At 46.2% G+C, this 52495-nt stretch overlaps 1 protein-coding gene and 1 long non-coding RNA gene across 7 annotated transcripts; both read left to right on the top strand.

Moving 5' to 3' along the window:
• The first annotated feature begins 4215 nt into the window (after nucleotides 1-4215).
• Nucleotides 4216-43841, top strand: ZBTB44 (zinc finger and BTB domain containing 44). Of its 6 annotated transcripts, none has more exons than XM_050983499.1 (6): nucleotides 4216-4240; nucleotides 23448-24517; nucleotides 28119-28203; nucleotides 33045-33208; nucleotides 36333-36633; nucleotides 38647-43841. In XM_050983499.1, the coding sequence occupies exons 2-6, from the start codon at nucleotides 23500-23502 to the stop codon at nucleotides 38927-38929; spliced, it is 1851 nt and encodes a 616-aa protein (XP_050839456.1). In that variant the 5' UTR covers nucleotides 4216-4240; nucleotides 23448-23499; the 3' UTR covers nucleotides 38930-43841. The 6 variants fall into 6 exon arrangements, with proteins under 6 accessions (XP_050839456.1, XP_030087902.1, XP_050839458.1 ...); XM_030232042.2 differs by lacking the exon at nucleotides 4216-4240 and adding an exon at nucleotides 5883-5997; XM_050983501.1 differs by lacking the exon at nucleotides 4216-4240 and adding an exon at nucleotides 14629-15862 and having other exon boundaries at nucleotides 33099-33208.
• A 1530-nt stretch (nucleotides 43842-45371) lies between these two features.
• On the top strand, nucleotides 45372-50392 carry LOC127060422 (uncharacterized). Its single transcript, XR_007779469.1, has 3 exons — nucleotides 45372-45561; nucleotides 47039-49270; nucleotides 49530-50392. It is a non-coding gene; the product is annotated as an uncharacterized LOC127060422 (long non-coding RNA).
• The last annotated feature ends 2103 nt before the right edge of the window (nucleotides 50393-52495 follow it).

Here is a 52495-nt window from a genome sequence, read left to right as displayed (position 1 = left end):
CAGCTCCTCCTCTGGTTTTCCTCCTCCCTGGCTCTGGGAATCACTGGAAAACCTCTGCAGGTATCCAGGGCTGATAAAGTGTTGTTAATAAGGGAGAAGAAGCTGAGGTCTGGGGCAGGCTGGTGTGCCCCTGCACTGATGATGTGTGCAGGGCTCTTTTCCAATCAAGTCAGATCATCTTGCATGCACAGCACTAGAGACTGAAAGCAAACAAATTTCATAGTGCTTTTATAAAAGCCCTGAAACAGTTCTCTCCCTACCTACATCACTTTTACCAGGTTTTAACATGGCATAAAGGAGAGAGTCTTTTATAAACACGGTGTTCTGGAACCTGGTACTGTCTCTGAAAAACTGTTTGGTTTATTTTCCAGTAGCACCTGCCGATCCCCAGCTTTATGTGTAACATGTAGGAGAGGTTTCATGAATAAAACTTACCAGCTGAGTGCTATCAGTGTCTGTCCTTAGCTTCCTGCATACAGGAGTGACTAGTTAATTACTGAATTAATTCTTTCAAAAGAAAGTCAAAGCTTGGAGTTGTATGGCTTATTTCCAGGTCACATGGAGCAGGTTTAAAGATTGATGGGTCTGACAGTGAGGACATAGACCATGCTTAATTTTACCTTTACTCAGTTTAAATTTTACTTTAATTTCATTTAATTTTACTGTTTTTCTGACACAAATTTGTGCAGTTGAGCCCCATTTTCCCTCCTGTACAAAGCCCATCACCTGCTCAGAGCAAGCTTCAAGCTGGATGTGAGCATGTGTGACAACCCACAGCACTGAGAGACTCTGCTGGGCTCACCTGACCCTTTATTCATGAAATTGTAACAAATCAGCATTTTTAGGCAATTTTAAAGTTCCAACACACCTAGGAAGTCAGCAAGAAAAGACACATCAGATTCTGCATCTGCAGGAAGCAGCACTGGCTCTCAGTTGACTAAAATCACTCATTCTACAATTTCACCACCAAAAAGCCCCTGATCAAGACTTTTCAGAGCTTTTTGAAGCTAAGGGATGGCAGCCTGAGGTTTTCTCCATAATCCTCTGTGATTCAGGAGTTACCACGGGTAGCCAGGAGCAGATTTCCTTGAAAGTTATGTCTCATTAAAGTGGATCCAGCACCTGCAGACCTGTAATGAGCTGAAGCTGGTGCTATTTTACTCCTGCTTTCCACAGGAGTGGCTTGCAGGAGGAGGCTGCATGTGTCAGGATTGCAAGAGAGATCCCTGGGAGCACAAAACCAGTGTGAGGGGGGAAGTGAAATGAGAATTCAGAGTCCAACTCTCTGCCCAATTGTGTAAGGAATCATCTAAAAGGATCCCTGAGTTTTCACAACCCTAACCCTAACCCTTTTCTCTGTGCTGATGGAGCAGCGTGGCTTTTCCAGGGACAAGTTTTAAATTTTTTACTGCTGATCAACGCTTCTGGACCATGGCCCTCAATCTGTTTCCTGCTTCAATTTACTGAGAGCTCATCACCAGAAACAACAAACCCAAACCAACAGAAAACCATGCCATAAAACAATCCACACAGGAAAGGGCTGCGTTTGTCCTGTTTTAAAGCTGTGTTTACCCGAATTAGTGCAGATTTTGACTAAATTATGGGTGGGTTAATTAGAGACTCATCAAAGTTGATTGGCTGCAAACTGGTGAGTGGCTGGGAGGCTTTGGGAGCTGGGGTACCCCATGTTTGGGGAGTGGTGGAATGCCTTGACATCCCGCGGCTGGAGGATGCAGGAGCAGAGCATCCCGGTGCCCGGGGGTGCACGGCTGGATCATCCCGGTGCCCGGGGGTGCACGGCTGGATCATCCCGGTGCCCGGGGGATGCACGGCCGGATCATCCCGGTGTCCCGGATCATTCCGGTGCCCGGGGGACGCAAGGCTGGATCATCCCGGTGTCCCGGATCATTCCGGTGCCCGGGGGACGCAAGGCTGGATCATCCCGGTGCCCCGGGGGATGCACAGCCGGATCATCCCGGTGCTCCGGGGCAGCCCGTGCTCCGGGGATGGTGTGAAAAACACGTTTACTCTCTTGTGAAAAAGTTTAATAAAAGATAACAGGAGGCAAGGCTGTGTAAAGTTTCTTAGGGCCGGGTGCACCTTGGCACTCAGCTAAAACTACACTATCACTTTCGGGGATACTCTTCAAATAATTTTTTCTTTAGATCAGCCTGTTGAATATTCATAGACCTTATGCATAGTAAACTTTTTTCTCAAACTAGTTTACATATTCTAAGAACTGTTTAGCATGGCTCGTCCTTGGGGTCGCCTTTTTAGAGCACGTGTATTCCTTGGCTGTGGTTTTAGTCCTTTTTTTATTACTTCTAGATTTGGGTCTTGGTCCACGCTGTCTTCAGATGTTGATAGTTGGCAGATCTGCAGCAGGTGTCTTTATCTTACATTCACTGGGTGTTATCCCTTCCAAGCAGGCAATTTAACACAAGCAGCTGTTTCACTACTGTCTAAGCTCAATTAACAACCGAAATAAAAACTGTATAACAAAGTCACTTTAACACCGCACATACAGAATCCATTTCAATATTTGCAAAAAGCCAATAGCATAATGTCTATCTCTACCAGTGGGATGCACAGCCGGGGGCATACACTCCCCAATGGCCGATGGCTGCTTGTCCCCATGTCCCTCGCTCCCCGGTGCCCCCGCTCCGGATGGCACAAGGTCACTGGAGCCCCGTTCTCTGCCCGGTTCCTGGCACACCAGCACTCCATCCCCTCTCTGTTGGTGCTCCAGGCCCTGCTCAGCCTCTGCCGGGCGGCACTCACACCCCGCTACCCCCTTGGGGGGCACTGGGGCCCCGTTCTCCCGTGCTCGGGGACACCAGAACCCCGCTACCCTCAGGGGGGGTACAGCAGGGCCCGTCTGGCCCCGCTGGGATTCAGCAGGACCCCGCAGTGCTCACTAGAACGCCGTTTCCCCCGCTGGGGTTCACCAGGACCCTGTTGGGGCTCACTGGGATCCCCTTTCCCCACCACGTGCGCACCAGGACCCCGTTCCCCCTCGTTGGGATGCAGCAGGACCCCGTTTCTCCCCGTTGGAGTTCACCAGGGCCCCGTTTCCCCTCGATGGGCTTCCCGCCCTGGGTGCAGTAGAACCCCGCTGGCGTTCCCGTTTCCCCGCGCTGGGATTCACCGGGACCGCGTTCCTCGCGCTGGGAGTCCCCGTTTCCCTGTTTCCCATTTCCCCACTCCCAGTGCTCTCTCTCCCCGCTGGGGTTCCCCATATCCCCGTTCCCGTTTCTCTCCCCGCTGGGGTTCCCCCTGTCCCGGTTTCCCGTTTCTCTCTCTCCCCGCTGGGGTTCCCCCTGTCCCAGTTTCCCGTTTCCCCGTTTCCCTCTCTCTCTCCCCGCTGGGGTTCCCCCTGTCCCGGTTTCCCGTTTCCCGGTTCCCGTTTCTCTCTCTCTCTCTCTCTCCCCGCTGGGGTTCCCCCTGTCCCGGTTTCCCGTTTCCCGTTTCCCTCTCTCTCTCTCTCCCCGCTGGGGTTCCCCCTGTCCCGGTTTCCCGGTTTCCCGTTTCCCGTTTCCCGGTTCCCGTTTCTCTCTCTCTCTCTCTCTCTCCCCGCTGGGGTTCCCCCTGTCCCGGTTTCCCGGTTTCCCGTTTCCCGGTTCCCGGTTCCCGTTTCTCTCTCTCTCTCTCTCTCTCTCTCTCTCTCTCTCTCTCTCTCTCTCTCTCTCTCTCTCTCTCTCCCCGCTGGGGTTCCCCCTGTCCCGGTTTCCGGTTTCCCGTTTCCCGTTTCCCCGTTCCCGTTTCTCTCTCTCTCTCCCCGCGGGGTGCCGGCTCCGCTGCCGCCGTCGGGCGCTCGGTGCGCACGCGCGGGGCCCCGGCCCCGCCCCCGCCGCCGCTCGCGGTGCATTGTGGGACACACAAACAAAGTGACCGGGCGGGGCGCGCGCGGGAGAGCTCAGGACAGTCGAGAGCGCGCAGCGCTCCCCCTCCCCTCCCGCCGCCGCACACCCCCGCCCCACCCCGCCCCCCCTTCCCCGCGTGCACGCGCAGCGCGCGCGCCCCTCACGCCCCTTCGCGCGGGGGGGGTCGCGCGCCCCCGCTCTTCCCCCCCCCCCGCCCCCCCCTCCCCCGGGTTTCCCGCGCGCCGCCCGAGGTGGAGGCGGCGGCCTCCCGCCCCCCCCCCCCGACAACATCCCCGCTCATCGCTCGTCCCGCCGCCTCCCGGCCCCGCCGTCATGGCCCCCAGATAGCGGCGCCCGGCCTCACCGACCGCCCGCAGGTAAACGCGGGGCAGCGCGGCCGGGCCTGGAGCGGGAGGGGCCGGTCGGTTGGCGCGGCGGCCGCTGGTGCCCTCGGGGCGGGGGGCGGGAGGGATCCGGCTCCGGCCCCTCTCCCTCCTTTCAGACCCGTCCCGGCCCTTCCCGTCCCGTCCCTTCCCCCGTGTTTGCCCGCGGCCCCGGGGCATGCAGCTCACCCCCCCGGGATCCCATTGCGCGGTGCACAGCCGCTGTGTCCCCCTCCCGCGGGGCGCGTTGTCAGCCCCGCGCCTCACCGAGGGTTCACGGGCGGGGGTGTCTCCTGTGTCGCTGTCTGAGGGTGTCACCTTTCTCCGGGGGTGTCCCCTGTCCCTTTTGCTCCCCGCTGGGGTTCCCCCTGTCCCGGTTCCCGTTTACCCCGTTCCCCGTTTCTCCTCGTCTCTCCCTCCAACCCCGCTGGGGTTTCCCCCTTTGGTCCCGGTTCACGTGTCCCGTTGTTCCCGTTTCTCTGCTCTCTCGTCTCTCCCCGCTGGCGGTTCCCCCTGTCCCGGTTTCCCGTTTCTCCCGGTTCCCGTTTCTCTCTCTCCTCTCATTCTTCTACCAAGCCGGGTTCCCCATTGTCCCGGGTTCCCGTTCCCCGTTTCCCGTTTCTCTCGCTCTCTCTCCTCTCTCTCTCTCTCTCTCTCCCCGCTGTGGGTATCCCCCTGTCCCCGGTTTCCCGTTTCCCCGTTTCCCGTTCTTCTTCTCTCTCCTCTCTCTCGTCCCTCTCTCTCTCTCATCTCTCCCGCTGGGAGTGCCCCCTGATGCCCGGTTTCCCAGTTACCCCGTTTTCCCCCTTGTTCCCCCCTCGTGCTCTTCCCCGCTGGGGTTCCCCTGTCCCGGTTTCCCGTTTCCCTCCCCGCCCTGCCTCCCCCCGGTTCCGTTCTCTTCTCGCTCTTCCTTCCCCGCTGGGGTTCCCCCTGTCCCGGTTTCCCGTTTCCCCGTTTCCCCCTCTCTCTCTCCCCGCTGGGGTTCCCCCTGTCCCGGTTTCCCGTTTCCCCGTTCCCGTTTCTCTCTCTCTCTCTCTCCCCGCTGGGGTTCCCCCTGTCCCGGTTTCCCGTTTCCCCGTTCCCGTTTCTCTCTCTCTCTCTCTCCCCGCTGGGGTTCCCCCTGTCCCGGTTTCCCGTTTCTCTCTCTCTCTCTCCCCGCTGGGGTTCCCCCTGTCCCGGTTTCCCGTTTCCCCGTTTCCCCCTCTCTCTCTCCCCGCTGGGGTTCCCCCTGTCCCGGTTTCCCGTTTCTCTCTCTCTCTCTCCCCGCTGGGGTTCCCCCTGTCCCGGTTTCCCGTTTCCCCGTTCCCGTTTCTCTCTCTCTCTCCCCGCGGGGAGCCGGCTCCGCTGCCGCCGTCGGGCGCTCGGTGCGCACGCGCGGGGCCCCGGCCCCGCCCCCGCCGCCGCTCGCGGTGCATTGTGGGACACAAACAAAGTGCCCGGGCGGCGCGCGCGGGAGCTCGGACGGAGGCGCGCGCGCTCCCCCCTCCCCCCCGCGCCCCCCCCTTCCCCCGCGTGCACGCGCAGCGCGCGCGCCCCTCACGCCCCTTCGCGCGGGGGGGTCGCGCGCCCCCCGCTCTTCCCCCCCCCCGCCCCCCCCTCCCCCGGGTTTCCCGCGCGCCGCCCGAGGGGGAGGCGGCGGCCTCCGCCCCCCCCACCCCGACAACATCCCGCTCATCCCGCTCGTCCCGCCGCCTCCCGGCCCCGCCGTCATGGCCCCCAGATAGCGGCCCGGCCTCACCGACCGCCCGCAGGTAACCGGGGAGCGCGGCCGGGCCTGGAGCGGGAGGGGGCCGGTCGGTGGCGCGGCGGCCGCTGGTGCCCCTCGGGGGCGGGGGGCGGGAGGGATCCGGCTCCGGCCCCTCTCCCTCCCTTTCAGACCCGTCCCGGCCCTTCCCGTCCCGTCCCTTCCCCCGTGTTTGCCCCGCGGCCCCGGGGCTGCGCTCACCCCCCCGGGGATCCCATTGCGCGGTGCACAGCCGCTGTGTCCCCCTCCCGCGGGGCCGTGTCAGCCCCGCGCCTCACCGAGGGTTCCCGGGCGGGGGTGTCTCCTGTGTCGCTGTCTGAGGGTGTCACCTTTCTCCGGGGGTGTCCCCTGTCCCTTTTGCCGCTGCTTGGGGGTGTCACCTCCCTCTGGGATGCCCCTGCCCTGCGTTCCGTTGTTTGGGGTGTCCCGTGCCTCGTGTCCCCGTGCTCGGGGGTGTCCCCTGTGCCGGTGCTCTCCCCTCCGGGGGTGTCCCCGGCCCCGGGGAGCCGCAGTGGCTGCCGGAGCCTGCGGGGACACGCGCGAACCGGGAGTTCCGAGGGCTGTGGGGGGGAAGTTGTGTTGTTTCCTGCATCCCAACGGGATACCTGCTGCCTCCAGTGCCGGCTTATGGGAGGAAATAGAGGGATTCCCACTAGCCGCGAGGCAGAGCTTCTGTCCCTTTGTTGTTGTTTGTTTTTTCCCTACAACAGCCCCTTCTGCACATTCCTCAGTGTCCATCTGCCAGGGTCTGCTGCTCTGTGTCCACGCACTGTGAGAGTGTCACAGTGCTCATCTGCCAGGAACTGCTTCGTGATTTTCTGCTCTCCTTCCATCTCTCCAGAGTCATTTTCCTATATAAACACAATCAGCAGATTCTGGGAGGGTATCATCTGTTTCTTGCTTGCCAAAAGCCTGTTGTGTCCTTTAACACACCCAGGATACTGGTGCCTCCCAAAATCTGCTGTACCTGTTCCATGGGGTCAAGCACAGCCTGTTCAATCCCACACCTCAGGGTGCTCCTGCCTGGCTGCAAAAGCTGCTGAGGTTTTCCCCACCCACTAAGACACATCCTCCTCCAAAGCCTGAGGGATGAGTCCTCCAGCCCATCTTGTGTGCTGTGGAGCCTGCTGTGCCCACTGTGAGGGCTGTGTGTCCCCTCCTCCACACTCACCCACTGATTTCCTGCCAAGGGCCTGCATCCTGCCTGGACTGTGTTTGCACCCCCAGGGCAGGTGCAGCCTTGCTGCAGGCAGGCATTCCTCCTGCATGTGGAGGTTTCCACCCTGTCACATCTTGTCACAGATGCCCAGTGCCAGCTGTTCCTGTGCTTGCTCCCATCACCTCCTGCACGTGCCAGAGAGGTCAGCCCTGTTCCCATCTCTGCTCTCTTCTTGGCTGCCTGTTGCATCTTCCATGGCTGAAACTTCCCCCTTTTTCTTCCTGGGCCCTGCTGATCCTGCAGTGGGTGACTCTCAGGTTAAGCCTACCTTGGTTTTTGCTTTGACTTTGGGGTTTCCTTTGCTGAGCAGTCCAGCAGAGTAAAATCAAGTAGTGTGTTTGCTTCCTAGGTATCAGCACATTCCATGAGTCTAAAATACCATCACTTTCTCTTTTTCTGGTCATATAAGTAATTTGTCCACTCCAGGCCCTTCCAGTGCCTGAAGAGTTTCCAGGCAAGCAGGAGAGTGACTTTTGACAAGGCCATGGAGTGACAGGACAAGGGGGAATGGCTTCAAATGACAGAGGGCAGGGTTAGATGGGATATTGGGAAGGAATTCTTCCCTGTGAGGGTGGGGAGGCCCTGGCACAGGGTGCCCAGAGCAGCTGGGGCTGCCCCTGCATCCCTGGAACTACATTCTGGGCCAGGCTGGACAGGGTTTGGAGCAGCCTGGGCTAGTGGAAAGTGTCCCCTGGGCTAGTGGAAGGTATCCCTGCCCATGGCAAGGGAGTTAGATGTGATCTTTAAGGTCCCTTCCAACCCCAACCATGTTGTGATGTTTCTAGAATCACTACTGTCCCCATTTGATACTCTGGGTTTGCCATACCCCCGTGGGGAGTTTCTCTGCTTTCCTAGTCACATGTTTGCCCCTGCTTTCTTTCTGTGCTTCTGCCTGATAGGAAGCTTTTCCTTTCCCTTTTTAATATTTTTATTCAGTTTATTCTTGGGATGTATCCACATGGCAGCTCTTGCTGAGGTAGAGGTCACCCAGTTCTCTCCTGAGCTGGTCCCTGGCTCCGAGCTGGACGTTTCCATAGATGAGGTGGTGGGTATTTGTCACATGTGGCACTGCTCTGTGGACCCTGCAGGGTGGTGCTGAGTGGGAATGAGTCCTGTGCAGGCAGGTCACAGAGCAGCACCCAGGAGTCTCTCTGGGAATTGGGAGTGCAATGTGCTTTTCTTCTGCCCTCGAGGTCTCCTGCTGCAGCTTGATGTCTGCACGTGGTGCAGATCCAAGGTGTGATGAGCCTGGAGACCTTGCCTGGGTTTAAGTGCAGCTGTTTAGGAGGTGGAGCTGAACCTGGGAGCTCAGACACAGCTCTCCCAGTGTAAATGCCTCCATTGATGTCCAACTGTTTACTCCAGGAGCCAGTTACAATGCTCTAAGTGCCTCTCCCTTGGGACTACTTCTCTTTAAACAGCTGGTTTTAATCCAAAGCTTCAATAGGTGCTGACACTCCAAGCAGTCTCTTTCCATGGGAAGGGAATTTCCAGCCCCACTTTAGCCTCCCCAGGTGGATGGTGCATGGATGCTGAGGGAGGATGGTGCTTGGGAGGTTTTGTCCTGGTTTTGTTTACAGAGTGAGAGAATTCCTGCCTCTCTGTCTGAGGTTTGGAGGGGAGAGACTATCCTTACATATTCCTTCTGCAGTACCTTAGAGTAGTCAGAGGGTGAAACTGAGCCCTTGCCATGTTTGTTGCAGCAGGAAGTTAGTCAAACTCTGGCACTTTCCAAAGGGGTGCTTTCATTCTGCAGTGCCAGTGGAGAATTGGGCTGCTCCGAGGGTCTGCTCAGCTGTTTGCCAAGAGGATCTAAAGCAAAACAGCTTCCCCTGTTTGAGGCTGAACAACCACCCTGATGTTGGGTTTGGTTGTATCCCACAACGTGCTGGAAGGAGATTTTTGTATCTTTATGGCCTTCTTGTGGATGGATGTGTGGTGCTTGTGCCTGGTGAGGTGTTTGTGTGGCCAGCAGCCAGTCCTGGGTCCTTCACACTGGTGTGGGGTATTTCACATCAGTGTTTCAATGGCCTCACCCATTCTATCTGCTAAACTTGTTTTTCAGTGAGCTTTGAGAACATCTGAGTGTATTCCTAGGAGAACATCTGGTGTATGTATGTAGCTTCACTCCTTTTAGGGACTGTAATCCACTAGTTTAAAGAAAAAGCAAATCAACCCAAAAAAGCAGTGGTGCTTTTGCTGGCATGTGACGAGGAAGGAGATGTCCCCTGACGTAGAAGGGATTGTCTGTTGACATTCTTCTCCCTCTCCCGGTTATAAGTAGGTTATCCCTGCTCAAATTATGCAACTGTGCAGACAGCCAGACTTCAGGAATTCCAAATACTTCAATGTGTCAAGTGCTGACTTCTAAATTAAATGCCACGGTTGCAGAGCGTGTTCACAGTCTGTCACTTGAAATACGACATCAATCTTGGAATCGCGTGTGGCTGAGAAGGGGCAGCAACTTAATTGCTTGTTTCTTCCAAGAAGTGTTGTGTGAGGGTGCAGGAGCCAAACTGGGTGGGAGATGTGCCTCTACCTGTGACACTGCTTCCATATGGAAGTCAGCAGTTACAAGCAGAAAAAAAAACCTACTGAAAACATTGATTTATGTAACAAATTGAAATGCTTCATTCTCTGGCCGTGGCTGTTGCCTCAAAGATGCAGTTTTCAGCATCTAGATCTAATTAAATAGTTGTGTGCTTATTGCTAAGTAAACATAGGAGTCCATCACTCCCCTTGCCTTGGAGAGCAAATTGATTCTTCTAATGGTTTCACTGGATGAGAGCAGGTGTCCAGGACTGCTTTGTGCAAGGTGCTGAAATGAAATGGTGGTGGTAGGAAATGAGCTGCGAACCTGATAAAATGGGGTGACAGGAAATGTAAACACTCAGCATTTCATTCAATTCTTACATTCCATTTAATGAAGTGAAGGAAGTGACTTAAACTGTGCATTATTTGTAAATAGCATGTTCTTAATGCCTTCCACTTCAGAGCTGGGGACATCATTACTTCACATGAGCACATTTAGCAGAGTGTGTGAACAATGGGATAATAAGTGCTGCAAAAAGTGTGTTGGGCTCAGCATGTGGTCTGTGACAGTGGCCAGGAGTAAATCATTAGGGGAGAGTGGAGCAGCAACCCCAGGCAGCTCCAGCACCATCCCCTGCTCCTGGTTTTGAGATGGCCTGAGCAAGGGGTCAGTGTGTGTTGGGCCTGTCCTGGAGGGCACTGCCTAAACATTTCCAACAGTTTATCCCTAGAGCTTCCACAGAATACCCTGTGAATACCCTCAACTTGGACAAAAATAATACCTGGCTTCTGGGGTTATTTTTTTGCCTCTTTTTAAACTGTAATCTCATTAATCCTCGTACTTTTTGTGGAATGAGAAAGAATTAAGAATTTTTTTTGCATCAGCACCTCATTTGTGATTTTACAGGTCTCAGTGTTCTCAGTTTTCTCTCTTTGGGTTCTTTTCCTTTTCCAAGCTGCATTGTCCCAGTTGTTTAGTACATCTGTCTGCGGAGGCAGCTCTTCATCACTTGGGTTTTTTTTTTTTCTTTGAGCTCTGCTATTATTTTGAGGTGATTTGGCCACAACATTTATTTGCTTGCTTTACCCAAGAAGACTGAATAAAGAGAGATGTGCTTTCTAATAAAGGGATACTTTGTAGCTCCTCTGTGATAATATTATAAACATTTACTACGTGTAATGTTTTATATTCAAAGTGCAAATGAACACAGTAATCATAGTGAGAGATATTGTAGTGGAAATACAGATATGAAGAAATCTTAGTTTATAAATACAGCTACAGATGGCCGTTGATAAGGCATTTTGTATTTGAGTATTACCAAGAGAGCATTATGGAAAAAACTACAGTTGTGGTGGATACTTGCCAGAGTTAAGTGTGGAGGCATTGGAAGCCTGAAGATGCCATGTCCTATGGAGACCTGAGAGTCCCAGAAATGACTCGTGGGCTAAGGGACACATTGCTCCCTCATTAGGGACAGATATTGTTGAAGCTCTGTGGTCTGACAGTTCCTGCAGTTTTCTTTCAATGTCTTGTTTTGGTTTTTTTAAGTGGATAAATACCCCTGTCTTGAAATACCTACTGTGAGAGGTTTCTGTAAAATGTTGGTAAAGATGCTGGAGGTTTAAAAAAAACCCACAAAACTCTCCTTATGCCCAGCACAAACTGTGGAAATGGTTCTGCCAGACCAGCTTTGGCCATACAAGGGCAGACAGCTCCAGCCTGTGGAGTTGCTGCTCACCTGATAATGTGATTTGTGGATAAATACAAGCACTTTTAGGTTTTGGAGCCAAGAAGAACTCCTTTTAGGCATTTATCTGCATAAATGAGTCATTAGGAAAATCAAGGTACACGTAGTGCTGAAAGGGTGATGACACAACCACATTCCTGCCTTGCTTGAACTTGTTGAGGATTCTTTCTAGCTGCTTCCGTTGGAAGGTGGCTGTTGTTGATGTGTCTGTGACACCCTGGCTGCTGGCAGCAGTCCCTGCTGCTGGGTCAGCAGTGCCTGTTCCCCTCCTCAGATCACACAGCATCTGAGACTTTGCCTTGATCTCTCCCTTCTGCTCTTTACTGAGCTTTTCCGTCAGTGTTGCTTCCAGCACTGGGGGTGTTTATGGGGCTGCTGTGCTTTAGGGAGAGTTCAGATATGCATTGCCCTTCAGAAAAAATCATTTATTATAGTTAATGTGGGTTTCATTAGGGTGTAATGCTTCCTGGAATAAAAGTGAGAGAGAAGAGCTGTCATTTTGTGTAATAAACCTGAATATTTCAAACAACCAGTCAGCTGACAGGTAAGCTTTGTGCTCAACTAGTAAAAACTAGCACTTAGCCAAATTTGGTTGTGACAAAGCTGCTGTTTGTGGTGTTCCTTCCAGTCTCTTATTTCTGTCAAGTGAGGAGACAAGGGAGTGGTTTCCAGGGACAGGAGGGAGCACAGTGAGGTGGGAGGCATGGTTTGGGGGGTAGTGGAGAGGAGGCACCCTGCACTTTGGCTGCTTTTCTGTAATGCATCCCTGATTTTGCCTTGGAGAAAAGGAAAATATAATGTGTGGGGACCAACAGATGGGAGAGTTTTGTTATTTTTGTCTTTTTGATTCTTTCAGGGATCCAGAGGAATAGTGCTTCCAAAACAATCTTGAGCCATCCTGCTTTGCTGTGCCATTTTTCCCGATATTTCTTCCACATGCCATCACCAGAAAGGGCTCGGAGATTCTTGTTTTTGTGACTAATTTGGGAGGCTGGCTTGAATAGTCTTCCTCTTGTATTTTTCCTAACTTCTTGTTGATACGCTTGCAGAGCTTCTGAAAGTGAAGGCTCAAATGCTGTGGGTAGCCATGGTAAAACAAGAAAAAATAGCTTTCTGGAATTAGTTTAAATTAGCAGGTTGCTGCAGTTGCTGTCACGTGCAAATGAAAGTAATATATGGACATTTTTTGGCAATTTGCATTACTTAGAAAATTTAATATTCAGTTGGGGGTTTTGTACTGTTGTTAAAGAGCAAGGACTGTAAAACTGCAGCCTTGCTTTTTATTACACAGAGTGGGAAACAGTCATGTAACAGCTTCTCTACCCTAAGAAATTTGGGAAGAACTTAAACTGAATTTGCATGGAGCAAAAGGATGAAAAAGTTACTGAGATCCCATAAAAATTATGCATGAACAGTGCCATGGAAAGCGTGGTTAAATTTGAATGTGTGCCTTAGGGCTGTAACACATCAGCCCATTCACTGTAAGCTGATTTCATTCTGAGGCACTCCCCTGCATAAGAATATGATGAGGACTCAATTCACTTGTTGCTTTTATTCTACAAAAAAAAAAAACCCACCAAAAACAAAACAAAACAAAAAAAAAGAGGTTTGTTTCATATGTTGATAGCACATTTAGTAGTTTGATCATGTGTTTTTTGAGGAATTGGTGAAAACCAAAAGTACAGGGTAGTGAATCTGCTGTGAAATATCCCAAAACACTCTGTCTGGTGAAGTTCACACATTAATTTTTATTATGAGAATGAAGGTAATTCAGTGTGGAACAAGACCTTTTCACAGTTCCTGCTCATATTGTTAACAAGCCTCAGTTTTAAGCGCTGTCAGAAAATTGCTTTTATGTGCAGTAAGGAATGCTAACGTGACATCCTACAATGCAGAGTTGAGAGCACCAGAGGCTGGGGAAGGTGGCATTTATCTGGTTTGCTTATTCAGCCATGTGAAAGCTATATTAGGCACATAAACTTTCTGCACTACGCTGCAGCTTCAAAAAAGCAACAAGTTAAATCTGGGTCCTTTGAAGTAGTGAATAGTAACATTCTGTTCTCCAGAAGTGATGACTTCAAATGATCACACCAAAACTCAAAAAGCTGTCATGGCTGAGGAAAACAAGACAATTCTCCCCAGATAAATCTTATTTCAGTGTATCACTGTTCCATGAAACGTGGGTTTTGTTGGAGCCAGCAAACTTCAGTTATGTAGAAAGGCAGTCTTAAAAAAGGACATAGATCTTCTTTCTCTGTCTGGAAATGATCTCAGGAAACATCTCCCTGTTGCAGAAAAGCAGTCTGTGGCGTCAGATCAATTTCCATGCAGCAGGCACTGCTGTCCTGGCCTGATTATTGTAATCTCTGCTTTTAATTAGATGCTGAGATTAGGAGCTGTTGTGCTGCTCAGTCCCTCGATGTTCCCTGTCAGTTCTGCCTGCTCCTGTGTCCCTGCTGAAACCTGTCCTGGTCAAGGAAGATGCTCTGAGAAGATCTAAGCACAGTTTACTTTGCAGACATGTTAAGGGACAGCTGCAGAGAAGAAAAATACACCAGAACCCCCTTCTTGAGACTCTTTCAGGAGGTTAAAATAGATATTGACAAATACCTGGTGAGAAATTGGGCATTGCAGCAGGCTGCTTGTTCTGTGTGCCTTTTACTTAGCTGTTAATTTAATGTCACACAGTATGGAGATCTTACTCCAAAGTCACTTTTAACCCATTAGCTTCCAGTTCAGAGCTCTAGTCCATTCTAGATCCCTAATGTGTCATGCCAAATGTTAAATTCATACTCTTGGATTTCCCATGAATTTTGTTCTGTTCCTGGGACTCCAGTTCTCAGTCATTTGTTTTTGTGTGTTGTGCTGATGATACACCTTAACCTTTTGATCAGCATTTTCTGAGCCAGTGTCTTGGAGATCTTTGCTGAAATGAGTTCTTATGGCACTCCATAGGTGAATTCTTCAATCTCTTATCCAAGTACATGAATTTCTCTCAGCTGGCTCTTTACCTTCAGTTTGTCTGTTCATCTGTGTGTTTGCACTAACAGCTCTATTTGTCATGTTAGTCAAACATTTAATGAAGTTCTCATCATAGCTGGTGTTTCCTCTTTCTCTGAAAAATACATTACCAATTCAGCTTGAGACACTTTAACTTCAGTAAACACAGGTGGTATCCCAATTTCTGTTTGTTTTCTTATTCTTCATTCTTTTTTTCTTCAGTTTGTTTTCATTTGGCTGGATTTGTGCACTTGTATACAAACACCTGCAATCATGTGTCTTTGAGAGATGAAAACATCTCTATATTTTTTAATAATCAGGCCTTGTACACTAAATATTTGAGAGATGAAATTACCATAGTGCTAATGTTGCCAAGCTTATTTGCAGGTGTGCACCATAAAATGAGACAGTCTTTGAACAGTCCTGCCTCTTCTCCTGCTACCCTGACACCTTTTCCCTGGGAATTAAAGGATCACGGTTTAATCACAGCACTGTCTAATGGAAACACTTTTAGACTGGCTTCTAATGAAAGGAGTGGTAACATGTTTTACACACCTACAACATGACATTTAATCTGCAGGTTTTATCTGTGCCAGGAGTTGTAGCTATGCTTTAATCTTGCTGCATTAATCCAGCACACTCAGTGCCTGCTTTCAGAGCTCCAGGTCGGCTCTCAGGGATTCCCAAGCGTTTGGATTACAAGCTGTTGCCAGCTCCCAGCTTTTCCCATCAGTCAGAGGGTCTGTGCTCAGCCATGGCCATTTTCAGAGCTGTGCAGATGAATTTCCATTGCCCTGAAGCCAACAGGAGCATTTAGCAGTTGAAACTTCACTGTGGACAACTTAACTTCCAGCCCTGTGACATTTCTGCAGTTCATAATGTCCCCGTTTATCTGTGTATTGGTTTTCACTCAGGACCTACCTCATGGCAGCAATGAGTCCATCAGCTGCAGAGACCACAACTCTCATTTGCCTGAGACATAACTGATGTGCAATTCCTGCCACAATAATTAAAAAGAGAGAATTGAAGTAGAATTGAACTCTCCTGCCAATTTGAGATCGGACAGGAGAAAGTCTTGCAGGCCCTTTCCTGTAGGCCATACATAAGGGTTGATAAGGGACAAGAATAAATCCAGAAGTGTCACTTTCATGAGGAAATGACAAGCCAGAGCTGCATGAGAATCTGCTGCAAGTATGTGGCTGCTGGTGAAGTTAATGAATGTGGCCCTGGAATCTGTAATTATTATAGTCAGACAGACGAGTGCTTAATTCTGCCAGATGGGAGAGCTCCACTCTGAGTTCCAGGACATGCCTGGGGGTTTCAAACAGACACACTCTGCAGAAACACTCTGGAAGCTGCATCAGCCCAGATAGGTAAGTTCTGTTCTTTTTCTGTTCCGTCACTGGGAAGTTTCTGAAGGTCTGTGGGTCCCTTTGACCTGCAGGTTTGGCTTGCTTTGGATGCACACATTCCCATCCTGAGCCGTGTGCTGGCCTCTCCTCTGCAGGCTTAGTTCTGCTCCTATCAGCCCACACAGGCTCTCTTTAATATCTCCTCTCACACTGTCAGAGCACAACTGCTGAGTTTTTACATCCAGCTTCTTAATTCCCATGCAAATGACTCAACAGGAAAACAAACAAAAATCCCTGAGACACCTTGTGCTTTGCCTTAAATGTAGAAACAGCAACTCCTGAAAAATAGTGATGCTTTACCTAGTGGTTTTCAGCTTTTTCTTTGCTGTGACCTCACACTACAGGGGCAACAGCTCTGGGATATGTTTGTGTTGGTTTTAATATTCTAAAATAAAAGTAGTAGACACATATATACCTCTTTTTCATCACAGTGGATGTTTTGAGGGGTTTTTTTGACTTTCATATGCTCAGGCAGTCTGGTGACATGAGAAAGACTTTGGTCATCTCACTTTGGAAACTGTAAACCTTTTCTTGGAGTTTGATAGTTCTGAATGAGGACAGCTGAGATATTTGGAATTAAGCAAGTATTTGTCATTTGTTCTTGGTCCATATTGCTTTAACAGCAGCCATTGTGCTTAATATCCATGGTGTAAAAATGAAAAAAAATCTGCAAAATCATAGAGGAACAGGAAATACACCTGACACAAGTAAGGTGTTGGTTGTCCATCTTTTGGCAAGGGAAGTTAAAATCAAGTTCCAGGAAGGTGTAGCAGTAGGTTGCAAGGATGGTGCAGTGTCTGACCATAGCTCACACCTTGCTGCTAGTAAGAATTAAAACAGAATGCCAAAGTAGGAGGATTTTTTTGCTCTCTCTTGTATAGGAATATGCATGGAGAAGTTAATTAGATGAACTTTTTTCAAAAAGCTAACAGTGATTACAAGGCATTGTTGCCAAAAGCAGAGGCTGGTTTTGAGTGATAAGTTGCAGGGGTGATAAGTGGCTGGGAGCCCTGACACCTCCAAAAGGAGGGGTGTCAGCTCCTGGATTCAACACTCAGCTGAAGTTCCACTCATGCAAACCAGTCTAAGATTATCTGTGCTCTTCTGCTTGGGGAAAGTCTGTTGGTACTGTTCCCTTAAAATGTGTATGTAAATGTTTTCTAATTTTATCCTTTCAGAAGTGTTCTGTTGCAGCTGACATCCCATCTCCTCTTTACAATAAAACCATTTTGTAGAGCAAATTGATGGGTTTGGCACCCCACTACTTGTCTCAATGCCTTCACCAGCCCTGAGAATTAAAATGCACCTACTAGATTTGCATCATGCAAATGCATTTTTCCATGATCTGAGTCAGTTCTTTCCTATCCCCATGAAAGATTAATGTTTTTGATAGCAGTGGCAGTGTGAGTCAGAGCTGGAGCTCTGAGCTGGGGCTTTGCCATGGCTGCACACATCTGCTTTCTCCTTGTGCCATGGTACAGTCAAAGCTTTTGTTTTCTATTATTGCAGGGTTTAATTTGGGGGAAACTGCAGAGATCTGTTAGGAATACGAAACATGGATTTCATGGACACTGTGGGCCTGCCTTTTTCCTGAGGAATTATTTTGGAAGAGGAGCTCTCGGATGCTTTTCACCTTGTCCTTTGCAGACAAACACTGTTCCTGGTCTGTTGGAGGACTTAGAGTAAAGAAATATTGCGTGCTTTTGCCTTTATCTCTTTCCTGCCCTGAGGAGGTTTTCCTTGGTTGCTACCAAAAATGATGGTGGGCCCTGTCACAGCCCAGGATTTCCAGATGTGCAAATCTTCTCAGCAGTTTTTTGTGAAGAGTTGCAGCCTTGGTGTGTTGACTTTGCAAACCTCAGCTCTTACAGCACTCTGGAGAAACTTACCTAAATGTTTACAAATCCATTTAAAATTAGGGAATGAGAGTAGCTTATTGTCAGTTTCTGGGGGTGATAAACATTCAGAGCCTCTGATAATTGTGTAGGTTATTTGCCTTGACCTGGATCAGTTTGAACCATGGCTGCCTCCTGGTGGTGTTTTAGTCTCCCTCCACAGAGCTGAAGTCTGGTACTGGAGTACTGCCTGCCACCCTTCAGGAGCTATACCTAAAATTTAGGAAGATCTAAATTCTAGAATTTGGAAATTCTCTTTGCAAGAAGTTTTTCAAAGGAAGAGGTGGCTGCTTATGAACCAATTCACCACTGTAGCATCCTTGGAAAGTAAAAAAAAAAAAAAGATAAATGAAAACTTAAGTGTGGAACAAAGGAAGAGGCTGGGGGTGAGTACAGAGCACCCAACAAATGCCCTCTGTGAGCAGCACTAATGGTCATGAAGTCAGTGGCCTCAACAGCTCTGGCACATGAACTTGTCAACAGTGGTGTGCCAAAACCCCAATCTTTACAAAATATGTGGTCTTGTGAAGTGCAATATTTTTGGAGTACATTGGGAAAGCACAACACACTCTTTATGTGCCTTCTGCTGTGAAGGGCAGTGTTAGCTGCTCACAATAAATAGGTGGGTTGTAGTATTTCAGCTTTCAGTTTCTTGGGTGAAAAACTGCTCTTCCATTCCAGCTCCCAAGTGGAGTTCTCTTAGTTCCTTACCTGTCATCAGCCACTCTTGGTGGGCAGACTGAGATCCTCCCAGCGAAGTGAGTGTGCAGCTTGAGCCCTGGCCAAGAACAAAACACCTCCGTGCTCTTTAAAACAGAAAGTGCCTGAACACTGTCCTCTTCTGAGAAGCTGGGAGGAAAGGGACTCAGGGGCGTGTCTGTGTCCTGGGATATTTCAGTGCAATGGTTTGGACAGTCACAGTCTGGTTCCTGAGCTGAGAGACCAAGGACTGAGTCAGGCCCAGCACCAAGTGCTCCCAGTTGTTTGCAGGCTGTGGCACCACCTCACCCCAGTGCAGGCTGGAGCTTGGCTTCTTTCAGGTTTAACACACCGGGGTCTGTGCAGCAGCTCCTCAACACTGGCTCCTTTGTGCGCTCACAGTTTGCAATCTGCTGTCCTGGAGGAAACTGAACTTCTCAAGCCCAGCATACTTCCCAGAATGGGTCATTTCCCTGGTCCACTCATCCACTGCAGCCAAAGGTTACAGGTTTGCATTCCAGGGATTCCAGAGCTCCAAAGTGAGTGCTCCACACTGATGTCATTTTGAGCACAGAACTCTCTGTTTGCCTCTTTTACATGAATACTGTCAGGTTTGGCAGTGCTGGCTTGAGGTCAAGCTAGGTTCACTAACCCAAGTTAAAATATGATTTAAAATAAAGTTTAGAAAGTGCTGTTGATTGATTTGGAACTAGGATGGTGTGGTAGCTCTGGCCTGCAGTTTTGTGAAGTGAACCAGGACAAGATTTATAATGGAGATAATACCTTTTATTAGGCCAGCTGCTGTTGGGGAAACAGATGTGTGTTTAGATAGAGATAGAAATAGCAGACTTGTATTCGTTCTGATTGAAGCAGTTGTTCTGATTCAATTATGAACTTAATTATACTTAATTATACTAACCAGGTAATTTGAGGGAGTGAGGGGTGCTGGTACCTGTGTACTGCAGTGAGATGGCAGTGATAAAATGCTCCAGGTCACATGTTTATCCCCGTGGAAGATTTGTCTGTGTCTGGACTGCTGCTGCTGATGGAATGCTGCTCTAACCAGTGCCCAAGGAGTGATCAGCATGAAAAATAAATAATTATATTAAAAAAACAACCAATGATCTATGCCATGGGCTCACATCACAGTTGGATGAATGTATCTGAGGGCTTGGTGAGCACCAGGGTGGGAATTTCCTAATCATTTTGAGGAGTTGTGTGGCTATAAAGTGGTACAAAGTCTGTTGGTTTCAGTCTTCAGAAGAAGCTGGTGTTTTCATGCTGTGCATTGCCACGGATCAGGATAGGGAGGTTAAAGGTAGGGTGGTGGTTTTGTGGTGCTAAAAATTACTTTAGTTTTGAAATGATGTGACTAAGTGAGAAACTGAATTCAAACAGCTCCGTGAGTTTGATTCACTGACTCTTCTAAAATATTATTGTAGATACCATGTTTCAAACTCAGTCACATTAGGCAGCAGGTGAATAAGGAGCTAAATTTTGTGTACATGGAAGTAAATAGGTCACATAAGCAATATTTTTGAATTCCAATATAATTTCTTTTCCATTCAACAGTTTCATTACATTTTAACATTACACTTACAGTGTACAGTTTCATCTTTGCTGTTTCTAAGCTGGGAAACTTGACACCTGTTGAATCCCAAAACAGTGTATGTGCTGTGGTAGCTGTTGCTAAAACGTGCATTTCAGTAGCCTTGAAACAGTGAGAATGAGCTGAGTCACTCCAAACTACTTAAAGGTCAGGTCTTCATTTGTGCTCCTAGGTGTTAAAAAAAAAAGTGACTAATTTTCAAATGAATTGTACAAAACGTTTAGTTCAGTAGCGCTTCCCTTCAGACTGCTTTTGGCTAAGAGTGGACAAAATTATCCTTACTCTGGAAACCCTGAAGTGCTCACATTTGAATTCTCACCTTGTTCAGGGATGAATGCTGTGATGGTGATTGCTCACGTTTCCAGGGCAGGAATGCATGCTGGAAAAACCATTCTCTCCAACTGTAAATGTCTGTGTCAAAGTTAAATACGGACTGAAGTGTCCCACTGTGAATATTTTTAAAACCTGTGAAAGTGTCTGAGTTTTACTGTGTTTCTCTGGAGGTTTGAAATGTGTTGTGGGCCAGGGTGTGAGTGTGTGCCTGGGGAATGGGAGGAGGAGCCCCACTCTCTGTGATACCATCCCTGCTCCCTGCCTAGAGAATGGTTTGTGGCTCCAAAATTAACAGCTTTTCCAGCTCCAGCCCACTTACCACTTAGTTGAGGTGTGCACCTTGCTGTCCCCACCCCAGCACTCCCAAGGGCGTGGGTATATTTAGTTCTTGGATGTGGCATCCAAGAGCTGCTGTCAGGGACTCAGACTGGCAAATCAGACCTGCCAAAGTGCTATTTTGAACTGGTGATAATACACAGATGATGGACTTGGGCTGGAGCTGTAATGTTGCAGCCCTTTACCCTCTCAGGTCACTGTGAATTGAGTGCAGCTATAAAAGTGCCTTGTGCCACTGAAAGACTAGAAAGAGGGTTGAACCATTGGATAACCTGGCTGTGCTTTAGCACGCTCATCTTCTCATGTGGAAAATACTTTCAGACTGTTTAAATTACCTTCTAAAAATATTTGATGGTTTTACTACATCATTAACTATAAGGAACTGATATTTTTCCCCCTCCTCAGCCTGGCCCTTTGGATTTTTCTGAAAATAGCATTTGTGCATGCTCCTTGTTCTCACTGAGGCCTGGGTGGGAGCCACTTGTTTGAATGGAGGAGTCAGTGCAGTGAGGGTGAAAGTCATCTTACAGAAGTGAGTTAACAGAGCAATATCCCACATTCGTGGCAGGAACACTGCTCCTGTAATAAATTTAAATCAATTTATTGCACATCACTGACTTCCGCTATTTTATTTTAAATTCTGTAACCAGATCAAGGTCAAGGAAGGAAAAGATGAAAGGAGAAGGGGAAAGGAAGCCAGAAGAAGGGAGGGGCAGCAGGACAAGGAATGATTTAGACCAGGGCAGTAGAATTGAGGTCTCACTTTGGGGCTGGAGGGCTGAGCATCCCCTGTTCAGAAGAACAGAGAGGAAAATGGCCTTGTCTTTTGGGCCTGCAGGAACTTGGAGGGTTGCTCTGAGATCTTTCTCCTAGTTTATAATGATGTATTGGTACTGTTTCTAAATACCAAATTATTCCATGGCTAGTCCTTGTGAATGTGTTGTTCTTGTACTTCTGCTGAACAGAAGTACTTGTGGGCTTCTGATGTGCCAAGGAGCAGCTGCAGCAACCAGGATTTCAGAAGGAAGGGGATCCAAAGGCCATTTCTGAATATGCTGTTACAAGATTTTGCTGGTGTGTTGGTCTGAGATCAATGAAATATGTTTTTCATTTGATTCATGCTGGAGAACAAAGAGTCTGGATATTCAGATGCCTCTTGAGGTCGATCTGTTTTCTTTCCGTGAAGGGAATGTTTTGCTTGTGCTTAACTTCTTCCTCTGCACCAGTGTGAAATTTCATTTTAAACCCAAATGGCCCTTACAGTTTCCACCAGACTTTATATATATTATCAGGTGTTAGTTAATCTGTTCTCTTGAACAGTTAGGGTTCCTCTGTCTGCAAGGCTTTGAGTAGCAAAAGTGAAAACCCAGGAACAAGAAGCAGCCAAATGTCAATGTCTGTAGAACCAGGTGGGCTGTGACAGCTGCTCTTTCCATGTGTCACGTTTGGGGTAAGTTGTTCCACACTTGCAGTTGCTCTGTGAAGCTCCACGTGAGCCATTTGCAAGCATGGAATGTTTTTTATGTGGAAGGGAAAGAAGGATGATGTGCAGAAGCTGGCTGACTCCAGGAATGAATCAAACACAATAATGCTGTTGATGTTTAAGCAGTGAGATAATTCTGTATCGTGTTAATTGTATGAAGCATCTGCAACACAGAAAGCTTCCATGGAGGCTTGGAAGGGGCTTAAGCAGGTGAAACACTGTGGTTTATGTTCCATTCACAGTGAAATGTTTCTGAAATTTTTGGGAAAATCCAGGGGTCAAACATTCTCATCAAGACCTTGCACAAAACACAAGCATTTGCTCCCACATGGAGAGAACTGGTCCCAAGAAAGCAGGTTTGTGTTTTTCAGGAGGAAGAAGTTGCCCTCCTTGTTTTATTTATCACGTACATAAAATCAGTTTATGTCTATTTGATTTAAACTTAAACTTTCCTTTGAGGTTTATATTGCATTGTGTTTGTGAAGGAATTTTCAATAACTTCTGATCCTAGTTTAAAACTATTAAAAGCAGCTTTAGGTAATCAATACCTGCACTGCAGCAGGAAATCAGACCTATTGGCTACTGTTGTTTTATGTTTACTAGTTTGAACTCTGGCCTCTGAAAATTCATGCTGTAGTTTCTCGAAAGCTTTTCTGGTATTAAAGACCTTTCCTGGGAGATTTGCTTACTCCTGCACGCTTGTTGTTGACTCAGCCTGACTTTACTGTTTAAAAGAAACCTTCAATAGTCTGTCAGTTTAAGAACTATGAACAATGGTTTTCTGGGCCCAGAAAATAAAAATACAGGTTTCTATACAGATAACAGTTTTTAAAATGCTTTATTTTTAGTATTACAAGCACTTTTTTGAACTGTGTTGGGAATTTGGTTTTGAGTGGGCATAGCAGGAGTGTGGAGAGAGAGAGAGAGAGATACCCCTGTAGGTACAGGGAGCTATAGATACATAGATGTATGGAAGATGGTAGGGATCAATTGCAAATAATTTAATCTGTGATTATGAAAATTGCAAGGAACTGCACTTCTGTGGAGTTAGTCCCTTGTACAATCTGGATCCTAGAGAAACCTGGCCTCAGGGGATTCAGATGAATTTTCTTCGTACAGAGTCTTACAATCATGAATCCACTTGGCTTTTGCTTTCAGAGATGGAAATGACAGTTTTCCTCTTTATTTCAGGATACCTTTGATCTGTCATATGTGGGAAGAACGCTAAGAGAGCCATCTAAAAATGGGTGTTAAAACATTCACTCATAACTCCCCTGCTCACAGTCAGGAGATGCTGGGGAAGCTGAACATGCTCCGGAACGACGGCCACTTCTGTGACATCACCATCCGCGTCCAGGACAAGATCTTCAGGGCACACAAGGTGGTTCTGGCAGCCTGCAGCGACTTCTTCCGCTCCAAACTCGTTGGCCAAGCAGAGGACGAGAGCAAGAGCGTGTTGGACCTGCACCACGTGACGGTGACGGGGTTCATCCCCCTGCTGGAGTACGCGTACACCGCCACGCTGTCCATCAACACCGAGAACATCATCGACGTGCTGGCCGCCGCCAGCTACATGCAGATGTTCAGCGTGGCCAGCACGTGCTCGGAATTCATGAAGTCCAGCATTTTATGGAATACACCCAACAGCCAGCAGGAGAAGGTGCTGGATGCAGGACAGGAGAGCAGTGCAAACTGCAATTTCACCTCCCGGGACGGCAGCCTGTCTCCCGTCTCCTCCGAGTGCAGCGTGGTGGAAAGAACCATTCCCGTGTGCCGGGAGTCTCGGAGGAAGCGCAAAAGCTACATCGTCATGTCTCCCGAGAGCCCCCTCAAGTGTAACACCCAAACCAGCTCCCCCCAAGTGCTCAATCCTTCCACTTCCTACCCAGAGTCCAGAAATCAGCCCGTGGACTCGTCCTTAGCCTTTCCCTGGACTTTTCCTTTTGGAATTGATAGAAGACTTCAGTCAGAAAAGGTGAAGCAGGCGGAGAACTCTAGGACTTTGGAAATGCCTGGGCCCTCCGAGTCCAGCAGGAGGATGGCAGATTATGTGACTTGTGAGAGCACCAAAGGCAGCTCTCCCCTGGTGATCGAGGAGGACGTGCGAGTCAAGGTGGAAAGGCTGAGTGACGAGGAGGTTCACGAGGAGGTGTCGCAGCCCGTGAGCGCATCCCAGAGCTCCCTGAGCGACCAGCAGACGGTCCCAGGGAGCGAGCAAGTGCAGGAGGATCTCCTGATCAGCCCTCAGTCTTCATCTATAGGTATGGCCATTTCTGCAGTTACACATCCCACCTGGCACCTGAGCACTGGGGTTTTCATTGGAGGAAATCTGCCTCCTGGGTGTTCATGCTTTACTTTGGTAAAATTCCCTTTTCCCCCCTGGTTTTTGAAATGTTACACATAAACTTGGGAGTTCTTTAAATAACTTTGCAAAAGGCAGCTGAGAATGGTGAGCCTGTGGTAACCCTCTTTATTCAGCAGAGGTTGATAACTCCTTTTTACCTCTACTTTCCTGACTGGGGAAACTTAATTCTGCTTTCATTAGTGCCAAAAGGCACGATCTCAGCTGAGCTGCAGCATCAGATTTGAAAACCCTGCAGCCACAAAGGGTTAGAATAGTGCTTTGCATCAGACATCAAATCTCATATAATCGTGACAGAGAGCCTTTGTAAGAGGATTTGCAAAATAAGTGGTGAAACACTGTCATCTTAATGCCCCAGACAAAAATAAAACCACACAGTCATAATATTGAGAATCTTTCCATTTCTGTGGGATTTGATTCTCAAGTTGCTTCTTCAAATGCTGCTGGTTGCTGAGAGAAATCTTTTTTCCATGAAAGACATTTTGAAACCAGATTTGGGATCTTATAGCAGGCTGTTCTTTATTAAGAGCTAATACTTAAAGGTTACTGGAACAATCCCTTTTTTCCTCTGCACAGAATGTATTGAATGGCTTTTAGTAAATCAGAAGATAGAGCTTTTGCAATATTTCTAATTTAATTATCAAAATTTTGCCCAAGTCAGCTATTTTACTCTCAAGTGGCTTGAGCTGTGCTCAGCAGAGTTTGTTTACTGAAAGATTTTTAATAACTCCTGTTCTGTTTGAAGACTGTAAGAATGGCCAGTGCACTGCTCTGCTTCATTCAAATGATGTGTGTGTGAAAGGCTGCCCCCATTAAGGAATTAAATAAACTACAGTGCAGTAAAGATTTGCCTTGCAGTCTGCATTATTTGTTTGCTTTGGTCAGTGCAACACTGTGACATCCCTGGAGAAAGTGAGATCAGGCTGACCCTCCAGGACTGCAACACACATCCAGTGCCAAGCTATTCACTAAAAAGAAATGAAAATATTTCCCATCTGTGCCATCCTTTGCTGTTGGATTGTTCTCCAGTTTGGATAGCTCACGTGTTGATATTTTAGATTGTAATGCTTTTTCCAAATGAAAATGTTTTCTTTATTGGAGACAAGGATGTTTGCTTTTGCTGAGGAACAGACTTAATGTCTTCTAGTTTAACTCTAAATCTTTAAATGTAGTTTGCCAAAATATTGCACAAGTTAAAAACTAAAAGAAACTGTTTGTTTGCTGGGGAGTCACCAGGAAAAAAGGTCCTTGTTCAAAAGCAGGTTTTGTTTGACTCAGGTTTAACTCATTGCAGTCAGAACTGAAAGACTTTGCCAGGGCCATGTGGTAAAAGATGCAAATTATTTCATCAAAGTAATTATATCATCACAGACAAAACAGAACAAGAAGCAGTAATGATTAGGGAATGTTAAAAATAGCATATCAAGTGATATATATCATAAATATATAACTGAATATCACACCAAGGCAGCTTAAAGAACAAACTTGGTGCAAACGCCAGGCCCCAAATGAGTAGTTTTGTGTGCATGGGGTAGAAAATCTCAGGCTTTAGTGATTGTAATTTTTAAACTTAAATATCTGTCATTGCTGTTAGTACAGCATGTCCTGCCTTAAACAGCTGCAGAGAGAAGAAAAATGTGCCAGGGCAAAATCTTTAAAGTACAAATCTGCTCTTTGTCTTTGAATATGTTTGAATTAATATTTAGTGGTTTTGGCATAATAACCATCCTCAGAATGGTTTTTATTCATGTTTTGCTATAAAGGGAAACAGTGTTCTTGCTTTTTAGCACAGTTATGATGCAGCACACTTTGTAGCTAGAAAGCACTTTTTACCTCCCCAAAATGCATTACTTTATGCAGTAATGTAAGAATAGTAAAAGGAGGCAGCAAGATATGGTAAAGTACAGCTTTTTCTCCCCTGAACATATTTTCCTCATATAATTGCACATATTTATCTCAGTGTTTTATAGTGCATTTACAAAAGCATTCTTGCCTCTCTCTGAGACTGCAGAAAGCTCTTATTCACTCTTTGGGAAATTTAAGAATTGGTCATTTGAAATTTATTGTATTTGGAAGCACTTTATAATACGGACAGAGACGTGGAGCAGGGCCTTGATAAATAAATCATTATGGTTACAAAACAGTGTCTGAGAAGATACTCTCATAACTCATTAGCACCTCTGGCATTTGAGAGGTGAAGGCATGAAATTAAACCTAAGAGCAGTTGGGCTTATTTTTCAGTAGACTGTCATTTAAGTATTTCAGGAGAAAGAAGGATAAATCAAAAGGGATTAATTTTTGTACTTTATAGATTGCTTAGCTGATGAATTTTCCAAGCATAGTTTGTCACCTCTTAACAAAATCAAAAATTTTTATTTTACTAATTGTGAAGCTGCCAGAGATGCAGTTTTCCTCTTGTCACTGGCCCCATAACATGGCATCACATTAAGACAAAAATCTCTCACTTCAGGAAAGATCTCTCATTCTTTCTGACAGAATATGCACATTTTCTGCTTCACCTTCCCAGTTTGTTCCTTCTTTTGGTTTTCCATTTTCTCTGACATTTGCCAGTGTACACCTAATTCTCCTTGATTTTCCTGGTGAGCTTTAGGGTCCCCAAATTCAGGTTGCTCCTCTCTTAGAAAGCAGAATTATTTCACCCCAGCAGCAAGAGGAGCTCATAGCACTGTCCTGCACTTTGCTTGTCCTCGAGGTGCAGGTGTAGGGAGGGAAATCTCCCTCCCCACCTCATGTCCCATGGATTCAGTGGGGCACATCCAGGGGCTGTTTGACCAAACTCGGGTGCTGATGAGAGATGAGCAGCAGCCCCATCAGTGAATGAAGCTGTGGGTTTGCTTTAGTGCTGCATTTCCTTGGATTCTGTTCCCCAAGCTCCTTGAGCTGCATTTGCCCCAGTGCTGCTGAACTGAGCAGAGCTCTGCAGTGGTTTTGTTTGTACATTTCTCTAACAAATGGGTGTTTGGTCTCTTTTGTGTTGCATTTCTGATTTCCCAGAGGGCTCTTCCTGTCTCAGCTGCTTATCAAGAAATGAAGACATTATCAGTTAATATATTTATGGAAGATTTGGACCACAAAAGCCATTTAGTGTAGCAGGTCTGAGCTCCTTATTGCTCAGGAAGTCTTGAAAAATTGACAAAATAGTCCCTTTAGGTGAATGTAACATTTCTGCTTTTCAGTGCTAGTACTGGATGTGTTTTAAAAACTGGCTGTATTTAACATTTCCATTTTCTAGGTGTAGGAAATATGTGCCCTTATTGAGGTGTCAGTTTACTGGGTGATCTGTGCAGAGAGAGGCTGATCTGGTGCAAGTTGCTTCTGGGTGTTCTAAATGACTTTCCCAAGGCACTTTTATTATCTTATCACCCAGGTATCAGTGTCTATCAGAGATTTGGGAAAGCAAGCTTGATGTGTATTTACCTGCCTCCCAACCCTTTTGGAACAGTTATTTGCATTAAATTGCCCTTTTTTTCTCTGCCTAGGCTCAATAGATGAGGGGGTTACAGAGGGATTGCCCACACTCCAGAGCACCTCTGGCACCAATGCTCATGCAGACGATGACGATCGGTATGTACCAACCTGCTGTGCTGTGTTCTGCACCAAGGGCTGTGCTGTCATTAACCTCCCCAGCCCTAATCCCACAATGTTTAGTTGTTCCTACATCAAATTCTGTGTGTTGATCAAAGTACAACAAGTGCCTGGAGGGGCAGATGCTTTAGAAGAATGTAGGTGATGAAAGTCAGAATCTGCTTACTTGTTGCTTTTTGTTTCCTATTTATTTCCAGGCAGCACTGGTGAAGAAAGATAGTCCTGGATTTGCTGTTTCTTCATCATTGCTCTGTGTTAATAAATTTTAATTAAACCTCTATGTGAAATATGCATGCTAAAGCAACCAACTGAAAACAAGGCCTAGCCCTGACTTCAACAGACCTCACTACTGCGAGCCCCAGGAGGAGCAGAGCAGCCTTAAATCTCTTCCCCCAAACTTTCTGCCTGTAGTTCTTACCAAGATGCTGTGTGGCACTTGCTGTAAATATTTAGCAGGCTTTTGCTGTGCTGAGCTTAGTGATTTATTGAGGGAATCCCTTATAAGGGAAGGTTGGCAGAGAAAACCAAACTAAACTGGGTCTGTTTGGTCAAGGAGACATCATGGTTCTGTTAGAGCCAAGTCAGGTACCCCTCCATGGCACACAGGGCTGCTCTCAGCTCCTCTGACTTCCAGTTCTGAGCTCTCCCCTCTCTCAGCACATTTTTCCAAACTGGTTTTTGCAGGGGTTTGTAAGACAAGTGGGTCTGAGGAAGGAGTGTGAACCTTTGGAAGCTGTTGCAGAAATTGTGTCAAGAGAAGCTCCCTACAGGGGTAATAACCAAAAGCTGCATTTTCACAGCTCATGAAATCTTTCCTGTCATTTCCATCTAAAATCTGTCCCACTTCCCTTAAAAAGGGAAAATAACTGCTTAGATAAGACTTTTTGGGTGACATGGAAGATTTTATCTATCTGCTAACAAACCTGAGTATAAAAATAACACCCAGCACTTAAGGGTTGAATTAATAGTAGGAGCACATGTTGCACTCGAACTAATCCAGGCTTTGAAACCTGTAATTCTGAAGTCAAGTGGCACACATATTTTCAGCAGTGGATTATTTCAGAAGTTTCCTATAAAACTGCAGAGCTTCAGCACAAATTGCATCTAAAATTCAAAAAATAAAAAATTCTTTAAACACACTCAAAATTTCCACTAAAAGATCTCTTACATGCAGAGAAGGAAAGAATATTTACCTTAGTTTATGCCCCATTTGAAAATAATTAGTCTCAGAGTGACAGAAGATCAGGAAAATGAACTAGAATTTGCACCTTGTTTCAATAGCTCCAAGTGAACTGAGAGTCATGGGGATTTTAGACTCCAGAACTACCAGGTGATTTACTTTAGAAATTCAAATGAAACTGTCAAGAATGTCCTGATTCCAAGAACCAGTTAAATGTTTAAAATGGTGTTTCCAAGACCTGAGCAGTTTCCTTTCAGGGGTGTGTGTGTATTTGTCTTGTCAGTGCTTTCAGTCACACTGGGACAGCCCTTCAAGCATGACTTAAATTCCCATTTCCAGCATGGGATGGACACAGCAGCCAGTAAATATGGCCTGTTGTTCACTGTGCAGCAATTTGGGCACACAGTTTTGGGGCCATAAGAATTCTGAATAAAGTAAAGCACATTTCTTTTGCTGAATCAGGAAAAAAACAATCAATACATTGTACAGGTGGAGAAAATTTCCCTCCCAAACTGTTTGGATCTTTCATGCACCTTTAACTCCATGTTGTACATTTCTTTATTACTAGAAATTCTCAAAATGTCAAAATCAGTTGTGTGTGCCCAGTGCAAATTAACATTAAAAAATGTATGTTGTAATAAGCATTTCTTATATGAATAAATGTAATATATTACATTTCTATCTCTGAAACAAAGCAAAAGACCAGTCCCTCTAAAGCTCTCTCAACATTACATCCATGTCACTGTGGGAGGAATCATAAACATTTCAAAAACTAAGATGTCTTATCTCTTGAGTTTCTGTCTTAAATAATTAACATCATTAATTTGGCCTCCTGCATAATCAGTGTTTCATAAACAGTAGGTCACATGTAATTGTTGTCAGCTTAATAGGCACACAGGAGTCTGTTAAATATTAAAATTACTGTTCCAGTGAAGTCTCATCTCTTCTTTCTCTGCTATTTCACATTTGCATTGTTAGTTTTCTGATCCTGCCTGCTTTAACAGTTGGTCTCTGTATCAGTTTGTGGCTGCACTTTAAAAGGAGTTGCTCATTTATAAAAGTTACACAAAGTCTCTCTGATCCAATAGAATGAGAACCTTTACTTCTCTAAAATAATAGTTATTTGCAAATAATGAACATTTCCAGGTTCTCTGGCATTTTGCCATTCATGTTTGTCAGAGTTTAGTTCTGCATAGTTTAATATGTAAATAATGTCAGGGTGAAAAGAAGAAAAAGTGCAAGTAGGATATTTCAGTGACAACATTTGAAACCTCTCTCTCTATGTAGCTGGTGCAGAAGTTCTTGGAGATGTCAGACAGATCTCAGCTGTAAAAAGCCATATTGATCACAAATTGCAAGTCGAGAAAAATTTACTAAATGTGGGAGAAAAAAAAGCAGGGGAGAGAAAATCTAATAATGTTTCAAATATAATCTCTTCATGGTGCTAAGTTATGTCACCAAATAGGTATTTCACCCTGCTGGCAGTGTGAGCATGGGAAAAGACAAGCCAGGCACTGATAGCTGAGAGCCTCTGACTCCCAGTGGATCTGCTTTAATCAGCCCTCCTCACCATGAAAGATGGATGAATTAAAAAACCAGACTTTAATTTCCATTTCTCCTATGGAGCTGTGCCCATAGCACTTCTCCAGTGGAGGAGGTGGCACCAGCTCAGGCTTGGAGGGTGAGTGAGCCCAAGAGAGCTGGAAACAAAAGGAGAGCTCTGGCTCCTGCCTGCTGCCCTACTTTGGGTGTCTCCTGAGGAAGCTCCAGGAGCACAACGTGCCTGTGCCTCCTCACAGTCCCCTAACACAGGAGGGAGGGAGGCAGCACCTAAGGAACATGGCAGAAGATGAAATTCTTTGTTGTCACAAAACCCAAATGTTATTCTTATTTGAGCACACTACATGTATAACAAAGGAGGTGGAGTGCCAGAGTTGGTCAGGAATTTGGTTAGAAAAATCAGAACCTGTGTTTAAAATACTCTCACTTATTTCAAAAAGCCTCAGTTGACATGTTTTAGACCCCAAAATGGCAAAGAGCTCCATTCTGCCAGGCCCAGGACAGGAGCTAGTGACTTTGCTCTTGCAAACATTCCCTTTATCACAGATCAACGATCTGTCAAATCTCTGTTTTCCACAGCTCTGAGACCCTGCTGTGTATAAAAAGTCAAGGACAAGAAAACTTCTTCTTTAGTGCAAATCTTCCTCCAGTGCCATGTGAGGTCAGAAATCCTTAGGGTTTTACAGACTGAGGGATACTGAATTCCTACAGGAAACCCTTTAATCTTGTGTGTATCAAGAGGTACCTGGTGCTCTCTCTCCAGATAAATTTTATAACTGGAACTTTGGCTGCTGAGAATTCTGTGCTCAGAATTCAGATACCCCCCTGTCCTCACAGTTGTAGTGACATCCATTTCCAGAGTAAAGAGAGTTTACTAGTTCTTGCCCTCCTGTGCTGAACTGCTTTGTGAATTTTTGCATGATGCCTAGGAAAATGTATTTGTGCAAAGTGCATGTTTGATTTGTGTGAGTGTTAGAAACCCCCAAATCCAGCATAACCCTGAAGCCAGCCCTCTGGGCCTGAGGGGGAAGCAGAGCAGCAGAAGGATTTCCTCAGTTAGGAGAACTTTCTGTCTGTGAGGAGACACCATTGCAGCTTTTCTGAGGGCATTTCAGACATTGCAGTTTAGTGAAGCTGAAGTTGCAATGTGCTGGCCATGGAATGAACAGTCAGGGTCAGAGCAGTTCCCTGCTGCCAGTGATGGCTGATATTTCAGCAGGCTGGGAGCAGCTGAAATGGCAATTTCATCAAAAATACAGACTTAGTGCTCAGGGAAGGGAACCCCCGGGTAAGCACAAACCATGTTTGTACCAGCAGATTTGTTCCTATTTCACTGTGCCCTTTAGCAAGTTCCTTGCCAGAGGACTTGGATTAGAGCACTGTAGTTCCCTTAAACAGTTTGCAGCTGGAGGCTATGGAGGAGCAATTAGTCAGTTTTAAATAAATTACTTTGAAAGTTAAATTGTTCCTCATTGCAGTTCATGTGCTGTTCTTTAAACACAGCACTGGAGCTCTGCTCATGGAGCTCTTTGAATCAGACCAGGAGCAAGTACTGCTGCATTAGATTAATATTTTAAACTTAGAAATACGCAGTTGTAGATACTAGTGTTTGTTGATGGAGCTTGGATTGAGATGAAAAATTAATTGGCTTTAATTTCATTTGTAAACATCACTGAAGCTGCAAAATACTCCTTTGCTTTTCATTTGCTCAGCTCTATAAACTCTTCCTCAGGGACTGTTTAGTGATTGCAAGTCATCGATGTGCTGGAGAAAATGCCCACGCCTGGAAAACAACGTTCAGTTCAGTTTGCAGTTGTGCTCAGGCCCAAAGAAACAGAATTCTGAGCTTATTCCCTGGGTGTGCTTAGATGTGCAGAGTCAGTGACTGTAAGATTTCAGGTGCAGATCAGACACATTGCTACAGACCCAGAGATTTCCAGAATAAATGAGATTTCAGCAGAAATGTGACGTGCCAGTCTCTTCTCCCACAAAAACCCTCAAGGTTCAGATTTTCGCAGACGAGGCTTCTTGGGTCATTTCTCTGGCTGGTTTTGTAAATGAGTGCCTTTTTCCTTTGTAGTCTGGAGAACGTTCAGTATCCCTACCAACTCTACATTGCTCCTTCCACCAGCAGCACAGAGCGGCCCAGCCCGAACGGTCCCGACAGACCCTTCCAGTGTCCCACGTGCGGGGTGCGCTTCACCCGCATCCAGAACCTGAAACAACACATGCTCATCCACTCAGGTAAGAGACAGCCCTGCTCCCCCAGCTCCTGACTCACAGCCTCACTCTGCAGCACTTGTAATAATGCAGCTTTTCCACTCACCTGCCAAGTGCTTGAGAGTTGATTTCAGAAGGACTGGGTAGAGGTTGTCGTTGAATGCTTGTTTTGATCCCTGGAGGCTGACTGATAGTTGTGCTCGTGGATAATCAGCATTTGTGGGGACTGAAAAAAACCTGATTGCCTGGAACTCATCAGGATAAGTAATTTTCCTGAAAAAGATCTGAGATGAAGTAAAGTATGCTTGGCCCTTTTCTTGCACTAAAGTAGACTGAAATTCTTCCTTTGCCATATTGCAATTCTCTGCTGTGTTTCAGAGGAGACTGCAGCCATAAGAAAATGTTATCTGTGTCCTTGCATTGAAGGAGGTTGTATGCCTTTGGATCTCAGACTTTTTGGAAGGATTGCAGGACAACTGAATTGGTCTGATTATCAATTTAGCTCCTGCAGGTAGCACAGGCAGCCAAAGGTTTATGGGAATGCCTCCTCTGGGCCTGGGTCCCCAAATTCCTTTGGATTTCTAACCAAGCATGAACTCCCCAATGTCTTTTCTATTGGTGTTTTCAAGACTTGTCAGCATTATGTGGCAATAACATTGACATTTGGGGGAATAAAGGGAATATTGATGGGTTATTGCACTTGGGCACTAAGTCTCATGGTTTAGCATCTTCTGGTTTGAGTCTGAGAGCTGCACACAGAGGCTGAACCATTCTGGGACAGAGCAGCTACAACTGACAAGGTGCAACTTTTTCCCTGTCAGCAATTATTTGTCTAATCCTTTCACGCAAAATAACCAGATATGTGTTTAATACTTGAAAAAGCAAATTCTGTGGGCATATCAGGTGCAAGATGATCCCAAGCCTGTTGTTAAAATCTGACAGCAAAGCATCTCTGGTCCACCTGTCAACTGACAACCCCTGGGTAAAGCTGGGAGAGCTTTGAATAGCTGGTTTAGAATAATTAACATGCAAAAGAACTCTCAAAGCTTGTAAATGTTGAAAGTGTTTTCACATGAGTAAAATGGGTAAAGAGATTTCCCTCAAACTACCAGAGGAAATAGGTGCCCTTGGACACTAGGAAGGCATGAAAAGTTTAAGCTCCACCAGACTATATTCCAGTTTATTAACTTGTTTTCACATGCTTAACAGGGCATTGCAGTGTAACCTTAACTACAGCTTTCTCTGTCTAAAAGCCCTCAATTAAAAGTTCACCTCCTGCTTTGAAAGTAAGGAAAGCAGAGTGAAAGACTGGGGGAATTAACAGCCAGGGCTGATGCACATTCAGCCTTTTGAGAAAATCTTTTCTATTCCTTGACAGCCCTATTATGAATAGAGCTCCATATTCCAGATTCCTAGCCTCATGTTTGGATTTTCCCACTTTCTGGAGTTCAGACTTTTTATTAAATCCTAAGGTTTTGGTGACTCAGACTTTTGTCTTGTAATAGTTCTGTTTGTGTGATTACACACTCAGCCACTGCAACATGTTGCAGAGCTCGCATGTTTTAGGGTAAGAATGGAAAATGAGTTAGGAACTGAATTTCTAGAATTAATACAAGAAAAAATTATTAAATTGATAGAAGAAAAAAATGAGAAGCATGAAGCTCAACTGTTTTAGAGAGCTGTCTGTCACGCAAACTTGCCGAAAATTCTTGTGCAGCAAGGTTCCCACGCAATATAAAGGCTCCTACTGCCCCTTTTATCACCATTCCTGCTGCATTACAGGGGCGTCCCTGGGCACAGTCCCCTTGCCAGAACACTTCTCTGAGGCCAAAGGCAGCCAGAAAAAACACTGCAATTAAGGGTAGGCTGATAATTGCATTGTTGGGAACCAGTCTGGCACAAGAATCTGCCGAGATCAAAGGAGTTCAAAGGCACTGGAGATGGCTGCAGCATCAGGTCCTTGTGGGCTGTGCCTGGGTGTTGCTGGTTGGGGGCTGTGTACAAATCACAGATGGGACAGGACTGTTGGGGAATGTGCTTTGAGCTGTTTTGTTTTTTAGCATCAGTCTCATTACATGGTTATGACAATGGGAAGATGCTATCAGCTCTAATCACAGTTCTGCTGCCTCTGAAGCCTGCCTTTTGCAGCTTTCCCAAAACCCTCTGATTTTATAAATTCCCACACCTGGGGATCTTTAATCCACGGGGGCTTGAGCTCGTTTAACCCATGGGGAAGGAGCCTCGGGACAGGTCACAGCCATGAGTGTTGGGAAGGATGAAAGTTTGACAAGAAAGTCCCACAGATATCTGTCTGCTTAGCTGAAAGATTTTTAAATGTAGAGTCTGATGAAGGAATAGAGATGGAAGCAAGTTTTGATATAGAAGAAAAGAATTGCTGAGCCTGACTGGCTAACCAAGGAGGCAAAGGGTGTGTTAGTGAGAAGGGGTTTTATGGCTTAGAGCTAAGGATAAACCCACCCCAAACAAGAAGATGTTTTTACAAGCAGGAAGAGAGCACAGGCAAACAAGGCAGCAAATGTGGCAAGTGGAAAAAAAGTCTCAGAATTTTCCACTGCAAGAAAACTGAAAAACAACTTCCAACTTAAACTGTAATGTACTGACTTTAGTGATTGGAGAACAGTAATATGACTGTGGTAGTTACAACAGTTATGATAGGCTATAGGTAAAAGTTAAGGTATAGATTGGTTCTAGTTCTACTGTATGAAGATGCTCAGCAAAGAAAAGTGTGTAATTCACTGTAACCAAACCCAAAGGGTCTCCAGGCCTGCCTGCAGCTGGAGCTGACAGCTGTGGGCACAGCTCTGTCACCCACCACCCTGGACTGCTGCAATGTCTTGGATGTAATAAGCTGCATTTTGGATACAATAAGCTGCATTTTGGATACAATAAGCTGCATTATGGAGAACTGCCTGGAGTCCCACATCCCTCATTTCAGCTCTTCCACGTGAGGTTTCCTGGAGGCTGTTACTGAGGGAGTGCAGCTCTGCTCTAATTGTCTCTGCCTGTTTAAAGTTAACAGAGACTCTCTTCCTGGAGCAGGCTTTGCTGTGAGCACCTAGAGCTGCTGTCCCTGCGGGGAGGGCTCTGTGTCCCAGAGGTGAAGGTGTTTGTGCTCTCTCTCCCACAGGCATTAAACCCTTTCAGTGTGACCGCTGTGGGAAAAAGTTCACCCGCGCTTACTCGCTCAAGATGCATCGCCTGAAGCACGAAGGTAAACGCTGTTTCCGGTGCCAGATATGTAGTGCCACTTTCACTTCCTTCGGGGAATATAAACACCACATGCGGGTTTCCCGGCACATTATCCGCAAGCCTCGGATTTACGAGTGCAAAACATGCGGCGCCATGTTCACCAACTCTGGAAATTTAATCGTTCACCTGAGGAGCTTGAACCATGAAGCGTCAGAGCTAGCAAACTACTTCCAGAGCAGGTGAGGTGCACAGCAAAAACCTAACAGGGAAACTTGCTTTTTTCTTTTTTTTCTTTTTTTTTTTTTTCCTTAGATCATCATTTCCTGCTTTCAGGGCAGCCTGCTGTGCCTCTCATCAGGTTGCCAGCTAATTCCAGGCAGATTGATTCCTGCTCCACTCTCTGTTGTATCTGATCTGTCTTACAGCATGGGAGCTATAGAGGAGGCTACTGAAGAATCCAGTGATATGCAGAGGCTGGTTCTGGGTTACTTAATTTCTCTTTTCAGTAGTACCTATGGCCAGGCCAATGGTGTGAAGCCACAGTGTTCTGTCCTACAGTATTGGTGATTTGATATTGATTTGCTTTTCAAAATCACTTTCATAGGGCACAGGCTTCCTACTTCATTTTAAGTGCTTGCTTAACACTGTGGAAAGATTGCATGACTCCAGACCTTCTCCTTTCTCATTTTCTAGATAACATTATTAAATGATTAGACTAATAGGTCTGGAAATAGTAAGGGCCACTTGGACATTTTTTATCAGGGCACAAAAGACTTGGCATAGCTCACAAATGCACTGCTAAAGACTGTTAAAAGAGTTCTGAGGTATCAGATGAGCACTGTGTTCTCTCATTGATATAAATGTAATTGTTGGAATTTGAGATAGAAAATACAAAAGTTGGGTGAGAGAAATTGAAGACAGGAAGATCTTCCAGCTCTTAAATCTATAGAGAGAGTGCAGCTTGGTGTGTGTAAGTCATCTTCCTTCAGCCATGCAAAAAGATGTGTTCTGAATGTTACAGCATCACAGTCCCACCCCTCCTGATTTCCAGACATTATTCTTCTTCCCATAAAAACATTTGAGTATTTTGTTCTATTTGATTAACTCAGAAGTGATGTAGGATGAAAAAGATTGAAAAACAAAGCAGGAAAGCCAGTTGCTGTTCTTTCAGCAGAATATCGTTTAAAAGTACAAGTGCTTCATGTCTGTGGGCTTACACAGTTCTTGTTCTTGGCTCTTGTGCCAGAACTGGAGCAAACTCTCTGCAGGGTGATGCCCTGGTTGTGGTAAGCACTGCATTGTTGTCAGCAAATTAAAGTCACATTAAAGGGTGTGATTTTAGTTGCCTGTAGCCCTTCCTTCAGTCTGATTTGACAAACATGAGGTTTAGCAGAGCTGGCTGTGAGTTTGGTTCGGAGCAGTGAATGCTTCTGTCATTTAAGGATTTCTTTTAACTGAGGCATTGCCAGGTGAACCAAAGCATACAGACGTGCATATATGTGATACATGTATATACTTGTCTCAAGTTCAAACTTCGTGTCTGGTGCTGAAAACATCCAAAGAAATTTATTTCCATTATGTCCTCATGCTCTGAAAATACAACTGGAGCGTTTGGTCAGTTTTCTTTGGATCCACTCAGCCCTCAGCTGTTAAGAGTGCATAGCACAAGAGTTGTCCAGGAAGGATCAAAAGGGCAAGGAAATGCAATTCCATACTTTTCTAGAAGTGTGATACGTGTCAGGATCACACCCCCAGTGCAGCTGGCAGCTCCCTCTGCCTTCAGCTGCCTCACCTGTGCCCCTGGTCCCAGCCTGCCCACTCAGAGGGAAGTCCTGCTGCTGCTCTGGGCCATGCTGTCCCTCAGACATGGGAAGGGCCACATTTTGCCAGTGCTGAACTCATTTTTGTTTCTATTTTTAAAGCCTGAGTGCTCCCTTTTTTTCAATGAGGTTTTCAGTGCCAAATGTGTTCCAGACATTAACTTTGATTCTCATCAAGGTGATACAATCTAATAATAAGAAGTTGCTGTGTAGGAAATTCAGCTGTGAAGTAGATGTCATTGAATTAATTCTGTGTGTGTGGAAATGAGAACCAGGTTATGGTGCTTAGTGGAGTATGTCAGTGCCATGATCTTGGCCAATGTGAAACGAGTACCTTTGTTCTCTGTCAATGCAGTGTGTAGCTTGTGTGATGGAGCTGATACCATGGTGTGAGAAATGACATTTTTCTTCTGTCCTTTACCCCTCTTGCAGTGACTTCCTAGTACCGGACTACTTAAACCAGGAGCAAGAGGAGACCCTCGGGCAGTATGAGCTAGGGGAGCATGGCTTTGAGAGCAACTCTTCTGTCCAAATGCCTGTCATTTCACAGGTGTCGTCAACTCAGAATTGTGAAAGCACTTTCCCCTTGGGGTCTCTGGGTGGGTTGGCAGAGAAGGAAGAAGATGTGCCAGAGCAGCCAAAGACTAACCCCACTGCTGAGGCAGCCGCGGGTGACCCTCCCAAACCGGAGCTGTCATCTATTACTATCGAATAATTCATGGTTTGGTTTCATTTTTGTTCTTTGGAAAGTGCCTGTGTTTGGTCCTGTACATTTTAATTTAATTTTTTTAAACGAAAAGTGGGGAGATTTTCCCCTTTTTACTTTGTAAGCTACGCTTTAAACTGAAAACTGCAACAGATGTTACATTATTTTTCATGACTGAATGATCACTTCTGTGAAAATATTTAAGACTGATTGCACAAAAAAAGATCTTGTCAGAACATCATGGAAGCTGTGACAAACTTCTAAAGAGGAACAACTGATTCAGATCACTTTACCTATTCCTTCTTCCACAGTTAGAGCAGTTCATTAAGTTTCTCTTGCTTCTGCAGGCCCTCTGGTTAAGGGAAAGAAATCAGAGGAAAACTTTTTCAAATGATAAACAAAAGGATGCATTGGAAACCGTGATTGAACAGTTTTGACTAGTTTTGAGTGGATGCTTTAATCTTCTGCATAAAGAAGTGACACTTCCTATATGTGCCTGCTGTTTTTCAAAGCCCTTACTGTGCCCTGTGCTTGGAAATGGTGAGTGGTTTTGAAAGGAACAGTCACACACTTCTTCAAAACACACCATCCCTGTCCAGCCCAGATGAATGCCAGGTATTCCTACTTCTTCTATTCCAGTCCTTTTAGAAACTGCTTGATCAAACAATCTAAACAGATCAGCCCAGCTGAGGCTAGGCATGGAGAGTCTAAAAGTGCACCAGGAATTGGGAATGATGGAGAAGTGTTCAGCCATGCAAGCCTGACAAGTATCTCCTCACTGTACCTGTCTGTAGGTGGGCAGCCACGAAGGCAAATGAAGGTTTTCCCAAGCTGAAATTCTTAAACCATGGCCAGATTATTTGCAGTTCTGATCATTGCCCCCTCACATACACACTGTGTTTTTACTAATCTGAGAGCTAGCTAGAGGGAGTTTACAGATTGGAAAAAAGAAGCTCTTTTGTGCATTATTGCACATTTTTTTTGTTTATACATATGTATGTATAGTTTCAGAGATTTTTACTAGCCTGTTTTGGATGAAACAAGCAATTTATTCTCTCTAAGGACAACCTTCTAACCAACAGGGGGTTGTTTACAAAAAGCCTATAGAGCAATGATGAATTGTTCCTGTTTCAAAACACTTTAAATCCTTGCCAACTCGGTTTATTAAAGGCCATTACTCCAGCTACACACACAGCTCGAGCAAGCAATAAACTGAAATATTTGCAATTTCATTTTTCCATATTTAGAAAAAGCTACGAATGGAGGGTGTGGGATTTTCAGAGCAGTGAGTCTTGTTTGGTCGAGGCTGTTTGGGCTCAAGTAGTGCTTTGAAACCTAAATTAGGAAGTACATTAGGAGATTTGTGATTTCTCTTACAGCTTCTGAAGTTAACTCAGTGTTTGATGCCAAATGCCCACGGCCTACAGATGATGTGCTGAGTGAGTAGGTATTGCTTGATCTCAGTATTCCAAAGGCAAGATACACTCCCTTAGTTTGGAGTCTTGGTTTTTTTTTGTAAATTGCTCTTTTCTGTTATTTTCCGGATTTGTTTTATGCAAACATTAGGAGGAAATGAAACCAATAGAGAAAGGTTGCTCCTGAAGAAACAGAAGACACAAAAGTCGTATTATATTGCACATCAATTTGTATTCAGTCAGCCTAGGCAGCTCTGATACTCCCTGAGACTGAGTTCTTTCTATTAATAGCCAGCTTTTGTAAGGAAAAAAGTTTATTGACCTTTGGAAAGTGTTTAAAGGGTTTCAGTGACTTCAACCATTTTTCTCTTTTTAGGTTAAACCCACATATTTTAGTTAAATAGAGTGAAAACAGTTGGGATTTAAGTACTTTCCAAGTTGCTGGAATGAGGTTTCTCCACCAGATCCAAAGGGTGTTTTAGAAACATGCTGCAAAGAAGTTCTGTGCTGCAATTCAGGCTTGATTATATCTACCTTTGTGAGGCTTCTTAAAAGGGCTTGAAGGAGAAATGCTTTTTCTGGGCTGCTCTGCTGTGAAATAGCCCAGGGCCTGCTGATGAGCTGAATTTAGAGACCATTTCTCTCCCATTTCTGATTTCTCTGAGAAGCCAGCGAGACAAGACAATGCCTTTTGCTGAGCTTTATTCCGAACTAGAGGGCTACAACACTGAGCTCAAATCCAGCGTTTTCTCTCTTTCCTGACGTGTTCCACAGGTAAATGAGAGTCCTTTGTGATTCCTGTTCTGAACAGTGCTTCACCCACACCACATTTCCTGACTGCAGAGATGGAATAATCAAAGGTGCCCAGGTTTGAGGTGGAGGACATAATCTGATCATTAAAATCTGATCACTTCCTTCCCTGGAGTATTTTGCTAAAGAGTTCATTGGTGAGAAGGTACAAATACACCATAGACATACCTGGATATTGGATTTTTAAGACTTAAAATTTTGAGTCAGAAGGCAAATTGCTTTCAGAATACCAAAGAGAAAGGGGAAAGTTACAAAGACTTTATAGTTCTGATCTGTTCTTCCTTGAAAAGAAATAAGGATCATTAACAAGTCAAGGCCTGGGGTTCATCATTCATTGCACATTACCTGTTCAGCCTCCTCATCTCTGGGTAACATCTTAATTTAGTTCTCACTTTTTCAACCTGGTTGAACTGGAGGAAGAATAGAGTTCTTGGAGGATTTTGTTTGGTTGTTTAGGGTTGGATTTACTTGTTAATTTTCCTGTCTATAATTGTTCCTTGTTAATATCTCTTTTCTCCATAGAAATGAATACAGTTTAAATGCAAACAACTTTTTATTTCTCCTCCCTAACTTGTTGGAAGTGTTCAGTTCTTTGAAGTTCTGGTGTTCTTCACAAGAGAGATGTAAAAACACAGGACATCTTAAAACAATTTATGTTGCTAATGTGCTTGGATTCCAAACAGAGCAAGAGAGAGAACTAAAATAGAAAAAACTTGCCTTAAACTACACTTGGGATTAAACCTAAACCATCAATTTCTTTCGGTACATTATCAGAGGGTTTTGAATTCTGGGATGCATTTTCTTCTTTCTTCTTAGCTTTTTTCCCCTCCCTCCCAAAAAAATCCATTATTTAGTATGCATTTCTATGTCTGCTTGACAAGGGTCGGGGTTGATGTGGTTCAGCCCTCCTGCTGCAAGCAGAGTGAGCCCAAGTGGTGTTCCCACAGCTGGAGTTCAGTTGTCAGGCTCGCAGAGACCACGGTCAAGTCTCTCATACTGAGAGATCAGTAGACTCGGGTGTTGAAAATGCTTCTGGGTTCACATGGATTCTGAGTCTAAAATATGTGAATTTAAACTTTTTTAAAAAGTAATAGCTGCCAATGCAGTCAAATATATTTTATAAGACTATGATCCCTATATGTCCCCTGAGGGATGGAATTTTATTGTTTTTAAGCTATGGTTTAAGGTTTTATATGAGGGCTTCAGGCACTTCTTGGTCGCTGGTTCCACCCTGCAGCCCCGGGTGTGGGAGCGCTGGGGTGAGCGCTGGTCTCTCTCAGAGACAAACCAGGAAGCATTTTATATGCAAATCCAGCAGGAGCTTTGTGCACCCTGCAGGGATGAGAGAATTCAGATGGAGGAGCACCTGCTGCTCCCACATCCATTGCAACTTCCACAACATCAGAATATGGAAAGTAGCTGATTTTCATTCAGGCCGCTCACGTTCCAGTTTGGCTCACAAGGTGAAATCCTGTTTTGGAGGGTTCTCATCTCCAACTTAGACATAATAAATCCCATAGCATCGTGGTGGCAGGTAAGAGGGTTCAAGACAGTACCTCCCCACATCAGAGGTACCTGGTAAATAGAGTGGGTTCCAAGTATTTGAGGAAATGTACCAGAAAAACAACTGTGAATTTTTTTAGTGCAGCAGTGCTTACTGCTCTGGATTTTCGTTCACTCCGTGCTGCTAGCGCAGTAACTCCATGGCCCACAGGTCTCAGCTACAAATCTGGTTGCACTAAAAAAAAAAAAGTGGAATCTGGTGCTGCCAGCCTGTGTGGCAACTGTACCTACAGTCTTCCTGAGGGTTGCTGAAGTCCCCAGAAGAGAGATTTTGTTTCACCATTTGTTTAGCTGATGCATGCTTTTGATATTCTGACCTGTAACCCTGGCTACACCGAGTCCTTGGACAGCTTCCTTGCTCTGTTCTGCAGTGCCTTCACTCGAGGTGCTGCCCCTGGTCAAACCCCAGAGAGGGAAAAGTGGAAGCTGGAGGAAAAAAAATGTGAATTAAATTATTGTTGGGCTTCTTTGTGCATTTTAGTAACAGTGAAACCCCCTTAACTGTGCCAGTCTCCAGTCACCAGCCGTATATCCAGTCATCATCTCATCACAGTACAGCTTCTCTTGTTGATGCTGGCCACAGCTAGATTACTTGGCATGTTTATTGACCTAACAGAATTGGTTTTGGGTTTTGGTTTTGTTTTTTAATGTATACGATGTTTAAATACACTTCACATTTTCTATAATACTATCTGGCTATTAGTATTTTTCAGGAACCATAGTTCTTGGTGGCTATATATATTTTTGTGACTTTTTTTGTAAACTAAGTGCCGTTTCAACGTTACAATCATTTTTAGAGTTATTGTAATCAATGTGAATATCATGTTTTTTCAAATCTGTTCTGAGCCTGTAGTGTTTGCTTTGTGATCATATGTGTAATGTATATATTCTGTATAGTTACATTGTATTGAAATACTAGCTTGTTTGATATAAGAAAAGTATGTATTGGGTACCTTTTTGCTAGCCTGGTTGTTTAATCTTTAAAAAAAAAGTTCCAAAATACAAAAAAAAAATCTCCAAACTGGTCCCATTATAGGTCAAAATTAAGGGGGGAGAAAAACTAGTTTTGAGTGTCTTTGGATAGAAATATGAAGCTAAGATTTTTCATTAAAATATTAATGTTTTATGGAGTATATCTTTGCTTTGTGTGGTTATTTAACTCTGGCAGTGTTTGCCTTGCAGTACTACAGAGTAACCTGGACCTTCAGTGAGAAGGTGCAGCTCTGTCCCTTGAGCTACATTCTCTTCCAGCTTTGCTTACAACTAGTCCCAAAAGAGCTGATGTGAGGAGAGCTCGCTGGTGCTGAAGCTGCCACTGGGAGGAAGGTAGTTTAAAACAAAATTAACATTAATAGATGGTTGGAGAAGTTACGTGAGTAAAGAGTATTAAGAATAAAGTAAACATTTCTGTTTCATTTTCCTCTCGATTAGATTGCCTTCTGTTCGTGTTCTCTTTAGAACTTTCTGCAAAAGTGCTGGGGCCAGCTTTCCCCAGGTGATGTTGATGGAAGGACAAGGGGGAGCCTAATCAAATTAGCCAAAGCAGAAGGTGTATAAAAGTACAGAGGGCAGTCACTGTAGGGGCAGCTGTGAGCTTCAGAGTAGTCATGGAACAGCCCAGAGTGAGGGACTGAAAATCCATCCCTGCTGTCTCTACAAACCTTGCAATTAAAATCACTTTCCTCCCACAGCCCCACCTGTGTGAGTGAGCTGCAACCCTGGCTGGATCAACACATAACTTGGGAAATGGCAGCTTGGTGAGTGCTTGGCTGAAAGATAATTCTGCCCTGCACCAGCTACACAAGCAGGCTGGGGGGATTTGTACACCAGCTGCCAGACTGTGCTCAGTGTCTGACACAGGAGAGACACGAAATGGAAAAGCTCTCCCTGGTGCAGAGTAGCTGGAGCCACCATGAACATGGGGAGGGCTTGAGAGTCTCTAAATCCAGGTTCTCCTTTCACTGAGGAATGTGAATAGGGAGGTGCTGAACCTGAGCATAGTTGGAAGAGAGAGTTCATCTGGTGAGGGCCTTGGAGAGGATGCAGTGTGACAGAGAGAGGCTTGGCTCTCCCATGACAGCAAAACTTTCGGTTCTTTGAAGCCAGCTTGCATTTGGAGTCTGAGGTAAATTCTGGCTGACTGCAAAGGCACACACAGCACCCAGAGCTGGGCAGGCACCCCTGGGTGGATGGTGGAGCTGTGAATTCACACACAGCACCCAGAGCAGGGCAGGGACCCCAGGGTGGATGGTGGAGCTGTGAATTCACACACAGCACCCAGAGCTGGGCAGGCACCCCTGGGTGGAGCTGTGAATTCACACACAGCACCCAGAGCAGGGCAGGCACCCCTGGGTGGATGGTGGAGCTGTGAATTCACACACAGCACCCAGAGCTGGGCAGGCACCCCTGGGTGGATGGTGGAGCTGTGAATTCACACACAGCACCCAGAGCAGGGCAGGCACCCCTGGGTGGATGGTGGAGCTGTGAATTCACACACAGCACCCAGAGCTGGGCAGGCACCCCTGGGTGGAGCTGTGAATTCACAGCACCCAGAGCTGGGCAGGCACCCCAGGGTGGATGGTGAGGCCTGTGCTGATGACTGGAGCAGGATTTTCCAAAGCACCACCACATGTTTTGTTTGTAACATCTTTTAGGCACCCTTACAAAGCAAGTGCACACTGTTGAAGCTTTTTGTGTGGCTTCCTTGGAGCATTCAGCATTTTCTTCCTGCCAGTAATGAAGGATTCTTTCTTTTGCTTGGAGGAGAGTGAGCTAGGACCAAACTCAGCTACTGAGAACGAGGCAGAGCAGGGACAAGAGTTCTCCCAGGCTGATTACACCATTTCTACCCAGGTGAGATCCCCAGGAAAATGAAGCTGCTGAGAGAAACCTGGCTGGGGTTATGCATAAATACAGTTTAAATGCAAACACCTTTTTATTTCTCCTCCCAAACTTGTTGGAAGTGTTCAGTTCTTTGAAGTGCTGGTGTTCTTCACGAGAGAGATGTAAAAACACAGGACATCTTAAAACAATTTATGTTGCTAATGTGCTTGGATTCCAAACAGAGCAAGAGAGATAAACAGAAAAAACTTGCCTTAAACTACACTTGGGATTAAACCTAAACCATCAATTCCTTTCAGTACATTATCAGAGGGTTTTGAATTCTGGGATGCATTTTCTTATTTCTTCTCAGCTTTCCACAAGCTGCAGCTCCAGAGGAGTGAGGTCCCATCCCCCTGTGAGAGCCGAGGCTGCTGTGAGACTCTGAGCGTGCAGAGCAGGGGAGGTGTGTCCATGGCAGGGCCTTTCTCACAGCCCAGAGATTGGGGTGCAGCCCTGGTGGACTCTGGGGTCTGTTGGCAGCTTTCCAGAGCACACAGGCATGCTTGAATTGCAGGTTCCCTGCCAGGAGCCCTGGTCTCCTTAGCTGCCTTTCACAAATCCTTGAGAAATAGGCCACAAACACCCAGAGTGAGATCTGTGTGTTTGAAAACCACTCTAAGGGCTTGAGTTAATTGCCTTTGAGCATGAGCTGCCTTTGTCTCAGCCACAAGGTCTCAGGTGAAGATAAGGGAGTAACTCACAGGGCATCTATTTGTGTATCTCACTTGAACCTTGACCTCCCTGGTGACGTTTGATCTCTTCAAATGATGAAATTAATGAATTAAATGTAAGTGTGTGTTGAGTGGCTGTGCCCTGGCTTTGACACACACCCCTCTCATTTCAAACACCACTGGATTCCTGTGGGAGTGTCTTCAGGAATGCAGCTGGCTAAACTGCATTCCCAGGCTCCCCTGTGCCTCCCCAGGTGCTTCCAGTCTGTGGCTTGCAAAGCTCCCAGCACTCAGGTGTCAGTTTTTCCTCACAGAGTGCTGCCTGTTCCCCTGAAGGTGCACACACAACCCTTGTGTGCTCACCCAGCAGGAATTCTGAACAATGACCACGTGAAAACACCAGCTGACCAACTCCTTCCTTGCTGCTTCCCCTCAGGAGCAGCTGGTCCTGCTGAAAATGGGAAAATGCTGAGATGGGCCACGAGCCCAGACCTCCAGCACAGCCCTGCTTTGCTCTGGGTCAGCCCTTACAAGCTCCTCTTGGTTCTGGAGTGGGAATGAGAGATGTGGTTTCCTGCCATCCCATGCCCATCTCTAAACAAGCTTCTCCTCCCCAGGGGGGCAGGACTTACAGACAAGACACTGTAAGAAGCAGATATATTTTACATTTTCTGGTCTTGAAAGGTTTTCTCTTTCTTTTAGAAGGGAGTGAGCACTGATACTTCATTATATTGGAACCTCAGTATATTTTTCTCTTTCATTTTTTCCCTTTGCAGAATCTGACATGGTCTAGACTTTTTAAAAGAAAAAACAATGTCAGCTACAAACAGATTGCTTTTAAATATGAAGGAACATAGGTGGGATAAGTATTGGGTACAATTCACTGATGTCAAAATAAAGTCCTTAATTATTTGGTGGCTTGAAGGATTTCTGTCTGCAGTGCTGAATGCCTTCCAGACCACCTTGGGCCCACGAGATCTGTGAGTAAGGCCCTGGCATTTGTGCCTCCAGCAGGACAGAAAATGAGTGGTAAAATGGATCCTTTAAATTCTCTGGGGCAGGAGAAGCCTCCCTGCCAGGTGGGCACCCCCTGGATCAAAGGGGATGATCAGGAGTGCCCAGGAGGAGCAAGGACACCATGAGGAGCTTGGAGGAGCTGCCTCTGAATTCCAGGAGCAATTCTGAGTGTTTGGGTGAAGAGACACAAGGAGAAAGGATCCCCTGGGGTTTGATACTCCATCATTGCATGGAAACAGCCCACTGGTTCTGGGAGAACAAGGTAAATTACAATTCCAGCCACTGAAGCATTTAAATAGTCTGCCTTGCCAGAAATTTAAATTGCTCCTTAAGAGCAAACCCATTTTGTGAACTTTACTTTTGCCAGCAGCTTCTCTGACTCAGCAGAGTTTATTTTATAGCCTGTGTATTAGTGGGGTGCACAGAACTTTCTGGAGAGTTTCTGTGCATAAACAGACCCTCGCACTGTGTAAAACAGAACTGGAGAGAAAAGACACCAAAGCACAAGACTAATAGACAACAGAGCTAGAAAACCAAAACATCTCTCCAGGGTAGGACTTCATCTTCCCACAATTTAAACGAGAAAAATAACAAAAATCCTAACAAAACCTTTTATATAACTTCAGTGTTGCAGTGATCAGTTTCAGGGTTGACGTGACAGCAATTACAAACAACAGTTATGCAACTGCCTCCTTGATGGAACTGAAATTAATACAGAGCCAGACAAAAAGAAATGGCTTTGGGTTGGATTGTTATGCTTGAAAGAAATAAAAACCCGCTCAGGTCAACCTCTTTTAAAAAAGTGAACATAAGCTCAAGCTGAAAAAGCTCCTTGAAGAACAGACAGAGTAAGTTGCTCTTAAAATTCTCCTTGTGTTAGAGACAAAATTGTTTCTCTTCTAAGGTTTACAGCTCATGGTTTTTTAATCTGACTAGCTAGTTCAGGATTTTAATTTTGCTCACGTTCCTTGCAGTGTCCTTTTCTAGCAGCCCTTAGCAGAGCATCCCTGGCTGTTGTGATTGTGGCTGATTCACAGCACCGGAGGAGAAGCCCACGCTCACGTGTGCGCCCACATCATCCCCTCCACTCTCCATCTGCAGGCTGGAGTGGAGCTGAAGGCAGCATCTGGCATCCCAGGCAGGAATGAATCCTGTGGGTGAACACTGTTGGAGAGGGCTTGGATTCATGGAGAGAAAACCTGGGAAAATCCTGAGTCTAACTGGAAAATCCTGAGTCAGAGCCCGGCCTGCACTGACAGGAGCTGTTCCTGGCTCATTCCCTGAGATGTCTCTGGTGAGGCAGGGGGCAGGTGCTGTTCACACAGCAATGGTTTGTGCAGATGTCTTGGTTTGAACAGACAGGTGTCTGCTGAGGAAGGCAGGAGCCTCCCCTGAAATGGAAAATGTAAACTCCCCCCCCCTTCCCCCCTTTTCTGAATTGCTATAAATATGGGAGCAGGAATAACAGATCTTTAATGGGGAAGGAAATAAAAGGATAAAGTAAACACTGCAGTAACTAAACCAACCCTGGCAGAGGCAGAGCACAGCCTGACATCCTGTGGGTCAGGGGCTGGCAGCAGTGCCACTGGAATTGTGGCTCAGCCCTCCTGCAGTGCCAGGGCTGGTTCTGCTGGAGCAGGGATCCTGGAGAAGGGTGCACTCTGCCTCTGGAGATCCAGGGGCAGAGGCAGCTGCTGCTTCTCTGGGAAATCCAGTGGAGAAGCCGTGCTGGTGTTCCAGAATCTCAGATTATATCCAGGTAGGAATGCTTGGCTCCTCCCCCTGGGCTCACATCTCCCAGTGGGATGCTGTAGCTCTTATCAGTGACATTCAGTGGCCTCTTATCAGCAGGTGTCTCCCCAGCTGTGGAAGAGATAAGGGAACACTGAACAGAAGCCAACTGCCCTACAGATGGTAACAGATACAATTTGCTGGACACCCCAGGACAGCAGACATGAGCCAAAGCCCTGGGATTTGCCACTCAGAGCCAGGTGTGTCAAAGCATGCCAGGGTGGGTCTCTTATTGAAGAAACACTGCAGATTTTCTGTTTCTCCAGAACTAGTCCAAGGCAAGGTTCCCTGCCCAGGGCAGGGTGTTGGAACCAGATGATCTCAAAGGTCTCTTCCAACCCAAACACTCTGTGATTCCGGGAATTTCTCCTGTTGATTCAGGGAATAAAGCACCAAGGGAGACATGGGGGATAGGAATTAAACCTTCTTTGCTCCTCCTCACCTTTTTCACCCTAACAGGAAACAGAAGACTCCTGAGCTTTTTTGCACCCAGAGGGAGAGGAGGAGCAGATTTTGAAGGATCCTACATAAGATGGGTTTGCTGCACATCCACTGCCACGTGCTGGTTGGTGTGAGTCACCCTGGGAATTCAGTGCCCTGCACAGAACAGGTTCAGTCAGGATGAAAACACTGACCATCCATACGTGCCAGGAGCTTTTGTGCTGATTCCCCACCAGCCCTGCCACAAGCAGGTGTTGGACATGTGGCTTCATCCCCAGCAGCCTCATTGCTCAGGAGGAAAGCTGACCTCCAGAAAAGCCTTGGCTGTGGAGTTCCCAAAGACCCCTTGTTCACACCTGTGCTTCTGTGTGGGCCAGGAACTGAGCACTGCATGGAGCCTTGGCTGTTCAGTGCCATCAAAAATCCACTTTGTGTTGTTCTCCTGTTGGAACCCCTGAGAATTTTAAACTTTCTGTGCTTAAAGGCACAGACCCACAAGAGAACACTGCAGTTGACCTGGGGCTGTGAAGGCTTCCAGATTTGATTGATAGCACTGGAATTACGGGTGTAGAGTTGGTTAAAAGTGTGTGACATCACAGGGTGGGAAACACAGAGTCTGGGGTTTTAGAATATAGAAATAAATATGAAGCAAGATGGAGGTTTTAGGTGGAGGCAGGTTGTTCTTCTTTACCTTCTTCTTCATCTTCTTCCTCCTTCTTCACCTTCTTCTTCCTCCTTCTTCATGGATTTGGGGGATGTTTTGTAATTGGGCAGAAAAGTCCCCATTGCAGCTCTGTGGGATCAGTTATTGGGTTAAAAGGGAAAATAATCTGGGTGTCAGTTCTTAACTGGATAGTCTTAAAATACCTTGGAACAAGAGATTGTTGGCCATTCTGTGCCTTGCTAATGAAAGGCTGCAGAACTCCTGGTTGTGAGACTGTTTTATTGATAAGAAATAATAAACACCTGAGTGTGAGCATGAACTGCTGTCTCAAGTGCCTCAGTCCAGACCCAGAGAAACCAGTATTGTCCCTTGCCTTTCCTGCTTTCCTCCTCCTCTCTGTTGCTGTGGGTTCTAAGGGAACAAGGAAAAAGTGAAAGCTTGAGCGGCCTCTGACATCCTCCAGGCAGAAATAAAGCCCTGGAGGTTAAATCTGATGATTTTCCTGCCTTCCCCTCTGGAGACATGGCAAGGTTAGAGCAGCTTGATCTATGGTGTGGCTGGGCAGCTGTGATGGGTGCTTTGTCACAGTCCAGAGCAATCAAGCTAACACAAACCAGAGCCCTCCCCATTGCTTTATGGAACCCTTTAAAAAGTGATGGATGTTCTGCAGCAGGAGAGGAAGGGGAATCAGAAGGTTGGGTCAAACTGCAGAACACAATAACCAGGGCAGTTAATGGGAAACTGCAAGCTCTTGGCTCCTCAGATATTAGAGTTTCTAATCCAGGCCAGATTGCCTTTGAAGTATGGCTCCCATCAAGGGAGGCTGGGGAGCCTTGCTGCAATAAAACCATTCCATGGAGATGATCCTTGTCACTGTCTGCCCTGTCCTCAGGAACTTTGGGCCACTCCTTTGGCCCTCTTTGCCTCAGCACTGTGGGAGCTGGGCAGCTTTGGGTAGGAATGGATCCCTTTCTCTGGAGAGCTGGGCAGCTTTGGGTAGGAATGGATCCCTTTCTCGGAGCTGGCACTGGGAGGGATGGATCCTTCTGGAGAGCTGGGCAGTGGAAGGATCCCTTTCTCTGGAGAGCTGGGCAGCTTTGGGAGAGGAATGGATCCCTTTCTCTGGAGAGTGGCAGCTTTGGGTAGAGAATGGATCCCTTTCTCTGGAGAGCTGGGCAGCTTTGGGTAGGGAATGGATCCCTTTCTCTGGAGAGCTGGGCAGCTTTGGGGCAGGGGATGGATCCCTTTCTCTGGAGAGCTGGGCAGCTTTGGGTAGAGAATGGATCCCTTTCTCTGGAGAGCTGGGCAGCTTTGGGAGAGAATGGATCCCTTTCTCTGGAGAGCTGGGCAGCTTTGGGGCAGGGAATGGATCCCTTTCTCTGGAGAGCTGGGCAGCTTTGGGGCAGGATCCCTTTCTCTGGAGAGCTGCACTCGGTGGCAGTGGGGCCTTTTCCCATCAGCTGCTGTTTATGCAAATCCCCTGAGTCAGCTGCAGAGCTGTAACTGGGCACAAAGTGGTTCTGCCTTTGTTGCTGAGATGGTGGCAGAGAGCCTGCAGCCTGAATTCCCATCCCAGAGTGGCTGTGCAGGACCCCTGCTCTGAGAAAGTTCTCTTTGTGTGCTGGCAGCACGGAGCTCTGAGATGGATGCTGGGAGGCACTAAGGCTGTAACAGCACTGGCCAGGGCACACTTCCCTCTCCTGCAGCACCTTGCATGTTTTGGTCCCTTAATTACCCTGAGACATTCCATTTTCCAGGTGCTGCTGGTAGCTCAGGCAGCTGCTTTCCTGCCTCCCTGCCTAAAGCCAGAGAGGAAGCAATGAAACCTCTGCAGGAGGAGGGAAGAACCAAACCACGGCAGGAGAAACCAAAGAGAAAGAGGCGATTCCTGCTGGACAAGTGGCACTGGGATATAAACCCAGCCTCCTCCTGTCCTGGCCCTCCAGATCTGGGCAGGGCCACGGGTCTAAGTCTGGGCTTCCTCTTCTTCTTGCTTTGTGCTGTTATGGCTTTCTCTGACAGAGTGCAGCCACATCACTCCAGGGTCTCCTGTGCTCTGAAATTGGCACACAAGAGGAGGAACTGAGGTCCTCCTGCCCAGGATTTTTTTCATACAGCTGCATAAAATTCATGACTGTGTTAGTTTTGGTTTCTTTTATCAGGGGTGTCAAGCACAATCACTTTGCTCATTAAATCTAACTTCATTTTTAAATTCCTGAAGGGAGACAGAGGGAAGGAAGACGTGGAGTTTTAGTTTTCTGAAGGTGTCTTAGAAAGGAAATTACTGAATTATTGTAATTATCCCCAAAGCAAGAATATG

The sequence above is a fragment of the Serinus canaria genome, chromosome 24 (genome assembly GCF_022539315.1).
Source record: "Serinus canaria isolate serCan28SL12 chromosome 24, serCan2020, whole genome shotgun sequence".
NCBI lineage: Eukaryota > Metazoa > Chordata > Aves > Passeriformes > Fringillidae > Serinus > Serinus canaria.
This window is presented reverse-complemented; position numbering and strand designations above follow the sequence as displayed.

Bases quoted from the DNA above. Each gene is read 5' to 3' on its own strand.
- ZBTB44 (XM_050983499.1), top strand. From the start codon at position 23,500: ATGGGTGTTAAAACATTCACTCATAACTCCCCTGCTCACAGTCAGGAG. The intron at 24,518-28,118 runs GTATGGCCATTT...TTCTCTGCCTAG, and splicing joins CCCTCAGTCTTCATCTATAG to GCTCAATAGATGAGGGGGTT. The intron at 36,634-38,646 runs GTGAGGTGCACA...CCCCTCTTGCAG, and splicing joins GCAAACTACTTCCAGAGCAG to TGACTTCCTAGTACCGGACT.